The sequence below is a fragment of the Cyrtonyx montezumae genome, unplaced genomic scaffold (genome assembly GCF_038088225.1).
Source record: "Cyrtonyx montezumae isolate F1298 unplaced genomic scaffold, pur_monq_1.0 scaffold_3, whole genome shotgun sequence".
Lineage (NCBI taxonomy): Eukaryota > Metazoa > Chordata > Aves > Galliformes > Odontophoridae > Cyrtonyx > Cyrtonyx montezumae.
In genome coordinates this window covers 58,375,081-58,435,755 of record NW_027072034.1, presented here as the reverse complement: position 1 = coordinate 58,435,755, position 60,675 = coordinate 58,375,081, and the positions used below count along the sequence as shown (strand labels likewise).

The 60,675-nt window shown below is 41.3% G+C and overlaps 1 protein-coding gene across 1 annotated transcript; it reads left to right on the top strand.

Annotated features, from left to right (window-relative positions):
• Window positions 1-5,112: 5,112 nt before the first annotated feature.
• On the top strand, window positions 5,113-59,406 carry SIM2 (SIM bHLH transcription factor 2). The gene is made up of 11 exons (XM_065741695.1): window positions 5,113-5,350; window positions 11,490-11,572; window positions 13,623-13,712; window positions 19,200-19,308; window positions 35,726-35,811; window positions 38,052-38,251; window positions 42,112-42,218; window positions 47,830-47,977; window positions 49,792-49,960; window positions 50,946-51,354; window positions 58,244-59,406. Exons 1-11 carry the CDS (start codon window positions 5,176-5,178, stop codon window positions 58,969-58,971), a joined length of 2,304 nt encoding a protein of 767 aa, XP_065597767.1. The 5' UTR covers window positions 5,113-5,175; the 3' UTR covers window positions 58,972-59,406.
• Window positions 59,407-60,675: the final 1,269 nt, after the last annotated feature.

Sequence of the window (60,675 nt, the reverse complement as noted above, 5' to 3'; positions counted from 1 at the left end):
GAGAGAGAAAGAGAGAAAGAGAGAAAGAGAGGAAAGAGAGAAAGAGAGAAAGAGAGAAAGAGAGAAAGAGAGAAAGAGAGAAAGAGAGAAAGAGAGAAAGAAAGAAAGAAAGAAAGAAAGAAAGAAAGAAAGAAAGAAAGAAGAAAGAAAGAAAGAAAGAAAGAAAGAAAGAAAGAAAGAAAGAAAGAAAGAAAGAAAGAAAGAAAGAAAGAAAGAAAGAAAGAAAGAAAGAAAGAAAGAAAGAAAGAAATTGGGCCTCAGCAAAATAACTTTGTTCTCCTTAGATTATTGAAATTGATCCTGATCCAAACATGAGCATTCCGTGTTTTTAATGTGAACATATTTTTTCCAAATGTCATCCACTTGAATCAGTCCATCAACTCCTGCAGTGCTGTGTGCCCATATTGTCACTGTGTGCTATGCACAGAGGCTGTGCAATGCAGACACCATGTACCTTTGTCTACATTTTGCACAGAAATAATAACAATAATTAACTAACTCAAGGGGAGGGAGGGCGGGAGGGGAGGGAGGGAAGCTCATTATTTTTTTCATTTCTAAGCAGCAGTTATTTTCTGGCTAGTAGCTCAAGTCACTTTGGACAACCTCTAACAACGCTGTCTGTGTAAGGAGAAGTAGTACTGGGCTTCCTTCCCCACTCTCTGCCTGGAAATGGATCCTCTCCCCAGCTGGATATTTCCAGTTCATGCCCAGTAGAAATAATTTTCTGTCCGATTGCCAAGCGTGGTCCCATGTGGCCAGCAAAGGTTGGACAATAGCAGTAACACAGCTCCGAGTAAAGAGCTGAAAACGATCCCCTGCAACCAGAGGCCTCAGTTCTGCATAGCTTAATAACTCAAGCACCGTGATTTAACTTCCTTTTTCCTTTCAAGTATTCGGTGCAAATTAATCGTATTGTCAGTGCTTACGTCTCCCACCTTACTCATTTGTAAGGACATGTTCGAGTGGCATTCTAGAAGGTTGATCCCGCGTCGCCCTTAACCAGTAATCCTCATGCACACGGGTAACCCCATTGAATATCAATATAGGGCCGCGGTGCCAGGGAAAGTTAAACAAATCCGGAGGAATCTGTTTTATTAGCATTTATGGGATTTGTGTGGGCGAGCGGCGGCGTGCGTACACCCGCACTGGGGAGCGGCGGTTACAGAACAGCACAACGCCGGGCACTCCTGGGGGTGCTGGGGCTCACAGCGGTGCTGGCGTTAAATGTGAAAATGTGAGAAACAGGCGCTCAGCACCCCGCGTCCGGAGCTTTTCCTCCGTGAGCATCACCCCCCCCCCAATCTCCTCCCCGGGCTCCCACCCATCCGCAGCCCGCACGAAGCGCCGGGCTCGGCCCGCAGCCGCTCGGCGCACCGAGGCTCTGCATCACCTCTGGGAGCCAACAGGTTCGGCGTCGATTTTCCCCTTTTAACACTTCTTGTTTGTTTGTTTCCCTGTTAAAGTCTGGGGGAAAAAAATAAAAATAAAAAAATCGGAGTATCTCCTCGGTACAAATTCACCTGAGGCATAAATGTCCCCAGAAGAGGAAGGGCTTCTCCTCAAATCACGGCAGAAGTATATAACGGTACTCACTGCGTGCTCCCGACCCGTTTTGGAACAGCGGCATCTGACTGAAAGCGGGATCGGAACACTTACATCAGGAACTGCTTTCGTTATTGTCACTCCTTTATTTTCGTGTCCCGCGTTGAGTTTAAAACGGGCACCCCCTCCCCGAAGGACCCCGCAGCCACCGAGTGGCACTCCCTGAGTTGCATATTGCAAGCCGGGCAAGCAATAATGGTTTCCTTTTTTGCATACGTTTTTCTTTCTGTTTTCTCTTGCTTTTTTTTCTTGCTTTCTTTTTTTTTTTCTTGCTTTTTTCCCTCTTCCCGCACTACGCTCCCGGCCCCCCAAAACACCGCACTCTGTCAGAAACGCACCGCACTCCCGCATCCCTCTCCTGTGACCCGCAGCTACTCTTTCCACAGCGTTGTCCCCAAAGTTTCCCCCTCGGCCCCAGCGGAGTGTTCTTCCCGGTTCTGTCCCCTTCCGACGTGCTCTGGGGTAACGCTATTTTTTTCTGCATGAGATTCATTTTGATTTTGTTGTGAGGTTTTTTTTATTATTTCTTTTTTGTTTGTTTGTTTTGCTTTGTTTTTGTTTTTTTTGGGTTTTTTTGTTTTGTTTTGTTTTGTTTTTTGATATTTGTCTTTTTTTTTTTTCCCGGCTAAATGTTTTACCTCTTCTAAACGAGTCCGGTTTCAGTGGCGGGCGGAGGTTGGGCAGAATTTTGAGAGTTCCTCCGAAACGCTGAGGTTTTTTCTCGACTGGTGGTGTGCTGCGATCAGTGCTTTTGGGTTTCTCGGAGTAAGTTGCAGCCGAAAGCAGAATAACGGGGAGGCGGCGTTAGGAGCAGATCCTTTCCCTCCGTCCCCGTGCACGGGGTGCGAGAGTGTCCCCTCTTCCACGGGAGGCACATGAAGATGACAGCAGAGGGGGAAAGCGGGGATCACGTCTCCCGGAGCGTCCACTTTCCTCGGGTTTCCCTGACCCCAAAGCCGGCCCAGAGCTGACTCTCTCTTCCCCCACCCCACCGCGGCCGGCCGGCAAAAGCATTCCCCAGCGCCGCAGTCCTTCCTCAAACCGCTGTTCCTCGACGTGGAGAGGAGGCGGCTCGGGGAGCCCTGCGGAGCGGGGCCGGAGCTGTCCCGTCCCGTCGGGGTTTCCCGGCCTTCGGAGATCAAACGTGAAACGAGCCCAGGGCTCAGCAGCACGGGGACAGCCCTGAGTGGGTGGCCCGAGGAGTGACAGCCTGTGGCCTTCCTGGGGCCACACCAAGGTCGGGCCGTGCCCGGGACCGGGCTGACACCGCTGGAACCCCCTCCCGTGACCCCTCGGCCCCTCGCACCCGTCTCCCTGTGGAGGTCTCGGACCCTGGGGGAAGAATCGGCGAAGGGAGCTACGGTGCAGAGGGACAAGAAGTGCTCAAGCCCCCGGCACTGTAAAGAGCAATGCGAGGTGTGTATATATATTGTATATATAACAAATACTACAAATGAATTATATAACATTAGATATATAATTTTACAGATATATGTGTGTATAATATGTGATATATACGCAATAAATAAACACGTGTCCACGTGTGTCGTTTGAATACTAAAACACGTACATATGCACGTGTTTTATGGGTCCTATATACAGTGTATCTATAGAGTGTATGTAGTGCTCCATGCATGGAATGCGCATACATCTCTATGGCTGCACCTAGGCGAGTGTACCTCTCGACCCTTTTTTTTACCCGGCGCCTAAGAAGGTCCGAACGAGGGGTCCCGCATGGAGCAGGAGAGGCCCCCCCCCAGCACCGAGGGTTCGGTTCAGCCGCCGCCCCAGCCCCCCCCACCCCCCCCACAGCCCGGCCTCCGTCCTGCTGCGGGCGCTGATTGCGGCTCCATTCTGCTCCTCTCTATTTGGGTGCCTGGGAGGGAGGACACGTCACGGGGACGTTGTCCCCTCCCCTCTGGAGGCTCTCCTGGCTCGTCTCAGCCTTTGCTGAAGAATTAAGCGAGGGGTCCGCTGCGGAGCTGCTTCTGCCCCAGAAAAAAAATTAAAAAAAAAAAAAAGTGAGGGAAAGGAAAAAAAATTACAAAAAAAAAAAAAAACGACGGAGACATCCGAGTTTGGGGCGAGGAGCGCTACGGCAGACGGAGTTTCTGAGGGAGGGGAACTGCCTCCGACCGCGCCGCGCGGTGAGGCCGCTGCTCCTCGCGGGAGGGGACGGCCCCCACCCTCCTGTTGCCCCAGGAAAGAGGACTGGTGTGGGGGCACTGCTAATGGGTTGCGGCTGCTTAAATACGTGAGAAACTAAGTAAAAAGGAAAAAAAAAAAAAAAAGGAAAGGAAGAAAGAGAAAAACAAGGGGGAAAAAGGAAAAAGGAGGAAGAAGGAAGAAAAAAGAAGAAAAGAAAGAGAGAAAGAGAAAGAAAGAGAGAAAGAGAGAAAGAGAGAAAGAGAAAGAAAAAAGAAAGAAAAAGAAAGAAAGAAAGAAAGAAAGAAAGAAAGAAAGAAAGAAAGAAAGAAAGAAAGAAAGAAAGAAAGAAAGAAAGAAAGAAAGAAAGAAAGAAAGAAAGAAAGAAAGAAAGAAAGAAAGAAAGAAAGAAAGAAAGAAAGAAAGAAAGAAAGAAAGAAAGAAAGAAAGAAAGAAAGAAAGAAAGAAAGAAAAGAGAGAAAAGGAAAAGAGAGAAAAGGAAAAGAGAGAAAGAAACTATTTCTGATCCTGCAAATTATTTTTCTTTAAGAGAAGAAAAGAAAGAAACAGACCCAACCAAGCCCACCCCGCGCCTCTGCCAGCGCTCGGACTTGTTTGGAAGCAGGCATCGCTCCGGTGGCACCGCTCCCGAGGAGAACGGACCCTTCCCTCCGACTCCACATGAGCACCGCGCTCGGGATCGGGTGCAGCTCCGCGCCCCGCGCAGCCCCGCTCCTCTGAGGCGGCCGCCGGGAGGGAGCGGCCGGGGCGATGCGAGCCGGGGGTTGCGGGGCTCCGCGGCGGCCTCCTCCCTCTGCAGCCGCTCGGACCGCCGCTTAGTGGGGCCCGGACCTCGGGGCCGGAGCGTTCTGCCGTTCTGTGAAGCGAGCGGAGCGGATTCCCCTTTCTCTCTCTCTCTTTCTCTCTCTCTTATTAATTATTATTTTTTTAAGCCAAAAAATGGTGCCGCGTGCCTAGCTCTGTGATTTCACTCGTGGACTTTTTCGTATTTCGTTCTGATGATTTTTGGACGGGGAAGGACTGAGCGGTGGAAATCTCCTTGCGAGCGGAGCACTGCGCTCGGCGCCCCATAGCGGAGCGGCCCCGGCCCCGTGCGGCTCTGCCGGGCTTGGTCCGAAGCGCGGGGCCGGAGCGGGGCCGTCTCCCCCGCTCGGAGATCTCCTTCCCCTACTTGCTTTTGTTTTGTTGACTTGAGTGTTTTTATTTCTTTTCCCCTCACGTTTTTTCCTTCTTTTTTTTTCCCTTCCCATTTTATTATTGTTGTTATTTTTTAACTTGTTTTAATCCGGGGGAGCTCCCTCCCTCCCTTCCTCAACCCCTAACTCCGAGGCCGCAGCTCATGCCCCCCGTCGTTCGGAAGGAGAGGGCCTAATATGCCAGTGTCACCTTCGCCTTGCAGTCGTCGCGATGAAGGAAAAATCCAAGAACGCTGCGAAGACAAGGAGGGAAAAGGAAAATGGAGAATTCTACGAACTGGCCAAGCTTCTGCCGCTACCCTCGGCCATCACCTCTCAGCTGGACAAGGCGTCCATCATCCGCCTCACCACCAGCTACCTGAAGATGCGAGCCGTCTTCCCCGAAGGTAAAGCCCGACAGCGGTCCGCGTCGCCCTAGGGAGCCTAGCAGGGGACACGCGGGTCCTGGTGCCAGGTGCTAGACGAGGGCTGCCGAGGCCGTGCGGGGCCTGAAGGCCGGGCAGCGCGGAGGGAGCGGGTCCAGTGCCCTGTGCGGGCTGCCCCAATCCCGGGAGCGGCGGGGGCACGGATGTGCGCTTCGCTCCGCGTTCCCTCTCCGTCGCTCAGCACCCTCGGAGGGGGCGAGGGCCTGGGGAGGGCATTCGGCTCGGCTCTTCCCCGAGAGCCGTGAAGCCAGCAGGGATCTAGACAAAATAATAATTATTATTATAATTATATATATACATATATATATACATACATATACGAATGTATGTATACGCAACCAAACACTATATGGTGAGTGTTCTATTCGGGTTGGAGGCTGGGAATAAGGCAACGGGACCACCGTCTCCTCCTGGGGGCCGGGGACAGCGCGCAGGGCCAAGCCGTGCTCCCGCTGCCCGCGGCCGGAGCCGTGTTGGAGCCACGGGGCTTTGCTAGCGACCGCGCGTCCTGGGTTGCTTTCGGCCGTCCACTGTGCGGGGCCGAGCTGAGGGGGTCTCGAGATGAAGCGTTGGGTGGTGTCGGGGAGCGGCTGAGTAAAGGTCGGCTGCCGGTTTTGTCGATTGGCTGTGGAACTGGAGGATTCCGGAGGGGATGGTCTGCTGCTTTCCGTTCCGTTTTCTATGGAGCTTTATGAAAATGGGTCGGATTTATATTAAAAAAAAAAAAAAAAAGAAAAGAAAAAAAATGAAAAAAAAGAGAGAGAGAGAGAGATGGATAAGAGAGAAATCGGAATATATATATATATATATATATATATACTCCCAACCCGTCAAACGCTTACCGTTCAGCCCATGGAGCTCAGTACCGAGAGCACGCACTGGCAGCGCTGCCGGGAGCCGCACGCCGTGTGCTGCTGCCGTTCGGAGCTTTTATCCCGTGTGGGGACGTATTCCCCGTAAGAGAGCTCCGCCGTCATTTCGGGGCAGGGAGTGTGCCCGGAACGCTCAGGGTTAGGCGGGCAGGGAGCAGCGTAGGCGCTGCAAGCGCTGCCGCTCCTCGAGAGCAATGGGGAGAAGACTGGAGCAGGTTTATAGCCGCAGCTCGGCCGTGCTTGGTGTGTTTGTCTGCCTTAAACAGGCCGGGCGTGCGCTTCTGCACACTCTGCTTATTAAGTGCAACGTTTAAATGCATAGGGCGAATTCCTGATCTTTCATCGTCTTAAGTACGGGTGGAAATACTTTTAAAACCAAAGCTTTGCATCCGGGGTTGACGGGGCCGGGGGGAAGCAGCTCCGCCGGGCCCCGAGCCGAGTGCAGAGCGCTGAGCGCCCGGGGACTGCGGGGCAGAGGGGGTCCGGGGGAGCGGGGGAGGGGATGCAGTGGCCGTGCGGTTCTCGGGGTGGGCTGCGGCCGCCCGAAGGGACACGGAGCGGTTCTGCTCCAGCTGTCCTTCCCGAGTCTCCGTTCACCCCTCCAGAGCGACTTCCAGTGGGTTTTACCCGAAGGGGCTGCCCAGCAGCGCACCTTAAATTCCGGCTCAGCAAAACGCGAGGAAAGCGTCCCTTCGAGCACGCAGGGAGGGCGGGGGAGCCGTATATCCGGAGGAGTGGGGCTTGCAATAATACGTCCCCATCCCCCTTGGCCTTTGCTCCCCCAGGGGTCTCCCCCGAAAGGGCACGTAGCACCCCCCCCAGGCCTCCGCCAGCAGCCCCGCGGCGTCGCCTTCGAAGGTCTGAGCGGGTTTGTTTCTTCCAGACGGCTTCGGGTGTGTGTGTGTTTGGGGGGGGGGTGGGGGGGGGGGGGCAGGGCCGAGACACCTCCAGCACGCGTACTAGGTCCGGGGCAACCAGAGGGATCCGAAATGTTGTCCGACTATAAAGCTGGCTTCCAGCTCTGTCTAGACTGGATGAGAAAGGGCGGAGGGGGGAAGGGGGGGCTGGGGGGCTATGTTTTTCAAAACCGCCACAGATGACTTTACCTGACCTCTTCCATTTATTTCCCAAGAGCAGTTTAAGCAAAATTTGGGACCCTCACCGAGGTGTCCTGGCCAAGGTGGCCCCATTGTTTCCACAGGTCTGTACTGGGAACAGCCAGGTCCCCCCTGCTGCCCCCGGCCGGGGTTTTCCCGAAGATGTGCGATTTTCACCGAGATCCCGCGGAGCCGCCCGCTCGGGCTCAGGGAAGCGAGAGCGAAAGGAGCTTGCTCTCGCAGCTCCTTTCTCCCCAATAATGCGAGCTCTAGAAGGCTCGGAGCTTCGTGCGCCGACATCACACACTTTGCCGTGCGGTTTTACTCTGACCTTCACGTTCCTGCGTTCCTGAAATAAGAGTCCGGGAGACAGCAACCTACGGCCTCCACAGCGCTCCGTCTTCTGCTGCGCTCTGATTTTTTTGCCAAGGCATTTCTGATAGTAGGAGAAAAACGTACCACGGGACTTCTGTCTTGGCTGTCTGCATATATGTATATATGTTTCCAAAAATGAGCAAATGAAAGAAAGGGACGCGAGAATCCATCGCGTTTACAAACAGCGCCGTTCTCCCTCCCTCCCCCTCCCGTCTCTCTTCAGATGTGACTCCCTACCTCCCCCAGCCCCGAGGTAGTTTCCAAAACCGAAGGCAAAACTGCTCTTTGATGGATATCCCAACCGGATGGAGATGCGCTGCTTAAGAAGTGACCCGAAATATGCTGCGCTCTGTACAACATAATCGCAAGGAAGTGAATCCAAAGTGGAACTGAGACCTGTTCCTTATTCTAAGGCAATAGAAATTAGAAGGAGCAAACGAAGCTTTCGTTCTCTATTTAATCTGGAACGTGAATGTATGAACGTAGATTTCAAGAAAATTAAGGCTCGTTATCTCTCTTTCGCCTAATCTTCGCATACGCTCGGGAGAAGCTTATTAACGAATTAATTAATCACATCAATAAATCCCAAGAGAATGTGAGCCTGTAGCGGCACCGCTCCCGGCGGCGCGGCGGTTCTCCTTTGCACCCGGTGCTCCCACGGCTTCTCGTGGGGAGAGGGTCCTGGGCCATCCGCTGGAGGAGACCCGGGGAGGGGGATGACCGGGTGTACGTGAGGGCATTTTATTGTGTTTTCTCTGGGAGTTGCCCTTTTTCCTTCGTTTTTTAAACTTTTTAACTCTCCGCCGGTTACTCTGAAGCCCGCAGACAGGAGATTAAAACTCTCCCGATAAAAGCGAGACATCGCCACTCCTCCTGCCTGCACTCCCCGTCTCGAGATCCGCTCGCCCCGAGCACCGCACACTCCCGCCGGGGATCCCCAGAGGCTCCGGCCCCTGGGACCCGTCTTCCTCCCAAGAGTGACCGCCGTCGGGCTTGGACGAGCTTTAGGACAAGAGTCGGCTCTGCCCTCGCCTAAGGGGCAGACCCTCGGAGTGTGGGGCTAACTGGCAGCTCGCCGCCCCACTCTCGTTTCCCTTATTTGCTCTCCCCACCGACTGAAGTACGCGGTTCCCCGGGAGAGGCAGCGTCGCAAATCCCGGCGGTTGTGGCTGCTCCAGGTTGAAGGATGGCTATTGAATAACAGGAGGGCACCACGCGCTCCGGGGAGCAGGGAAACAATACGGTAGACACAAAGGAAATGCTCAGAGTTAGAGGGCAATCCGATACTCGCGTAATACATCGCTGAGTAATTCTCGTAGCAGAATCCCAAACAGAAAAGCTACCGGGCTTTCACTTCTGCGTGTACGAATTTATATACGTCTGGAGAGCAAAGGTGGGGATTGATTCTGAAGGTTTCCAGATCTTATTACAGTTTAATTCACCCTCCTACCCCGAAACCGAGGAATGACACCCAGTGAGTGCCCTAAGAGTCGGTGAGAGGTGTCAGAAGGCGGTGTGAGTGTCGGGGGAGTCAGCCCAGGGCTGCCGAAGGATGGGGACGAGGAGCCCCTCGTACTCCTTCGCTGGGAACTGCCGCTACGTCGGGGTTCCCGTGCCAGAACTCCTCGCGCCGGGATGCCGCTGTCGGAGACGGATCCCGCTCCCAATGGGACGGGATCAGCGACCGAGACAGGCACCCCTGTCCCAGATAATGCGTGTCAAAATGGGGCATTTTAAGCGTTTCCTTCGTGGCCACCGGAGCGCTTTCTCTGCCGCAGCCGTCCCAGAGAGCTGCCGTCTCGTAAAGGAGCTTTGCAGAACGCTCGCTTTGTATCGGCAGCGCCTTTGGCCCCGATCCAGTGCAGTGAGTGAAAATGTGCGTTATTTGCTGGCGGGGCAGGGGGAGCGCCGCAGAGTATTGCATCCATATGTGTCCGGGACGAAGGCTGCACAGCGGCGAATCTGTAGGAAGAGGAGTTAATGTGCGGCACTCCTTCAGCCGAGCGTCGGGTTTATTCGTTTCGCTTCCACCTCCAAACCGACCTGCTGCTGGATTAAACGACAAAATCACTGGCTTTAAAATAAGCTTAGGCGAATGTCAGCCTGATCCCCTAAACGCGCTTACGTTTGATGAGGGCTCGCAATTGTAACCCCAATTTAAAATCTCAAAGGGGGGGAGGAAAAAGGGAAAAAAAAAGAGAAAAAAAATATCTGCGGAAGCGGAGGTTTTAGCCCGGTTTAGAAAAATAACCTCTAAACACGCTAGGGTTTGGCGGTGCTGTTTAGCCGAACCCTCATGGCACTGAGGATCACAACAACGCTTCCCGACCGTCGCACATGGACATCGAAATGAGGGCACTCCGCGCAGCGCCGGCACTGAGCTCGTGGTGTGCGCATTACCGCCTCGAGAAGAAGACTGTGGGGCGTCCCCGTGGTCCTTTGAAAGAGAGTGGGGAGAAAAATAGGAAAAGGAAAAAAATAATAATAAAAGAAACGTTGTCGAGTTCTTAGGCGTTGGGGAACCGCCTTCAAACTTCCGATTGGGTAAAGGCGGTAGAAAAGCGCGAGTTTTCGTTTGCCTCTTTAAAGTACATTTCCCACCCGCGGTCAAACATTGCTTATAGCGAAGGAGAAAAGGAAAGGAAGGTGACCCTTCCCTGCACCCAAAAAGGTGTCGCCGCTCGCAGCGCGTGTTGGAGGGAGCTTCTGGGGTAGCGGGGTAGGAGGCGAGCTGCTCCCTCGGGGCTGACCTTGGCCTCGGGCACTGTCGTGGTCCAGCCAGCGGGGCTGCGTAGAGGGCTTCCGAGCAGCCCGGGGTCCCTTTTCCTTTTTGCTGCAGGCTCTTCGGCGCTTGCCCCGCGGGTAGCGGAGCTCCGCGTCCTCCCCGTCACCTGCCCGGTGGGAGATACTGCCGGCCCCGAGGGAGGGAGCGCGGAGCCGAGCTACCATCGCCTCCACCATCGCCTCCACACCGGTGCCGAGGGAGACGGGGCTCCGGGTGGGCTCCGCAAATGCTCCCCACATCGGAGCGCAGGGCAGCGCCTTCCACCCGAGTGCAGCGTCCTCTCGCTTCCCCGACGGAGTGCGAGTTTTGTTACAAAGCACCTGGTCGGTGAGAGGCAGCAGGAGGAAAACACGCAGCCCGGTTTTGTGGCTGTACTGAAGTTTGCCCCGTTAGCAGCGGTGAAGGTTGTCTGGGCTGAAGGGCTGTGCCTCCACCGCACGAGTTTTTCCCGTGTAGAAGGGCTCCGAAGGGCTTAAGACCTCTTTACTCCTTTCTCTCCAAAAAGTAGGCATTACGTGGATGCGCCTACACCTCCGCTGGTGCTAGCATCGCTGCTACCACTGGCTCTCATGTAGGAAATGCAAATAACCAACTAAGCAAACAAACAAACGAAACCCCAGGCCGAGACGGCCAGAGCACCGCTGCGCACCCAGTCCGGGTCAGCGGGGCCGGAGTTCGGCACCGAGCCGCTCTGCCCGCTCACGGACGATGCCGGCGTGGCTCTCTCCGGGGCCCTCTCGCTGCGCGGCTGCCGTGCCCGGCCAAGCGGGCCGCCATATGGCGGGCGGGGGGCACTCCAGGGAAAGTGGGAGTCCCCTTGGAGGCATTTCCACACACAAAGAGCAGTTTCCTTTCCTGCCGGGGCGGGGGTGGGGGGAGCGGGTGGGATGCAGGGAGTTCGGGGACGGCAACGGGAGGGAGGGCGGTCGGGCTCCTCGCCCCGCTCTAACCATCTCCTCGTTCCCTCGCAGGTCTGGGCGACGCCTGGGGACAGCCGAGCAGGATAGGGCCCTTGGATAACGTGGCCAAGGAGCTCGGATCCCACTTGCTTCAGGTAGCGGACGCATTCCTCGGGGGTGGGAGGCACATCTGGGGTCGATCTGCTGGCGTTAGCACCTGAAAACACAGCGCTCGAGTCCCGCCGATCTGCGCTGGAGCTCTTCTCAATCCTCACTATGTGGGAGAATTTAGGAAGTCGCAGTGCGTGCCAGCCGGAGGAAAAAATAATTATTATTACTTTTAGGTCTTTTTTTGTGTTGTTGTTTTTTTTTTTTTCCAAATATGTGGACTTTAATACTGCGAGGATTTTTTTCCTCTCCTGCATTTAAAGACCTAGTAAACCGTAATCGTTTAACGGCCGGTTTTACGGCGGGAGGTTAATTTCTGGTCATAGAGCCGGCGTTGTTTTCACCGTGAGCTCGAGGGGGATATAAAAGCTCAACAGGCGCTCTGTGAGGGGCTCGAGCCCCTCTCCGACGGGCGGCCCACTCAGCCCCGGCCCCTCAGGCTCAGGGGCGGCTGTGATGTGCGAGGTCGTCTGGAAGTGCAGCTCCCACGTACTTCTGTCAGGCTTCAAGCTGCAGGTTCACAGCCATCGGTCTGCCTTCAAAATCCTTATCAAGCGACGGCACAAAAGTTGCTGCTGGTGCACTTGCTCCCCCGTCAGCCTGGCATTAAATAATATATGTTCATCACCTGTAATACTCATTTTACCGTTCACTTATTTGCGAATTACATCAGCTTAAGGCTTTCATAGCAGCAGCAAATTTACTGTAGGCTTTCTAAAGGGTTCTTAGACTGAAACTTTATAAGGGATGTTTCAGCTTGGATATACTTTTCTGTAGGGGAAGGTGGACCTGTAGCACTGTGTACTGGAATGAGGGGAGAACAGCCACAGGACAATCGCAGGATGACATTGTTTAGTTGAAAAGTGATGTTCAAAGATGCCATAATTTATCTCTCATTGTAATATTGCTACAAAAATTGCAGTCTAAAGAAGAATAAAAAAGCAAAGGCAAAGAGTAATCTGGTTTCAATTACATGCTGCAGAGTCAGTAGGCCAGAGAATAATTTGGAATATATATTTTTTTTATTGGGGCAGCAGTGTAGGAGCACTAAGTTCAGGATTTTATTGCTTCCCTCCTCATTTAGTAACTTAAAATATGAATTAAAATTGGTGCATGCTATATCTATGTACTGCAAAAAGGACTTTTATAATCCAAATATCTTTTCCAATAATGTTCACGTGTATGTATTGATCGAGGCTTCCAAAATTGACCAAAGATAGTAGATACTTTCTGACTGAAGGAATCAGATACTCTTGCAAGAATACCTGACTTTGGGCACGGAAGAAGCAAGGCACCCCAAATCAATAGGACACGTGTCCTAATCTTGGCCAGTTATTTTTTCTTGCATTAATGATACATGACACAGTCAAATTTCATTTTTTTCTTACGTAAGTATTAGTTACCATCCACTCAATACTCCCATCAATAAGAATCTGCATCGCATATTACCATTAGCTGAGGTTCCCAAACTCTTGGCATGTGAGTAAATGAGCTTAAGTGTCTTTCTTCAGGTGTGAGATAATTTTGAATGTTGATTTAATTACTTTTTTTTTCTATGTAAGTTCACCTCGTTACTTAGCAAACAGTCCTGTCTTCAGAAATACATCAATAAAAATATAGTCAAAGAAATTCAAAGCATTGCTTATGGTATCATTAAATATATTGTAAATAGTGGTAAGCTGCATCTGCCAATTATACCATAAAAAATAGCTACTGTAGTACTAGATTTTCCCCTAAGCACCACATAGCTCAGGATTTGTTCTAAGTACTAAAATAACCAGAATCAACAGGAGAATGTTAACTTAAAGTGAGCAGTAAAGCTCGCATCTGTAGGGGGAATGAATTGGATTTCACAATGTGTGCACATATAGAGTTTGTAGGAACAGCTTCAGATAAAGGTTTCTATTTCTGAACTATGATGTTTGCTGCTCTTTAAGCTGGGAAACAATCTTAATCCAAAAGACTTGGAACAATTTTTCACCATAAATGGTTTAAACAGAATGCTTTCATTTTAACCTACATATTTCTCTTCTACAGACTTTGGATGGCTTTGTTTTTGTGGTAGCATCAGATGGCAAAATAATGTACATCTCAGAAACAGCGTCTGTACATCTTGGCTTATCTCAGGTAGGACTGATTTATTTTGTCCATCTGTTAAATGTGGACACTGCATTTGGAACCTAGCAGTAGAATCTGGATGTTTATATAGAAAGTCATCACTTTTTAGGGGTATTTGAAGCTTCAACTTCATTTTCTGATGAATGGCCCTACTTAAATATTCAGTTTTCCTATACTTACAACCACATCACGACTGTCTTTATGTCTTTTCTTGTTCATTGTATTTTACTCCTCATTACCTTTAAGAAGGGTAATAAATAATACGATATTGCAAATTAAAGATATATGTAGAGCTTGAAACACAAACCTCTTGCCTGTGTGGTAATGCTATATGACTGAAATGAAGTTTAGAATTCAAGGCTATATGTTTTAGATTGTGTAAGATATTGAGACTTGCTATGAAATAGAGAGGAAATCTGATGTGGAACATGAGTTTTATGGTAAATGTTCTTTAGGAAAAAAAAAAAGAAAAGGGGGCAGATTTATGAGCGTTCGCATGGAATTCAAGGTAGTTTTTTCTGAGTTTTTCCAGCTCAGTGGTCTTTTCAGTAAAGCGTTTTATATGGTTGTGATAGAACTCATAAAACTCAGTTTACTACTGTTCTGCACTAGAAGTATAAGAGTTTTTTATTGTTGATTTTTTTTTTCTTAGAGGGATATTTCTAATTTTTTGCCTTCTTGGGATAGACACAAGGGCAAACAGACTGAATTTATTGCTGTGTGCAAGTTTCCATACGTTTGTGTATAAATGTGTTGCACAATTTCATCGTTAGCACCTGATCTAAATCTTGCTGAAGTCCAATAGAAAAGCTTCTAATCAATTTCACTGGGCCCTGGATGAGACTTGCAAGAAACAGAATAGTTTCTTCAGAAGAAATTGCAGCTGGAATACTTCTCAGATGTAAAGAAAATTAAGTGAAAAAATAATAGCAGGGAGAAGAAAAAGAATGAGATGAAGATGAGAGAGAGAAAGATGTTATGTTTCAGACAAAATGTCTGGGGAACAGAGAAGGGGCCAAGTATACGTACTTTACCTTGGTATTAATAAATATTTTTGTTTGAAAAAACTGTGAAGTTCTTCAGATGTGTGTTTTCAATAGTGGAATTAGAATGAGTAGCTATGAGAAAAAACAGAACTCAATAGAGATAGATAGAAAAAGCAAATCTCATAAACCCCATTTCTAAATACAAAGGCAATTGTGATTGCTGTTTTTCTAATCTCCTTTAGAAAAAGTAATTTTGAAGATCAGTGTTCTGCACGGATATGTTCTTTTTTTTCCTGCCAACTTTTAAAAATGTGTCCAGGGAACATTCCTATTTCAAGCAGTTTGTTCAATTGAGCCTGTTACAACATAGTATTAGTTGTTTCATAACATTTAATGCATATTTAAATAGTACTTCTTCCAAATGGCCACATTTTCTTCTTTGAATCAGCAGCCTTATTAAAAGTTTGTATCCCTCTAATACATTGAAAAGGTCCACAGTGTTGCTGACCACTTAAATAGAATCATTTAGTCAGTACAATTGTTCCAAAGGACTGAATGTTCCCATCTGTCCTTGCTGGAGTATAGTCTCCGTATCTAAATAGACTCCAATAGTTTGTTTGATAAGAGCTAACTGATCTAGGTTTCATCCAGATTTTATTTGTTTGTTTGTTTTGTGGAATCAAATCTTGTAGGTCTCAGTGTTATCCAGTCATCTGGTGAAATGAAAGACAGTAGAACAGCAAATAGACTTTGCCACGCTTGAGGAGAAGGGACTGAAAGCACCATTAAGGCTTTCATTATCTACTCTTATGATCTTATGGCCCTCTGCACATACTGTGTTCCCCCTCTGTTTCACACATCTCTCAATGAGCCCTTACTGCACTAGTTGACAAAGAAAGCTAAAGGTTTTGGCCATACTGCTTTTTTAATTCAGTTTAATACGCAGCTTTAGCCAAGTATATCAATGGGCTCTATCCTTGAACTCCCCAGAAAACTATAGATCAGAGAGGACATTGAGGTATGATATTTAAGGACATGTTTTAGAATGAATTAACTGAGTGCTTCAGCAGTTTAGCAGCACACAGCTTTTTATTTATAAATCCGAAAAACAACTAAATTGATGGTAATTTTTTTGCCCACTTTTCTCATATTGTTTTATCCTCTGATCTAATTTATTGCTCAGTGCTCTGTTTTTCAGGAGATAATTTTAAGTAATGCTAGGACTAATTCTAAGCTGTTCCTAAACACTAGGAAATTAATATACTAATACTGGGATATTTCTGTACTCTTCCCTGGGTTCTAAATGACTTCTTGTTCCTACTTCTCTGGAAACCATTGGGAGTTTTGCCACTGACATCAACAAGAATGAGATTGGTCTGTAGAAGCAAATTCTGCAAGTCTCCCTCACCAAGTCATAATCCCACTCTATATTTTCAACAAGTGCTCTTATAGAGCTCCAGCCAATACAAGCTGAGACCAGAGTGATGATGATTGTAGAAAATCTCCTAGAGTGCGCATAGAAAGACCTTTTTATTAAATAATTTGACAATTAACTAGTCCACACATCAATTTCCAGTTAAAGTGCAATTTGTTTTAAAATATATATTTAAACTAAGTAAAAAGTCAATTTAAAAATATTATGCAGGATGCTCTTGGATAGCTACTACAGTAGCCTTTATCTTCTAGTAGATCTTGAATTTAATGTAAGCAGAAGGAACTTGGTGCTTCTGAATAACCCTTCACTGTAATTAAGAGAGTTTGAAAATGTCAAAACAACATTAAGTTTCACTTCTTGCAATATCAGGGAATCAGAAACAGTATTTCTGAAAAACCTACATTTTCACTTGTAGACCTGTTGGTTACATTTGTGGGTTTGGATTTTGATCAGCTTTTCCACTCAACTCAGTAAATACTGTAAATATGGATTGTTATGATCTCTAATTTCATCTAATTTCATCTAATCAACTGTCGTTGAACTGACTTGTTCTAGCTGAGATTGAGCCAATTTCTTGCCTCTTTTTTTCACATGGATAACAGATAGGTTCCAATTCCCCAAATACATCTTCCCTTTGCAGTCCAAGGACACAGAATGGAGAATAAGATCCTCTTAGGAAATCATTTTGAAAGTCTGGACCATATTCCATCCATTTTCAGGGCCCATGAGGGAGCTGAGCTTATCTTTGGCTTTTGATAAATCTTAAAATATTTAACCACAAATATCTGAACTTTCCTAGGAGTTTATTTTACTTTCATCAAATCAGTATATGAAAGGCAAAATATGTAATTATTTGCTCTAGAATCCATCTACTTAGTCCTCTGTGTTTATTATGTATCGTTTCTTGGCAAGAAAAAAACGTGCAGCTGAGTTACACATAAAAAAGCTCTTAGAAGGAAACAGCAATATTTGGTAGTAAGCAGGTATTTACTGATATTAAAAAGCTGCGTCAAGGAAGTTGGTTCAATAAGCCCAAGGCATGAGATTTTAGAAGGTTTATGAATTGAACCATATACTTCTTTTTTCAGTGTTCAGTGTTTCATTGTAGGCTTTAAAATAGTATGGATGAACTATGTGTAGCAGGAGACTGTGGTCAGTTTCAAGATTATGTATACATATTTTGGTTATTTGACTCTTACTTAGACCCCGTCTCTTTGCTGACGGCTTTATGTTTCCACTAGTATTTTTACAATGAATTCTGGTTTCAGTATTATGTGTTCACCTCCTGCTGATTTTGCTGGGCTTGCAAATGCATACATCAGAGTAGAAAATATTCCTATGTACATAATGAGAAAAACTAGTTTTTAGTTTAACAAAGCACTTTAGTTTTTGAATTCTAAGCATAAGTACTGTGATGCAAATTACATTTTCAATAAATATGTGATGTTGGGCCCGGTCCTGTGGATCCTGTGAAATAACATGCACTTCTGAGAGAGTGGTCTTTTTGAAATAGTTAGTCACCTTCAGAAAATCAAGAGATATCCATGTTACACCTCTAAGAGAGTAGACACATGTCAGTGTGGTTATAATTACACTTAGTAATAGCAATGATGGAATAAGATCTTCTGAGTTGCTACAGTTGATATTGTCAGTCAGATTGTTTGGCGTTGTATTTGCAAAAATGTCTTCATACCAAAAGGTACGAAGACCTCTTTCTTCCTCTTTCTTTATCCCCTCCTTTCTTCATCCTGCCCCCTTACTTTTTTCTGTCATCTTTTTTTCTATCTCTTCTCTACTTCTTTTCTTTCCTTTTTTATTTTTTTGCTCTTTCTCTTCTTCCTCTTATTCAGTGAAATTTTACTTTGATTAGAATATCGTGTTAGTGTTGGTGTTTTTGTTTTTGCAGGGAGGGGTTTTTGGAGAGAAGTGGGGAATAGAGGGCTAGAAAAAAAAGGTTAGTTTGCATAGTCTTGGGAAGACACATTCCATGAATAATGCAGAAAATAGAACTATGAGAAACATTTTCAGAAAGATTGCTTTGTGGGGTAGACAACTTCATTTATTCCAAAGAAAAAGCAACTCACACATCTTAGCAAATCAGTAGGATTGGCTCAGAAGAATAGGTTAAATTACTTCACCTCTCAGCTGTCTCTGATCTTGGGGGCCCAAGGCACATCAGGCCACAGTGAACAATTGGGCAGCCTGACACTAATTTAAAACACAGGCTCAAAGTATTGGTTCACTCCTTAAATCAATTACTGCATCTATCTGGAGACTTTTGTTGGTGAGTTTTATACGTGGCAAATAGAGTTCGCAAAAAGGGCATACGGTGCATGCCGCTCATTTTTTTGGGGCAACAGTTATTATGGATACAACAGTGCTAAAGACAGAAATACATTCCTGCTCAAGCAAAGTATGAGTGAGAAGAGAGAATACAAATATTTAGGACAGATCTCCTAGTCTATTTTCTGTGTATGTTTACTTAAAGCAGCAAAGATGAGCCAGTCCCCATGAAAATCTGTGGAAGTCTGTCTTTGGAATTCACTGGTTAATGTTCTGAGCTCTATGTACTACTGTGAGTTGAATTTGGTGGATGACCACTGAAAAAAAATAACACAAAAGAAGTACCTAAGTCTAGCAGTTCAGCTCTGGAGGCTCTGCTGCTATCTGAATGCAGGTGATAACTTCTGGAAACCTGTGAATATATATATATATATCTGTCTTTCTGAGAGATATTAATAGAATGTAGAGATTTTATCCCATTTTGTAGTCATCTAGCATTTCTACAGCTGCTCTAGTTTGTCACTTCATTCATCGTGAGCAGTTCTTATATGCTCAGATCATCACCAGAAATGTCCACAAATGCCCCTATGCTGCAAGTTACTTCTGAAGAAAGAATTAATTCAGTTTAAGTGGTATAATTCGGAACACAGTTTTGATACATTCAATTTATGCTTAAAAAATGGTGTGCAGTTACCTAGATACATTTTACACAGATCAGTGGAGAATGTTTTGGGGATAGGAAAGAAAAGATGGGCGGTAGCACTACTTCATGTGTTACATGTCTCTTCACAGGTGGAGCTTACTGGTAATAGCATTTATGAGTATATACATCCTTCCGACCATGATGAGATGACGGCTGTTCTTACTGCTCACCAGCCTCTTCATCCTCACCTCTTACAAGGTACTTGTGTGATCTGTGGTCAAATTACCACTGGAAAATTTAGTAGAAGTAGCAATTCTAGGCTGAGACATGACGAATTCTTATTTATCTAATGCGAGGCTATGTGTGCAAATGGAGGATGAGTATGAACTTGAAATTGTGACCCAGGACTTTGGTTTGTGGCAGTAAAGAGAGAAAGGTATTCTATACTAAGTAATGCTTTCAGTTCTGTAGGGTCCATGCAGTTTTTAACTGTTATTTAGTTTTTGTCCAGTGGCGATTTCATTTCTTTCGTTTTGTCATCAGTGCTGAGGTTGCAGGAATGTTGCAATTGTTTAGCTATGCAAAGCTGCAGCTATATGGTCTCAGAAAAAAAAAACAAACAAACACCAAAAAAAAGAATATGCTAGGCAACTTGGAAATAGGTGGTCATTTTTAGTATTAAAAAAGCAAATTTTAGTTTGAAATTTGGATCAAACTCCAGAGCTAATACTCTCCACAGCAGGAAGAGCAAAATTTGGTATTTAATATTACATTTAGAAGTTCTCACATAAAAAGTGATTTCTGCAGGAAAATAATATCCCCTTGCCTTGATGCTGGGTCACTGACTCACCAAACATCTCCACACATCCCTGTTCAGGTGCTACAGATGATTTACCCATGTGTGCCCATACAGGATGGTGCAAAGTTGGATGGACTGTCAGGGGAGACAGCAAAACTTGTACTATGTGAATGTTTGGATCAGACTGTCCACACTGGCTGCGCTCAGACACCACACATAAATATTGACATAATCCTTTGTATATTAAGTTGTTACTTCAGTATTGTTACTACTACAAAATTAACAAACACATGCTCATCTTCACACTCTCTTCTTCAGTAGCGTTATTTTCCCATGGGGCAATTCTTTGAGCTATGAAATACCAGAATGCTTTGGCTTCATCATGTGCAAAGTGCTTTCATGTGTATTTCATAACTGTTTAATCAACTGAAGCTTACCTCTTGATAGTTTTTTGTTTTGTTTTGTTTTGTTTCCTGGGCTTTAGATAGCACTCTGAAAGCAGAGGAGCTGAGGAGCTTTGGCTTTGCACCAGTTCTGTTCAAGATCAGGAAGACTTTTTCAGTTTTGCACATGCCATTTCTGTATTTGGTGATCTCACCACAGTTCTGCCCACTGTGATTCCCTCAGTGCAGAGCCATACACATTCTGAATGAAGGAAAGTTAAATGTGCCTGGGAACATGTGTAGTGCTCAGTGTGGTGTAAGTGAAAGAACTATCATAGCTGTCATCTTCTCTTTTCTTCCTCCCCAAGCGTAATCTGTAGAGTACCTCTCAAAGTCTTCCAAAACAAACTCTTGGACTCTTTTGATTCTGCTTGTTACTTCACTGTTTCATAGTTCTCTCATTCTTCTGCCAGGGATTGTTTTACTATTATTTTTGATGTTTAAAAAGTACACTTTTTCCTTTTTTCCTACTTTACTGATGAGCAGAGAGAATGCCTCTAGTATAAATCCACAACTTTAAATGCAGATGTGTTGGTATCTTGAATTAACAGAAAGTCATTTTCATACCCACTTTCTTATCAATTGCAATGCCCTCATAGTTTTGTCATATATATATAACAGTTTGACAAGTGTAGAGTCATAGATAACTGATCTGGGTCAATTTCTATGCCATTTGCAAATAAGCTTTCATCTCCTCCTGTTCTCTGTTACCAAAAGTGAGACAGCACACTCAGGCTGCAGTTCCAGAAGCTTTTTGTTTATTCAGAACCAGTTATTGCCTGTTTATTGCTCATCATCAGGTGGATGTCTTGGGATGCTTGTTTTTGCCTGTTAGCATTTCTTTACTAAAATAATCAACTCCCTCTAATTTTAGCTACTTATGGTCAAATTACCTCTTTAACAAATTCTCCTCACTGTGAAATGTAATTTGGTTCTGTTGTGGGTTAGTTTGAAGAAGATTTTACTCACAATTGAAACTGTTAGTTTCAGTTTATTTACAACTGTTTCAGTCTGAAATCCTGATGATGATTAGCTCCAGATATGTGCCTCATTCTCTGTAGCTTGCTTTACCTCATTCTGCCTAAATGCTGTCAGTTATTAGCACCAAGATCTCAGCTTTCAGTAGTGCAAAGGTAAATGAAAATTCACTTTGAAATGTGATCCATTTGTGTATGTTTTGTTTGTGTAAAATTTTGTGTAGCAAGAACATCAGAACAACAGCATCTTATTTGGAATTCTAGATTCCGAAGACAAATAAAGGAATTAAGCTGTCTTTTGGTTTCTATAGGGATTATTTCATGCAAATCTTACTTCTCTGTGTCTCTTCCCCATACAACACATAGAGCTGGTATACTGAAATGTGTAGAATCCATAGCTAAACTTTTTTAAAATGAACAGAGTGAGCAAATAATTATTTATAAATGCCTTCATTGTGGCTGTTGTTCCCATTTCTGCAGCGTGTAAGTTTGTGTTTTAGATGTAACATAAAAATTGCCTGGCCCATAGAAATCACAGCAGATTTTGTGTGCATCTTCAGTAAATTCCTGAAACCTATTTAGTAACTGAGAGGAAAGAAACATCTGTTTGTATCTCAGTACATATTCTGAGTAATTTAAATAAAATACAGAGTTTTAAAAACAGCATAGCACATAGGAAAGTTGAGTGAAAGTGGATTTATTTTCCAATAAAATGGAAGCACAGTTTTTAAAGATAATTTTTTTTTGTCATTTAGTTTATCTTTTTTGATCTCTTAAAAAGTGTCTCAATCATCATGTCATGAACTTTGTTGTGCTATAGATCTCTCCAGTCTGTAATATTACTCAGAAGTAAAATCAGTGTGACACTGCAGTCATAGCCATTCATAATACAAATTTACAGATTGGCTCTTGGATCTTTTCTTGCCCAAGATGTATTCTTCTGCTAATTCTCCACTACCTATGTATACTTAGTTCAGTTGCTATTTCTACAGTTATGTCTGGATAAGGTCTGTTACGACAGAAATAAAATCACAGGTGTGAACATTCATATCTATCCTTTGTATTCTGTTACTGGTATTAAGTAACCAGGAGTACAGGCTGTTTTTTTCCCTCCAATTTTATATTCTTTATACATTTGGATCCTCTCCCTTTATTTATTCATTTGCTTTTAGTCTTCTTCATTGTCCTTTGTTATACTCTTCAAACAATCGCTTCAGCCTTCTAAGCCGGAGGGGAAGAAGACCAGTGTGGATGAACTGGGAACTTTCGTTGAGACTCTGAGAGAAAGAGAGTCTATGTCCTCTGGAAGATGGGACAGGCTACTTGGGGAGACTACAGAGAACTAGCCAAGATTTGCAGGCAGGAAGTTAGAAAAGCAAAAGCCCAGCTCTAACTTAGACTGGCTACTGCTGTAAAGGAGAACAGAAAATCCTTTTACAAATATATTAACAGTAAGAGAAAAACTAAGGAAAATTTCTCTCCTTTACTCAACGAGGCAGGAAATGTAACCACAGAGGATAAGGAAAAGGCTGAGGTTCTCAATGCCTTCTTCACATCTGTCTTTAATAGACAGAGCAGTTATCCTCAGGGTACTTTAGCCCTGACCTGGAAGTCTGGGATAGAGCGCACCCCCCCTGTGATTCAGAGACAGTCAGAGATCTTCTCCTCCATCTGAACTGCCACAAGTCCATGGGACTAGATGGGATCCACCCAAGGGTGCTGAGGGAGCTGGCAGAGGTGATTGCTAAGCTGCTTTCTATCATCTATCAGCATTCCTGGTTATCTGGAGAGGTCCCACAAGATTGGAGGCTTGCCGATGTGACTCCCATCTACAAGAAAGGCCGTAAGGAAGACCTGGGGAACTACAGGCCTGTCAGCCTGACCTCGGTATCAGGGAAAGTTATGGAGCAGATGATCTTGAGGAAGATCACATGGCACGTGCATGGTAACCAGGGGATCAGACCCAGCCAGCACGGGTTCACCAAGGGCAGGTCGTGCTTGTCCAACCTCATCTCCTTCTATGACTGGGTGACCAGACAGGTAGATGAGGGAAAGGCTGTTGATGTAATCTACCTGGACTTCAGCAAGGCCTTTGACACGATCTCCCACAGTATTCTCCTGAGGAAACTGGCAGCCCGTGGTGTGGACAGGTTCACTCTTCTCTGGCTAGGGGGCTGTGCCCAGCAGGTAGTGGTTAATGGAGTTTAAGTCCAGTTGGCATCCTGTTATGAGTGGTGTCCCCCAAGTGTCGGTATTGGGGCCCATCTTGTCTAATATCTTTATTGGTGACCTAGACGAGGGGATTGAGTGTACCCTCAGTAAGTTTGCAGATGACACCAAGTTGGGAGGATGTGTCAAACTGCCTGAGGGTAGGGAGGCCCTTCAGAGGGATCTGGATAGGCTGAACAGCTGGGCTGAGCTCAATGGGATGAGGTTCAATAAGACCAAGTGCCGGGTCCTGCACTTTGGCCACAATAACCCCATGCAATGCTATAGGCTTTGGGCAGAATGGCTTGAAGAATGTATAGAGGAAAAAGACCTGGGGGTGTTGGTTGATGCTTGGCTTAACATGAGCCGGCAGTGTGCCCAGGTGGCCAAGAAGGCCAACGGCATCCTGGCCTGTATTAGAAATAGTGCAGCCAGCAGGAGCAGTGAGGTGATCATCTCCCTGTACTCAGCTCTGGTACGGCCGCACCTCGAGTACTGTGTTCAGTTTTGGGCCCCTCACTACAAGAAGGACATTGAGGCCCTGGAGCGTGTTCAGAGAAGGGCAACAAAACTGGTGAGGGGTCTGGAGCACAAGTCTTATGAGGAGCGGCTGAGGGAGCTGGGATTGTTTAGTCTGGAGAAGAGGAGGCTCAGAGGAGACCTTACTGCATTATACCACTTCCTGAAGGGGGGCTGTGGTGAGGAGGGTGTCGGCGTCTTCTCCCAGATAAATAATGACAGGACGAGAGGGAATGGCCACAAGTTGCACCAGGGAAGATTTAGGTTAGATTTGAGGAAACATTTTTTCTCTGAAAGAGTGGTCAGGCACTGGAATGGCCTGCCTAGGGAGGTGGTTGAGGCACCATCCCTAGCGCTGTTCAAGAAGCGTTTAGATGAGGTGCTAAGGGATTTGATTTAGTAGTTGGGTAGGGATGGTGATAGGAGGATGGTTGGACTAGATGATCTTGTAGGTCCTTTCCTAATGTACCTATGAATCTATGAATAATTAAAAAAGATACATTAATTTTAGAAGTACAAGGCTTCATAAATCAAATCTTTTTAATTTTTTAAAACATAACTTATAGTCCCTAATGTTTCACGTCCAACAAGGCACATCTTCAAACAAAAAGGTCAGTTACTTCACTTTTTTTAGAGGAAAGGGAAAGTTCTTGAAGAATCACATTCTTCCAGGAGTTTGGATTTCATAGCAATACTAAATGCAGTAACATTTGTGAAAATGAAAATAGGTAAACTGACCAATTGACATCTGTTATGTCAGCTCTATTCAGTTAAGTCCAGTGTGCTATGGACATAAGTTATGGTAAGGAAAGCTTTGGGGCCAAGAAACTGGAAGGAAATAATTCTAAGAAGCAGAAGACAAAGCTCAGAGTGAGTTCCTTCACTCTTTCATGCTGTGGCAAAAAGGGTGATGGAAAATATGCATATAAACAGGTAGTATTGAACAGGAGTAGACAGGGTAAAAGGTGGCTGACTGCATTCTTTGTATGGTGCTGTGAAATGAACACTGGATTCTTCTGTATAATTCTGTTGTCTATTTAAAAAAAAATTGGAAAAAGTACAGTAGGAAACCACAAAAATGATTGAAGGACTAGACAGGCTTATAATGAGGGATGAAAGAATACCATCTGTTTGGTTTATCAGAAAGAAGTTTGGGAGGTGACTTGATTACTGTGTATGCATACTTCCAAGGGAAGAAAATACTGGGAACAAAATAACTGTTGTAAAATAAAAATAAAAACAAAAACAACATATCAAGGACCAATGACTGTGAACTGAAACCACAAAAGTTCAAATTAGAATAATGCATACATTTACAGCTAGGGGTTTGATTAACCACATGAATAAAATAGTGAGGGAAGCAGTGGTTTCTTTCTCTTTTGATGTCTTCAGATCAAGTGCGTGTGCATTTTATAGAAAATAAATTTTAGGAAAACATAAGTTACTGAGCTCAGCACAGGAGTAAGTAACTGAAGTTTAATTAAGTGCAGCATACAGGTTAGATCTGTGATCTAATGTTCCTTTCTGGCCTTTAAAGTCACTAAGCTATGACTCAATGAAAATCATAAGCCCCATGATATGTGGAGGCTTTGGAGAATCTCAACTTTAACTTATGAAGTCTTTAAGTTACTTTCTTACTTTCATGACCAGCTCAGAATATGTAAAGCAATATGTACTGATCCTTTGCTGTGAAAGAAGCCAACAGCTGGACTGTCTTTGTGAGGGTGGCTGGGGTGGGGAAAAATGTTCTCTCTCATATACACATTACAGTGTATCATCTCACATGAGTCTTTAGGCTACCTTTGCACTTCTAAGAAAATAAATCCAATCATATTCAAATATTCAATAAATCCAATCATATTCAAATTCAATAAATCCATCATATTCAAATAGGCTGGGTCAGAAAAAAAAAGATGAAAGGAAAATAAAGGAAAGAAAATGGAAAAGGAAAGGAAAGAAAGGAAAGGGAAGAGCAGAGAAGAACAGAGATAAGAAGAGAAGGAAAGAGAAGAAATTAAAAAAAAAAGAAAAATAATTTAATATCTTTTCCAAGTGATGTTTACTGGCAGTGCTTAGATTTCAGATGACTTCATTGGTCCTTAACTTCTTTCCAAATACTGCTTAGTACATTTCCAGTCTGAGGCATGTTACTGTGTCCTGGTTTAGTTCTGTACCTGTGAATTCTTACACCTCAGTTTGGCACTCCCTATATCACTCATATTTGTTACATAGGTTGATATGAGCACCCCTGGACAACTGTCCTAAGATACGCAGTACTTAACTAACAGAAATCTGAGAGCTGTTCAATGGTGTATTGCTAGGAAACTGATTTCTTAGCTTATGGAAAAGTTGCTTTGATATATGCTGTCTTTCCTGGAGCATCCACAGTTCTGGATGCTCCTCTTTTCTGTTTCTTCCAGTAGTGGAACTAAATGGGTCCATTAGATGAGATTTTCCTGCTGGAGCAGAAGGTAGTAATTGAACAGTGCTGCTGTGCTCTAAATTGTGGGGATGATAGGTTATCAGCAGTTATTCCATCTTGGAAGTTTGGAAGGTTGTTACCCTTATGACTGACTGTCCAGACTCAGTGCATGATGCCTATCTTCCTCTGCTTAGTGCAAAAACCTAATATGTAGTTGTGCCCATGCAATTTCTGCCTATTCAACAGTAGCTCCAGAACATCTTGGAGGCATGAGGAATTCACCTCTTTTTCCTCCTCACCTCACGTCTACGTGGAACTAAATGTCAGTCAGGCTAGAAGTCTGATCTGCTACAGCTCAGCAGCAAACCATTCTGGTACTAACATGGTGGGCTGTACAGTGATGGAAATGTTGTGAAGCAATTAATAGGTACACTGTTCTGAGGTGATAAGCATTGTCATTGTATCTGAAGTAGTCTGACTTTCAGGGGCTGAATGTGGAGGATCGTACCAGAACTGTTATCTACAGTTGCAAAGATATGAGTTTACTGGGAAATGCTTTACTTCCTGAACCATATCTGTAAGAATAAAGCAGGAAATGTTTGTATGAAATATCAGGGTAATGAAATCTGGGTATGACTAGTGATCTGTCATCCCTGCAGCTGAATATAAGCAAAAGAAATAAGAGATATTTGCACTGCAGTTTGCGCAAGACAAGCAAGCAATACCGAGAGGCATTTGACATCAGACAGTGCTCTTCCATATGTGTACTAGGAGCCAAATGATTTGATTTAGTGTCTTTTTTTGTTTTCATGTGGATTTTTTCTGGGGCTTCAACCCTTTAAAACATCTACAGCTTCCTAACTTTGCTGACTTGTACATCGAGGCACGGTGTACTAAAAGCAAGTTATTAAAATAGACCAAATGAAAGAGGGATACTGTAGCTATCAGACATACTAGTTGTCTGATAGGAACTGAGTAATTCTTCTATGACTTATTATAATCATAAAGTAGGTAACACGAGGAGTGTGGAATGCACTGTGTCAGACTCTCCAGCTTTCCGGGCACTGTTTCTCTCCAGCTAGGATGTAAATACCAGTCCATGCTTCTCCTCTTGAGAAACACCATCCTCCCTACTCACACTTTCTTTGATACCAAAATAAGGGGATAAACAAAAAAAATGTCCATTTGGAAAGATATTTTGTCACACTATTTTAAAGGACAGTTTATCATAATGATCCAGTTGCTAATGTTGAAGTTGTTTTAAAGTAAGGAAATCTAGAGAACATTATTATTTTGGATGTACAAAAGTAGAAGAGGGAAGACTGTTGGGATCCCACTAAAAGCCTTTCTTTTTTCCAATGGTAATTTGCAGAACAGTACAGAAAGAATTGAGTGCTTCAGAATACAAGTTAGAGTTTGCCTTTTGATTTCCCTCTCTAAAAAAGTTTGAAAGCATCACTTGTGAGCAGAAGAAGATAAGGGAAATGCTAGCAAATGCTGTATTTGGATCACAGAAGTAATAGTTGAGACAATTTACTCTCAGCAGCACTGACAGGATTCTGGATACTGTTAAAGCACAGAACAAACTGTCCAACTGGAGAGGAAATTTGGGCAGCTTTTGCAAGCTTGGAACTCAAAGACAAGGTTAACAGCAGAACAGATTTCTTTCTATCATAGCAAGAAGATTACCAGAACAAACCAATTCTGCCCACAAACCTCAGTTGCCAACTTAGTATTTGCATAGGAACTTGCTATCTGTGGAGATAAAATCTATATTTTTGCAATATAAGACATACATATTTTATCTTTCAACTGGCATCTCTCATTTATTAAAAAGATGACTGAGTATTCTCAAAGATATACACTTCAGCCTGTAACCTGCATGTGTATATATGATGTTTTGAGAGAAACAGCATTTGGGAAAAGGGAAAGTAAATAATCTGTTTTTTCTCTTTTACTTGGAATCCAGTTTTGACCACACATACCAAGTAAGAACAAGGAAATGTGGTTTTCATATATCCCTTTGCATGCAGTATTTCACTTCACAGAATAGTTGTATTCACAGACTCACTCTGGCACTGTTCTTTCTGGCACAGTGATAATGAAGATGGTGGTCAATGTGCAGCAGTCTTGTCGGTCTCACTCCTGGTTTTCTACTAGCTCATTTGAAGGTTCTCCACTGAACTTGTCTGAGGGAAATCATCCAAATGTATGTGCAAGTGCCTTCTTACTCTGACCTGTTGGTCAGTCCTGGATTCCCTGCTTCAAGGACATCCCTAGAACTGTGTAAATCCTTCTACAAGTATCTAATTTGCATACTTCTGAGGATGCTTTTACATCTTTCTTGTTCTAGAAGTTGGGGTCACCTACATTCAGAAATAAGGTGCTGGCATTTGTGGCATTTGTTTCTCCTGTGTCTCACAAAATCTGTAGCCTTGTTATGCTAAAAAAAAAGAAAAAAGAAAAGAAAAGAAGCTAGCCAAGAAGCTTACATGCTCTTTGAGTCAGTGGTGTGCTGTGTGGGACCCAGATGCTTTACAGATTGCACAAGAAAAAGAGCAGAACATGTGCAACTTTTATAGTATAGAGGAGATAAAATGAAAATAACCAATGGAAATGGTAAAAATATGCAGTGTTTGGGGGATGGGCAGGAAAGTGTCATCCAGACATGAACTTCTGTTATGTATGTTTCCGACCTGTAAAACAATTCGGCAGGGACATGGTGCACAGTTTATCACACATTCATGCTTTGACACCAAAGGAATGTGTGTGCACTCTGAACAAGTCGTGGGAGGGAAGGCAGAAACAGGTAACAGCGTGCTTCAGTTTAGATGTGCCATTGTGAAATAGTTTCTTTTTCCCATACTTTAACTGATTTTTGACATTACACACAAGCTGTCCTACAGAGCCAACAGGAAAAAAGATTTAAATTGATGTGGCACATCATTAGCTGTGACAAAAGCTCTCATTTTTAATGCTATATTGTAATCTTCCATAGTGACAGACAAGGCATACATTTTTAAAACAGTCAGTGGTGCAGCAGGTTGCAGTTTATGTACATATGTATGTCAATTTACACTATGGTTCTATATAAAAGTTATGCCATATTTTGGTAATGTTTAAATCTGAGAATGTTGGGAAAGATATGTAAAACAATAGCCTCTTCCTTACTGAAAATAAAGGCATGAGAGGTGAAGCTATGTAAAAAAATAAATATAATGATCTTTTCCCAGTCCACAGTACAAGCAGCATGAGAAGCAAAGAACTTTTTGACTATTTTCTTTCCAAAGAGAAGAGATATGGAGAAGAAAGCAAAGAGGAATTTCACAGTTGCACCCCCAGGGATGGATAATTCAGAAATCATAATTTCATGAAAATGCTTGGAGAATCCTGTTTGACAGTCTTGTGCAACATACAAACATAAGTGAACATACACACAAATTCTTTATTCAAAATAGCAAAACTCTTTTTGTATACCATGATATTTATGCTGTTTATAATGGTAAAAGGCACATATCTGTAAAATCCAAACAGGCTATTTTATTCTTAATCTGTGCCAAAAATGTATAGCATGATATAATAGGAAAGGAAAAGGGATAACTGAGATGGCATCCTCTGTAGAAATGATGTTAAAAGTGGTGAGAAAGAAATACATCTTTGGTATGACCAGAAATGACATCTGTCTGCATTCTCATTTGCTGTACTTCAGCTCTGTGAAAATATTAGTGCACAGATGAGTAGGGGTAGGACTTGAATTAGGCCACTATCTCTCTGTGTCATTTATAGCTTTTATGTAATTTACTCAGCTAAGTTGTAGCAGCACATCAGAAAGGAAGACTTTGTAAGATGACTAGAAGTCATATAGTCATATATTAGAGGAACAGAAACATTTCTCCGAATCTGATAAGGAAACACAATTTGAAAAATGAAGAATGACAAATCTGAATTACTATCTTGGACGTGAATATATGCTCTAAATTGTAGTGCCTCCCCTATAAAACTCATAAATGATACCTCAGAGTTAGTGCCTATTAAACTATTTGATAGTAGACAATCAGAAAAGTTAGGATCTCAGTAGCTTCAATTAAACTCTTCTGAAGAAGATAATAGAAAATAAAAACGTTAAAAAAAAAAAAAAGGAATGGAGTAATCTGCTAGAGGTATATAATCATGATGACAAAAACTGGTGTTTTACATGCATCTGTTTTTATTTCCAAGTATTACCAACCACTCAGATCAGTAGAACTTTGTGGAGCAATGGGGAGAGGACAATCACTTTCAAATGTTAAACATTGATACAAGGCAACAAAAACCCCCGGAAATTTGCTATCATGAGTAAATCCAAGCTATAACAAGTACTGGAAATGACTAGAACAGAAAATAAATAGACTTGAGATCACATTTCACATAACTGTATCAAGAAAAGTACTATGCCAAAAATGGGAGAGTAAACTTTAAGAAAGAATCCTAAAGCCCCTCTTTCCATCTCTAATTCCTGTATTAGATAAACACAATTTGAATAAGTTCTGGGAAATGTTAAGAGCTGTATAAAGACACTTGGTCTTCTTTCCAAGAAGCAATCACGAGAGCATTTCAGGATAGTTAGCAATTTAAAAGTAGGGGAAGAGGCTTCTTTTTTAGCTATATGAGATGTTGAGATACTTTTTAACTTGTCTTCTGAAAAACTTGAACAAAAGAATGTACAAACTTTGAAAAACTCACTTATGAAGAGAAGGATCGATCTTCCAACTATTTTTAGATTGTTTAGGAGAGGGAAACAAGTCACATTCAGATAGAGATAAAAATAGATACTGATACGAAGGTAAGGGTTAAGGTGGGAGGAACAGAGCCATGCTGCAGTATTCGCATCCATATAGAAAGCTGCACTAAAAACTTTTGCAGGGATACACAGCTGTTTCTCAGAATTATAGACATGCAAGGGCTGGAGAAGGTGTAATTAGACAGATACATTTCATCATACGTGGTGAACCTTCTGGTATAGTAGGTATTTGAAAGAAATGCCACTAAGAGATTCAACTGCAGTGAAATTCATCATGCAGTGCAGCAAAATTTGCCCTCTCCATGCAGTGGCTGCTCAAACCTTTGAAAACTTGGCTGGCTGCTTTCAAAACGGATGCTTAAACTACTTGGATAGGAAAAGCAGAACACCACAGTATTCTCAAAAAAACAGCCCGAATAACCCTCACTCCCCACTCCCTTTTCCTTACACAGATGCACACATTCACACTCATTCACATTCTTAACCTTGAAATTTTGTGGACTTCTCCTCTGGCATTAGCTGTATAAGAATCATCTACAGTTCCCCACATTTGTTTCTATAGTAAGGCATCTCCATTAGTGCTTATAAGAGTTCACCTTACTGCATTGGGCAAAGTATATGTAGAAGTATACAGTAACACTGCTTGTGACATTACTAACATAGTTTTATTCAATTCATCTTCAATTATAGCATTGTGGCTGGGTTTTGAGACTATTTCATGAAAGTCTCATATCAGTCAGGTATAGCGAATTTCACTCAGTCCCCAGTTTAAAAAAATTCTTATTGTATTATATTCTTAACATATAATTATCAATATCCATAGAGTTTGAATGGATTACTTTTTGTTCAGTGCTTTATGTGGGAGAAAAAGAATTAAAACTGATTGTTACTGGTTGCTTGGTTTGTGCCAACTCAGCTGGAAGATCTACTTAAGAATTTTTTGTCTACTCAGTAGCATTTTATTTCCTATCCTTCATTTGTTGATGCCTGCAACATATTGGTTTAGTCTTTTCTCTGTAACAACAACAACAACAACAACAAAAGGCTGTATATTTCAGTTTAAATAAGTAGTTTCTACATTTATACATATATCTTTACATTGTTTTTAACACTTAACACAAAGGTGTTCACTTATGCATCCCTTATGGTAATGCATTCACGGAGTTAATGTTTGGAATAATTAAATACAGTGGTTAAGTTTCCATTATTAGACAAGCATAGGCATTCTCTAACACTTAAAGAAGGATACTTTTCTTCAGTATTATTTGTTTGCTAGTGCTTTGCTTACCTAGTTACACGAGTTAGCAGTATTTCAGAACTTAATTGACATTGATAAAATCATTTGACTGATAAGATTCTTAAGTTACATTCACCTTTTATTTGAGCCTGAAGTATTCAATTTATATTTATTGTTTTTCTTGCTTTATTCATTTGAGACTTCTGCTGCATCCTTCAACATTTCCAGCCATTACACTTATTCAGCAGAAACTGGCCCTTTATGCTATAGGCATTTTTCCTCCTTTGTGAACACTTTTTTATTTCTAACGTCTCTTCACATTATTGTTATTAACCTCTGTAACAGGACAGAGCACGTGTTAGTAATCATTCTTCTTGCAGCTTCTCTGACTTATTCTATTTGAATACGAAGCTTCTCTCTTTTCTTTCTAAACCTTGGAGTACCCCATTTGCTGTCTACATTCTTTCCATCAGAGCAGGCACCAAGTACAGCCTGGATGTGATTAACTCAAGTTTTGCATTATGATGACAGATGTGTTAGCATCCAGCAGGATATCAAGAGTCTTTATTTCACAATCACCTTAACAATGACAAATTTTCTTCAGTTCTTTTTCACTTTGCTACCTGCCTTCTGCTGCGCTTAAGGGCACTGAGGATTCACTGTCAGTTTATATGATCCCTAATTCACATTGTTCACATTCGTGCATTTTTAAATTCTTACTCTGAAATCAAGATGAGAGATGCAAAGTAGTACCTACAGATTATCCACTGGGCTCTATGAAACAACCAGTAGCCTTAACCTGCCATATAACAAACCCTGCTCGCTGGTTAAAAACGTGGTGCTCTGCATCCATCTACATTAGGGGGCATATTGCTTTACTAAGTAATTCTGTTATGGTTGTTATGGCCCAGGAGGTTTACTTATCATCAACACATTTTAATTCCTTCAGCTTCTTCGTGTTTAAGAGCAGTATGCTGGGTCCAGGTTCTGCTTGGCCACATGAGCTATCACTCCTTTTGCTTAGTTACCTTCATGCCATCTAGCTCAATTCTCCAAAGCAGGAGCTCCTATATGAGACCCTGGTCACCTCAAGGGTAACTCATTCCTCTTCAGTTTGCAGACGTGAGATGTAACTGATTTAAGAGACCAGTGTTTGTTGGTTCAGCAACACACAAGTAAAACCTAATAATTCAGTGATCCAAAATTAATAAATACATAATTATTAAATGATAGTTGTATAATTTTGCACCTGATTACAGAGAAGAATGAAGTTACCAATCATTACTTTTCAGACTCACAGATCATATACAGCTACCATTAAATTACAACTCCATCACACTTCCTTTCCCATACTACTTACTACTGGGGCATGATCCTTCTTCTATCCTTCTTCACACTGCTGTCTTACACTACCCAACATCCTTGACCCTGAATTGTTTTAATTGCTCTCTTGGTTTTCTAAATAGCCTGTAGCTAGTAAAGAGAGCTAGTGTTTCAGGAGGATTTATTGTTTACAGTCTGTGATACTGAAGTCAGGGAGATAACCACCAATTTTAAACAATGAAGGAAAGAAAGATTATTTTACAATCTGAGTATTACACTAGTTTTACAGAGATGCAAAGATCACACTATAAACATAACTCTATTTCTGTTGGAATAGTGAAGTTGGAGCTATTTCTAAGCAGTAAAGACTAAAAAAGAATGAAGCAGCTAAAGAAGGCTCAAGAATAATAACCAGAACAAGTTTTTACTGAAGGAAGTCCTTTGGGTCTTGTGGCAAGGCTTTTGAAAAGGTTCTAGTTTCACTAATCGTCTTTTTTAATAAAAGAATATAAGAATACTAGCAACTCAGTCCATGGCTGAAGATGTTAGTTTTTTTAATCCTCATTGCTGAACATTAACATTTTTCTCCCTTGAGACCCTTGAAGAGAGAAAGTTGTCTTCATTTTATGTGAGGTGGACTGTGGCAGAAAGAGAGCAAGCAGCAGTACAATTTGTAAAAGTCTATATAAAAAAAATATATGAATTGCACCTAAATCTCAGATTCACTCTTCATTCATGAGATCATACTTCAGTACTAGTGATTTGTACTGTATAGTTTCCTCCCTCCAAAATACGTACATTTGTATTTAGAAGTCTATAATAGATGTGCCACATCATTTAGAGTGCCTGGTTTTCCCCATATGGATCTAACTTGCATTAGGAAGACAAATGAAAAATTCAAATACTAAGGAAGGCTGGTACTTGTTGAGATGCACTGTGTGTTGCATTTCTTTTCCCTTCTTGCCAAGTCCTTTTTCTGTGGTTGTATCTTCAGACCTTTAAACTCAGAACTTAATGTGAAGAGTTAATTGGTTTCCAGGTAGTGGTCTGAGGCTCAGTCACCAGAGGGGTGTGGCTAAGAGGTGTTAACCGGATGATGGATGCACGAAAATCGGAAACACAACTCCACAGTAAAATAAAATTAAAGCAGACTCCAGCTGATCACAGTGCATTTTGTATCAAACCCTAAGGGAATTTATGAAATAATAGATACTGCAACAAATTTGAAAGCCCCTCCAGTTCCCTGATTTTTCTATTCACATAAGCACCAAATGAGTTTTCTTTTCCTAATATAGTTGTGTTATGCTGAACTTCCAATAATAAAATATCAGAGAAACAATTAATGTCTAAACTCTTCAAGAGAATAGCTAACAGTTAAAGAGACTAATAGCTTATTTTTTAGGAGAAAATACAAGGGTACCTGAACAATATTTAACTTCAGAAGTTTCCTTTATTTTACCCTTGAATACACTGTTTAAGAAACTTCTACCAAGAACAGCTTGGAAGCCAGTGCAACAGGAAACAATACAGCATATGGAGGCCAGAATTTCCTCACTCTGTATATGAATAGCTACATACTCTCAAATTATAACAAAAACCAGTAAATATTCTTCTTTTTCATTCTGCTATTATCTTGAAGAGTATTCAGGTTGACTTACCCTCCAAAGGAGACATTTCCTTCCATTTAGCAATGCAGGCATGTACCTGGTTGTTCAGAAACAAGGTGATGGCCTTCTGAAGAGTAGTTAAAATCAGAAATTTTCAGACTTGTACAGCTTTCATGGAGAATCTTAACATCAAAGTAAAATAAATCCTAAGGGTGGAGTCTGACTGGAAAAATAAAGTGGTTGACTTCTATTGCTGTCTAAGGCTGAAGCAGAGGCACTTCTGTTAAATCATCAAAGACAATGTTATGGGCAGTTTTGAAATCTGCAGTAATAAATAAGCAGTGTGGTTTATGCTTTCAGAATATGAAATTGAGAGATCATTTTTCCTGAGAATGAAGTGTGTCCTAGCCAAGAGGAATGCAGGATTGACATGCAGTGGCTATAAGGTAATGTATATACGCTTTAATTTTCATGTATACAAGAGACAGGTTTTAGTTAGCTTGGTTTAACTACGTGTAGCTGAAAGCTAAGTCTTTGATGGAAAGAATCAGAATAGATGCAAAAGTGCTGATGCAGATTTGCTCAGTAATGTTGCTCTAGACTCTCACACAGTGAGTTGGAGATTGCTTGGTGGCACATTCCCATATCCCAATCCCCTGATGTTCCAGACTGGGGTCTGGAAAACACACATGAGGTGCAAAGAGAGTGCACATCCAGGTCTTGTTCCCTTATGGAAGTGGAGAAAAGTGGGGCAGGATCCCATGTACAGGAAGTTGAAAGTCTTCACACATCCCTCTGCCTTGATCTTACTATGCTTTTTCTGAGCAGCCACCCAGTTGCACAGGTCACTCTCTGGCCTGACTAGAATTGCCTCAACATTAATGAAACCATAATATTGCCATAAATAAACACTGATATCAACTCAGGATTTGAGATGTCCTAATCTACCAAGCTTTTCAAATCCAACTGCTTGTATAAATCTTATCTTTACTACGTAAAACCAGAAGGAGACAGCATATTCTGACATTCTACAATAACCTCTGCCAAACAAGTAGTTCTTATTTTCAGCTTTAAAGTACATGTTTGCTGCTCTTTGTAAATAGCTGTACAGTAAAATTTTATCACTTAAACATCAGGAGAGAAGAGTTTTTCACATACACTCTTCCTCACCCTGGTGAGGATCAGTTTTGTTTGAGTCATTCAAAAAGAAAAAGAAAAAGAAATGCATGCAAGAGAAGCAGACCTCATTTAAGGAAGACATTCAAGGTCCAGACATTTATCTGCTTGTTTACATTGTTATCTACCTGGCTACACTGAAAATTCTTCATTATACGAGCCCTTGTTTGCTCAGCTTCTTCCTAACAAAAATTGTTCTATCTCAAAGCGGAACCTGAAATCGAGTAAAAACGTAGAGCTTTCAGTGGTGGTATCTCTGTACGGTTTTCTTTTTTTCCATGTATGGCTAGTAATCAGAGGAATCATAGTCTACATCCTTATTATCACAAGTTTACAGAGTGAAGAATTTAAGGATATATTCGTTTAGAGGGATGTCGGCTTAAATTTATTTTCTCTGACTGTACTTAGAGTAAAAATTTAATATTATGGAACATACTATTGAACATATTATATGAATAGCTCAAGTTCAGGAGAAACTCAGTAGTGAAATAGCATAAGAATTAGTAGGATTTGCTGGAAGATCTTAAGTGGGTTTTAATATTGCTTATTGAAAGTGAGGAAGGAGGCTGTACTGGAGGAATCTATTTATAAGTGACAGTTTAGTTAGTTATTCAGAGTTCTAAATATACTGGAAATGAATTCCTTTACATTTTACATAAAAGTGAATCTAATAAGGAAATTAATCTGAAGGATGTGTATAGAGTATTTCTGATTCCCCACAAAGCCCAGACAAGTGTCCTTGCTGCTGTTTGAAGTAGAAAATTGGCAGAAGCACAAAAAATTTCTAGGCATAACAATATATTAAATAAATCTTATCTTGCAGAAGAGTCCCAGGTTTTTTATTTTTCTCTCTCTTTAGATAACCTTGTGTGTTTTTACAGGCTAACACTGAAAATATCACTTCTATGACTAGGTATTATATACTGTAATTCAGGAATCTGGTCTCAAGACCCTGGGTTCGTTCACATATCAAAAGAATGTCATCTGAACTTGACTGAAAAGTTCATTTAAAAGGTCATTTAAACCTCATTTCCAGTGCATTTGCACATATAACCTTTAGTCTTTACAGATGTGATACATTAATTTCCACTGGCTATTTGAAGCGTGTGTTTTTCATCAGAACAAGAAGTTATTTAAAAGTACACTGATGTTTGTATACCTGTATATGTGTACATGTGAGAGAGAGAATCTGAGTCATTTAAAATAGCACCTTCCATATTTGTTAATCAACAAACAAGAAATTTATACCTAAGAATGTTTAAAATTAAAACTAGAAAGCAGTGTAGATAATCTTTAAGAGTGTATGTTTTAATATTGGATTAATCTTGTTAGCTGTACATAAAAAAACTGCATTTACTGTGCTTTAGTTTTCATATATAAATTAACCACAATTCCGAAGCCTTAACAGACTGTGCACTAATTCTTACAACCTCATTGGAACTGGGTGGTTAGCTGACTTGCAGCCCCTCCCTTTTCTTCAGATATTGAGTGTGTTTTCTTCTCATGCCAGGTGATCCACTGCAGTGGCTATTTGAAGATACGGCAGTATATGCTTGATATGTCTTTGTATGATTCCTGCTACCAAATCGTTGGACTGGTGGCCGTAGGTCAATCTTTACCTCCCAGTGCAATCACTGAGATCAAACTTCATAGTAACATGTTTATGTTCAGAGCAAGTTTGGACTTAAAGTTAATATTCCTAGATTCCAGGTAAGCAGATATTTCATTTCTAGCATAAAATGTTTTCAAATTCAAAAGTTCTAAGTTACAGTGGTTTCTTTTTGGGGGGTTGGACTTGATGATCTTTAGAAGTCCCTTCTAGTTCCTACAATTCTGTGATTGAGTGATTCTGACCAAATCAGAATTGCCAAGAGAGAGTAAAGCAGTACAAAATTGACCTGGAAGGCAAAGACCATGTGGATCTTCAAAGCCCTTCAGGTAACTGTACAGGCCATATTTTGTCATGAATATCAATGTAAAAGAGCCTGTATACTTTAACTGACATTTACATACATTTTCAGAGGGCCAACTAAAGTCTTACTGTGATTAAAATGTAGAAGAGCAGTAAAAATTTTATCTAATCCTTTAGGACATACATTTTAATAAGCAAACCTAGTGAAAGTAATATGTAAGTGCCATCACTCATAATTTAAATGGTGGCAACAAAAACGTTGAGATCAAATGACTTGCCATGGTCATCTAGAGCTTTTGACATAGTAGTAAGAAAACCGAGTATTCTATATTTTTGTTTATTGCCTTAACAATGAAGCCAACTATACTAATTGTGGTTACTGGAGTGAAAATGAATTATGTTGGCAACTACATGAAAACACAACTTTCCTAAAGAAAACTTGGGAAAATGACTGTTGCTTCTCAGTAGATGTAGCTCACTAACTGGATAAAAAGGGGAGAACACAAAACCAGAACTGAAGTAATTGTGAAATGACTCACTCATCTTTTTTGGAAAACATGGTATCTTTCACTACACAATGATCCTTTGTAAAGTACAGTTCAAGATACCTTGAGGGAAAAATCCCAATTCCCAGACAATATAACAGATCTGACCATTGACAAGACAATCATTCTTTAAAAATCCCTACATGTAGAGCAGTATGTCACATACTCTCTCATTTCCCTGATGTGTTGGATTTGTAAGAAACAGAAATGATATTTATGTGTAAGAGTGAAAAAGACTGTATCCAAGACTGAGGAAGTTTTTCATGGCAGGCCAACCATGGAAGAACATGCTCTTTTTCCATGTTAAGTCAGTGAGATAGTGGGACATCAGCTGCTGAAATACAAAGAACTGGTTGTTTCTGCATTTTTTTTTCTTTCTGGCATGCTTTACTTAATGTAACAGCTACAAAGAAACACAAGGAGTTCAGCAACATGTCTTTGCATGTGGAAAAAGGAAAATGATGTGCCTAAGAGGAACTGCCTGAAGACATAAGTGTCTTCAAAGGAGACAGTATAGCCAGAGGTGTTGACAGGAGCACAGAAACAATCAGTACTGTTGCATAGCTGTGTTTACCCAAGAGGAGATGGGTGTCATCCATACACAGGACGGTTAGGAGTATTCAACACTGCTAGAGCTCTTTTCTTTCCCAGCTGAGCAAACCAAATTATTTTTTCTCAGGCTAGGGCTGTACTAGGAATAAGACTAAACAGTTTTCAGGCTTGCTTCTGGTATCTGTACAAGGAAAAGCATTGCTAGATCTTTAGCGGTAAGTCATAGAGCAGACAGGCAAGTATTATAGCTACAGAAAGAGGTAGGCAAGTCCTTCTAGGTACTCAATACAACATAAAACGTGTAAGTGTTCATATGCCTTAGTAATTGGAAAAAGAAGACAGTTGTTTCTCCTTCAGAGAGATCTGTAGCTTCTGATTTTGGTGATGCACCCATATATATAAATATATTTCATTCCTACATAGCTTACAAGGTTTTAAGTTACTCTAGAGGGAAGAAGTGATCACTAGGGCGAGTTCTGTTTCTTTCTCTTTGTGACTTTTCACATACAGCAATCCTCAGAGCCTGAGCTCCCTACAGTGACTTTTCTGAGGGGCTGTTATTGTATTAAAAAAGTGAAGCAGCTATGTTCATTTCTAGATTCAAATATTTCAAAAGTTTGGGTGTTCCTATAAATCTTAAGATGTTTTGGCCCATATGAAGACCAAATTCAAAGTAAGGCTGCACTTTCAGAAAAAATTCACACCTGGCTTGAGTCTGTGGCTTTTTGTTTGTTTGTATTTGGATTAACTGTCTCTGCACTCACCAACTAAGTGGGCAGAACAAACTGCCACCCTTGTTTTAATTGCAGAAAATTCAGAAGGAGCACCAAAATCTGAACAGGATCTTACAACAACTATTTCACTATGCAAACAGGCTTAAGTTAGAATGTGAGCCCCTAGAATTGTAAGCTAGGAAGGTCAGGGCACATTGGATTGGAGAAACACAGATGTACACTCACACAGCATCATATGGAAACAGGTCACCTGTGCTCATTCTGCATAGGCAATCTATGATGCAGTGGTGTGCAAGACATTGCCAGATGAAGCAATAGCAAGGGGAGATATGAATGTTTTGGTAATAAATGAGGCCATTAAGGCATTGGGCTTTTTTATTTGTTTATTTGGTTGGTTGGCTGATTGGTCACTATTTTTTTTTTCTGGTTTCCTTCAGAAGAATTCCCCTCATGCTGCCTCCCAAATAGAATGTAAACCTCTGTTCAGTCCATGTGATTACTTAGTGTTAGAGCAAGAGTAAATAAAATGCATAATTGTTGCCAATAAATAAAAAAAATTAAAAGTTTGCATTATCTGCAGCCCTCTATGAGAAGTGTTGCCTGCGGCCTCTGCATTCATTTCTGTAGTGTCAGTCTTTGATACAGAATGTATTCACACTAGTGTTTTAGTTCAACCCAGAAGCATCCTTTTGAAGCAAATGTCCTGACCATCGCCACTCACTAAGCTGCAGTTCATGCCAGGAAGATGCACTAGGCTCATTAAATGGGTTACTTCCAGATGAGTTTAAACTAGAAGAAAACCTCCAGAAACATGTCTAAGGCCACCCAACTACTATAAAGCTTCCAGTTCACAGAGTCGGTCTAGAGTTAGTCACAAGAAAATGTCCTGGAATTAAGATATTCAGACTCCAGATCCTCAGCTCTAACTGTTTTACTCTATAGATCACTTGCCAATGGACTGTGTTGCTTGTTAATGTATAGCACCTTTGCACAGCACCTCTTGTCTGCTCTTTTAGGTGAAGAAAGCCCTTGACAGCATAAAACACCCCCTGCAACACTTGGTAAACAAGCCAAATTATGGCCAAGTTGCACAATGTATTTCAAATATTTTGTTCTCAAGCAACGGTGCCAAATAATCCACTTTGAGTGGATTTTTGGTTTGGCTTCTCAGGTGACTTTCAGGTGTGGCATAGCACAGGTCTGGACAGGGTAGCCTTGTTCTTCAACATCTGCAGAAATGCTGCTGTCTCAGATCCTTTCATTTGTCTTCCAGTTCTTGTCACGTGAGGAAGTTTTTCTGAAGTCCAGTTTCAGCTTTCCTTTTCTTAGCTTGTGATCTTCATAGCTCCTGTCTTTCTACATTTTTAGCTGGAATAAGCTGTTTCCTTCTTCTGTTAGTCATTAACCGGAATTTATTTATAGACCATGATCACAGCCTCTATGGACAGACATACATGCTACGCTTGTATGTTTGCAAAAGCAAATGAAAATTTGTCAGTGGTGTACAAGAGTAGTTTTATTGTTTCGTGACTAGCTCCTCAACTGGATCTTTGTATAAAGGATCATGCAGGGCAGTGGCAAAAGCCCAAAGCTGAAATAAGAACTCTTTTTCCTGTCTATGTGTAAGGCTGGCCAGGGAATAGCTGCACCTTGCTTTGGCTGGGTTGAGAGGGTTTACTTTCTTATAAAGATGAGGGTTCTGTTTCCAAAACTAATATTTTGTCCTAGAATGTTTAGGTAACTGATTTGTTGGCACAATTAAATGCTAGGTGTATAAAACTGAATATTCCTGGAGATTTTGCTTATTATGGAATCTTCCTTTTCTAGAGTGACTGAATTAACTGGATATGAACCCCAAGATCTGATAGAAAAAACCCTCTATCACCACGTACATGGCTGTGATGTGTTCCATTTACGATATGCTCATCATCTGCGTAAGTAAAAAGAATGTTAGAATAAAATTCATTAACTAGAGTGAGAAGTTATGCAGGCAACAGGCACTATGTTGGAAAGAAAAGAAAGCTTTCAAAATCCTAACTGGAGATAGATTTTCAAAAGTTCTTGGCTATCACTTAAGGAAGCCATTACTTCTGCAAATATGCTAAATACTCAGTATGCTGTGCTTCTGAAAAAAAAAAATATCTGGCCACTTTTATCTCTGACTTAAAGGATCTGAGCTCTTTTGAAAATGTGGACTTGATTCTGGGTGGTGAACTCCTGAAGGGAAAAAAAAATACAAAAGAGCAAGTGAGTGAGCAAGAGGGGAAAATCTGGACTTTACTAGTCTCTGTTAAAAGAAAAATTATGCAACTGTTCCCCACTCCTCTGAAACATGTTTGTAATAATCAGCCCATGTTTGAAGTGAATGTAGACCCCAAAAATCCTGAAATGAATGTTCATTAATAGCATGTGGATGAGGTTTGGAGAATGGAGTGTCAGGAAAAAAAAAACGACAAAAAACACGTTTAATAATCCTCCATCTGCCAACAGAGACACTAATCATATCTTCAAACATCTGGACTTGGGAAGTAGTTCATTCAGTAGCACATTAATTTGAGAAGCAAATTGAAGGAATAGCTGAAATCCGGACTTGGCTCAGTCTGCTGCAGCCCATACAATGCAAAAATGAAATCCAAAAAACAATTGTTAGTGAATTTTTTTTCCAGATTGTTCCCGTGGACTGAAAGCAGCTGGAGTCAAATCCTTCCCAAGGTTGGTTCTTCACCTTATTTAGGGTTGTTCATGAGGATTTGGAAAATAAAGGAGAATGTTATTGCATTTGGCACAAACCAGTGCTGAAATCCGAATTCTACTGATGGCAGCATATGCTACACCTGGGAAAGCAGAAGTTGACCTTTATAGCAAGTTCATATTTACCATAATGTTACTGAAGATTGTGTGCTACAAACTAAAAACTAGAAGGACATACTGCAGTGTGTGTAATAACCTTCCCTGCATCCAGTGGGGGCATCCTTTCTGTAGCACCAACTTCTGCATCTGGTTGTGAATATGGACCTACACAAAAATCGTATTTTATTGTCACAACTGTTAAAAATACCTATGTCAAACATCACATAGATGCTTCCAAAATAGCTGCAATCATTTCTGGATGACAATTTGTCCATCTGAGGGCAGAGTCATGGATAGCTCTATGTGCACTGTAGCTCAATTACTAGTTTGACCTGTGTATGACTGGTGTTCTAAATAGAGACACATTATGTTTACTGAATTACTCAGAAACCACAACCAAGCCACACACAAAGAAAAAAAAGAAACATTAACCAAAATGAATAACTGAAAGCAGTTTTCTAGCTACTCTACCAGAATTACAAAGATAAATTTTGAAAAGAAAAAGAAGAAAAATATGAGATACATACATCGAAATTTATGAAAGTTTCAAAGAAGCTACATACCAAGAAGCAAAAATAAAAAAATAAAAAATAAAAAAGCTTGGTCAACAGTGGGAACAGTGTAGAATCACTGTCAAAATACTGAGTAACAGGAATTATTAAAACAGATGTAAAGTGCACAAACTTTCTCAGGGGAGCGCTGTTATAACTCCCCCACCATCCATCAGCAAATGTCTAAGGAGCATGAACAGTAAAATACTGGCAGGTTTGACGTATCATTCAATAAAACAATCTGATGATTAAGTGTCATCTGATGAAGAAATCTGGAGAGAAACATCTTACACTTAATAAGGGTATTAAGGAAAAAGAAAAGGAAAAAAAAAAGAAAAGCAACAGTAGAGCAGAGTAACCAACTGCTCTTTCTAAGAGGAATAAAAAAATCCTGAACTGAAGCCCTGAAGCTAGTGAACTTTAAGTTAGGCAGTACATAGAACGAAACAAAGGAAACTGTGAGGGGAACAAGTAAGGAGTGTAACAAGAACAAGAGACTCTGAGGAAAATGTTCATGTGAATATTTGTCTAAGGTGTCCTGGCAGCAAACAGCTTTTCCTGTTTAAAACATTTGATTTTCTTCCAGCTCTATGAAAAAGCTTCTGATGTTTGAAATACTGTTATTTATTTCTATAGCACCATCAATATGCATAGTTTTTCTCTGCTACTGGGGAAATGGGGCCACACAGATAATGAGTCCTTGCCTTTTTGAATCTTGCATTCTAAGAGACAAGATAGAGAAGCTGTTGTAGCACAGGCAAAATATTCCTCTATTCCAGTACATACACCGTTTTTCTGGCCTTGGAGAAATCCCTGCATTTCTGCCATCATCTCTTTGTGAAGAGGACTTTGAGTATCCCGCATGTTTTAGCATCATTGCTCTTTCCACCTTATAATCTTGTTCAAGAGTGACATCTTTGCCTTGGCAAAGCAGTAGCCCCAGCTGATGTCATTTCCAAACTGTTCTGCTGCTTCCTGGAAGCTATTTATTTATAGAACCTATCTGATGGAAGAGCACAGTTTACTGTCCATGGCATTGATTTGCTTTTGCTCCCACAGCAATCAGGCCTTTTGGCAGAACTGCACTAGTTTTTAAGAGGGCAAAAGAACTGTGAGTCTGCCAGGGCATCATCTCCTGACCACCCTGCTCAAGGGCTGGACTGATGACGTGCAAGACTGAGTGTGCCAGGGACACTAAAACAATGACTGCTCTGAGTGTGGAACCATGAATTCTGTTTCTCTTAGTGACAACTTGAAGTATAGGCTGGCAACTCCCAGCCATATGCTCGTCAGCCTGCTGGAGCCTTTTAAAATAGACATCTATGACAGACCAGAAGGATGAGCCCAGCCAACCCAATGCCTTTTTCAGCTTGCCTCATAAATGAGGAGAGAACCACAACAGAGGAACACCCAGTTACAAATTACACATATCAGAGCCAAGGGTAAAGCCACTATATCCTTCCCATCCCATTGCAGTAGAGGCCACCAAGAAGTCTGAGCATACACAGATCTTCTTGGTGGATTTACTTCACTCCCATTTCTGAGGTTTCCCAATCAGCATCAAATAAGGATAATTTAACAAAGAGTCAAATTGAAACTGACCTTGTTTTCTGTATTGGAAGCACAGCTACTGTCCCTTAGTCAAGGTCAGACTTTCCCCAAATTGCTAAAAATGCAGGAGACATGGAGTTCTCCTTCTGTCCCAGGAGAAACATTGGTTTATCCATGTAATTAGGAAGAAAAGTGGAACACTGCTGTCCTCGGTGGTTTTTACATCTTTTAAAGTCCTGTCTTAACTGGAGAGCTAAAACAGGAATTGAAAAAAAAAAAATACAAAGGGATTAGACAGAAAGAAAAGTCAAAACTGATCCCAAAGCATCTGGAAGAACTTTGTGATAGCTAACAAACCATCAGACCATTAGATTCCATTTTAGAGGACTGAGTCTACATTAGAAAAAATATGTTAGATGATCTGGGCCAAAATATAAGCACCATTTTCTAGAACCATAGAATTTGCATAACAGAACCACAAGAAACATTGTGATTTCATGGCACAATATTGGTTATTAACAAATATTTTTTGAACAAGCTTCTATGGCATTGTTACACTGACTCTGTTGAGTAGCAACCACAACACATTTATCTTTGTGAGACACATTGCACTGAAAGAGGATATATGTCTATATATTTTGTGGATTGGTTTATAAACTCTAACCCTCTGTCACCCTCCAGCTGACTATTCTGAGTAGAAATGCAAGCATGAGACAAAGTCTGGTATATAGAAACTTCAAACAGTGGTGGTTTGGTGTTGGCAAAGATTATTTTTTGAATATCCATTCATCTTTTTGCCTTCTGAACAAATGGGTGCCATACCCTATAATACAACCCTGTGAAGAAGGACTTGGGGATCCTGATGAACAAAAAGCTGGACATGAGCCAGCAGTGTACCCTTACAGCCTGAAAGGCCAGAAGTATCCTGGGCTGCACCAAAACAGAGAGCCAGCAGGTAGAGGGAGGGCATAGTCTGCCACTGCTCTCTGCCCTCGTGCGGCCCTGTCTGGTGGGGGACAGTGCTGCCCACAGCACAGTGCTTGGATCACTGGGGTCCCCTCCAACCCAAGCCATCCTGTGACTCTGTGAAATGATTCTATGAGAATGGAAGAACTGATGCTTCCAGAAAGACCTGTCTATAATCATTCAGGAGAAGTTTGATTTTCTTGGGGAGATTTTCTGGATTTGAAGAAAAGTCTAAATATGTTTTGCCTTTTGCAGAGAGTAAACTGTTCAGAGGGAGGGTCCATATGCAACAGATTTAAAGGGCTTTTTACCAAGAAGAAGAAATCTTGCTTCTGTTTTTCAGTCTTCCTCTAGGCTATTTACATTATACACATTATAGTAACCTCTAATTACTATTGAAATTACAGACACACACTCTCCCAAATAACAACTGAACCAAAAAAAAAAAAAAAAAGCCAACCCCAGTGATGACTGATATCCATATGACTCATTAGCAAATAAAACAAATTGTACACTTTTTACTTTTTTGTTCTTGGTTTGACATTGGATGCCCTCCCTGTCAGAGAAGCATCGTATGAATACTTACAATAAGTCTGTGTATTTTAACTTCAAGTGATCATCTGCTCTAGTAGAGTTGGCTGAAAGGGGGGGAAGCTGCTTTTTGCCTTATTGTATATGTGCTTCTGCACCAACCTCACATACTGATAGAACAAAAATAGATTAAGCTTAGATAATGAGTTCAGTGTGGTACAAACTGTACATTTGTAAGCAATAATTTCATTCCTTAATCATGTACTACACATAGCTACAAGGAATTTCTGCTATTGATCTTTTCTCAATTTTTTTTCAATAGTTTGAGTATCAAGATTATTCTCTAATTTAAAATAAATGATTGAATAGGAGAGTGAGAATATGTGATTTTCTAAACAAATGCTTCAGGCTTTTAAAAGAGAAAAAGAATAGTTGAAAGCTGTTAATTATCTTCTGGTAAATCATTAGATAAATGCCTAGCATTGAACCAGAAAGGTTTGTGGCCAAATTAAATATTTAAAGATGCCACAAAACATTTTTGTTCACAGAGCATTCAGACTGTTAGAGGATTAGGTTTCTAGAGAAATCTATTCGATAACTGATTTATCCCTCTGGTACTGCCTTCATTTCATTTGTTTAAGAACCAAATAACATTTTTAATTTTGCCATTTTAAGTCAACCTTTAAAATGTAGAGCTTACAGAGGAAAAAGAATCATAACAACATAGCATAAAATACACAGCAAGGTACACAAATATCTTTAAAGCAATGAATATGAAAAGTGCTTCTAAATACACTGGAATGCTGTGTCCACTTGAAAGTACTTTTGCTGCCTTGAGCTTCTCATTTTCAGTAAGAAGATTAGAAACAGAAAGTGTTTTTTTAAGAAAGTAAGTAGAAAAGAGTAGGGTGAACTGGAAAAGAATGGAAGACAAACCTTGATAGTTCACAACATATTATTTGTAAACAACAATGTGATATTGTGGAACTATATAAATAAAAAGAAAAGTCCCTCCCTTGCAAATAAATCTCCCCAGGGAATCTCTAGGTCATGACTCTGAGCAATGTGAAATGCTTTTTTTGTATTTTACTCACAGTGTTGGTGAAAGGCCAAGTAACAACCAAGTACTATCGACTACTGTCCAAACAAGGAGGCTGGGTTTGGGTACAGAGCTACGCTACCATTGTGCATAACAGCCGTTCATCACGGCCTCACTGCATAGTGAGTGTCAATTATGTCCTTACGTAAGTCAAAATACTTTGTACCATTACATGTTATCAGTAATTGATTCATTACTTAAATCCTTTAAGTTTGTTTTACTCATGACTTTCAGTATCATTGTTTGTTTGTATGTTATAGCCACTTTGCTCTCATATCCTCCCTGTTTTAGCTTTAGAAGCTCATTGAGCTAAAAAAAGCTTGTACTTGTGATGATTGTTTCATGTACCGTATGCTTGAATGTGTAGTACCACTGGTAGCTATTTGTGTTAGGCCTGGATCCCAGTTCTGTAAGTGTCATTAGAACTGCAGTGGTGCTGTCCACAGCTCTGCTGACACAGAGCTACTTAGCAGAGGTCACAGGGTCCGTTTGTGAGACAGAGAAATGGTAAAAAGTATTACCCCTTTAGGGGATGGGTGGATAACCAAGGATTCCCTCACTTGCCTTGGGCTGAGCACATACACATAATGACAAATATCTCCAGTGAGCTTGTAAGTGTGCACTGGTGTAGGTCTGCAATTTCTGATTTCTGGTTCAAACCATGAAGGTGCTACAAAATTCTCCTTGTGATATAAATCTAAGAGAGACAGAAATCCACATGGGATAAGAGGGATAAGTAATAATGAAATCGACTGTGCCTGAAATTAATAACTGCTAAAAAAGCAATAGAAAAAGATAATGGGCACCCTTGGGTTGAACAACACTGGAAGAGCACAAGGAACTACACTATTTTGTCTAGCTTTGTCCATTTCTTAACATGCTTCAAAGTAAGTTGTGTTTGCATGACATGTGGTGGGGTCTTGTGTGTTTGCATACTATAATGCTGTTTCTATTACTTGGCCTCAAAGGATTAAACTGTACGAGCTGAGCAGCCATAGTGTATTTCTACAACATACCTAAAGCAGGTGTTCAACCCTAGACACAATGGCTAATACTACTCTCACTCCTGTACAGACGTGAGATAACAGCATTAAGACTCATTCTCACAGCCTTCATGAGTCCCATGAGTCGGGGAAGTGATTTGAGTAAAAAGGAGGAGACTTTGCCAGGGTCACAGAGGATAATTTTGAACTGAAGTTACTTCCAGGTTATTCACCATCAAGAAGTGATAGAAATGAGTTCTAGATAGGAGCTGAGACAGAAGTAGGTTTTTCTCTAGTTTTCCTTCCAAAAATACGCTGTGGTGTTTCTACTGACAAAACCAGACAAGACCACTTAATCATAAAAATGTATCAATTAATGTTTCAGTAAACTATTCACAGCCTGCTCTTGTTTTCCCTTTTATCCCTGTTTGTACAAAAATCTGCCCTGTGTGTAGAACAAATAAAACTGAACAGGACAGTGGAGAAATGAATGTCTAGAGACTGTCAAAAAAAAACCCATATTGCAGCTCCTATGGCCTATTTACAAGGGCGTTGTGCTGGTGGGAGAGGAACATTGCTCCTTTGCCTCTCATCAGAGCAAGTAGTGAGAGCCAGGGAAGAGACCAGCTCTTGACTGAGGAGACAGATTACTTGATCCATGTCTTCCTATCAGCTGACATGGCTGTGATTCCAAAATACAGAGTGCCACAGATGGCTGAGAACAATAAGTTCAGAGAGCAGGGACATTTAGCACAAAGATGTTAACTCTGTTTCCAGTGGAATGTTTGTGATAGACTCCCATGAAAATAGAGTCAGACCGTAAAATTCTCTGCTTGCTCGCATCCCCAGCTGAGCAGACTCAGTGGAAATCTTGGAAGAATGAAAACATTGTGAAAGTTAACATGTATTTTCAAAGGAGCTATTTTGGATTTGTTGTGTGTCTGAATATGTAATGTATTGGACTATTCTTTTGCAGAGATATTGAGTATAAGGAACTTCAGTTGTCACTGGACCAGGTTACCATTTCTAAGTCACAGTTTTCATGCAGAAACTCAGTATCTACCTCGCAGGAAACAAGGAAAATTGTAAAACCCAAAAGTAATAAAATGAAGGCAAAACTCAGAGCAACACCTTACCCGCAACAGGTAACTTTCAGCAGTGTTTATCTGCCAGTTGTTGTGGTAGAGTCCTTGAGCCAGGATAGAGACCCTCTGCAGCAGAACTTACTATACAACTGACTATAGTAGGCTCTTCTGCAGGAACTCCCTTGTAGGCCAGAATACAATGCAAACCTTTTGTTCTTGGGGTGGACAACACAAGCAGTACAAAACAGCACTGGCAAATGATGCAGACAGAAAGACTTTTGGATTTGGAGGACATAAAGTACTTAACAAACCAAACAAGTTTTCTTGGTTAAAAAAAAAAAAGAAAGAAAGCAATATATTAAGGACAGTTAATATATAGTGTAGAATGCATCTTATTTACTCTCGATGTGCAGAGTTTTTAGTGACATGTAGATACTGGCAGTTTCCTTATGCTGGAGAATGTGTCATACAAAGGAGTCCTAGATAAACAGCACTGGGATGGGATTTGGAATATCTGTCACTGTCCCTGGGTGAGCTAGAACTAGATGGGAAGGGAAACAATGGAGATCATAAAACAAGGTTGGTGAGACTGATACTAAACGTGAGACATTCTGAGGCTTTGCAGAGGGGGACTACTATTATCTTACAAAAGCACTGAATGCAGCTAGCACATACACTTCAGTTAAAACACATTCATGGTCTGTACCTCCACTTATCAGTAACTTCCTGAGCTTTGCAACAAACTTATGTTCTCTGGTATTTGCAACTGCCTACACTTACTATCTAAAATCCAACTGGCAAAATTACCAAATAAAACTTTAGCATTAGGATGTCAAAATTGTTCTTTGTTCCTGTGTTAAGTGAAGGTAAAGCACAGTGAAGATAAAGAATTTTAAACACACTGGTAAGGCAGTCCCTTCAGCCAGTGAGATTTCAGTTCAAGGAGGCCCAGCTTTGGGTGCCTTTATGATATGTTATGCTGTTTCATATTAAAGTTAGTCATTTAACTCTCTCTCTCCCCCTCATTTTTTTTTCTTTCCCCCAGCAATATAGCTCATTCCAAACAGACAAACTGGAATGCAGCCAGGTGGGAAACTGGCGATCCAGCCCTGCAGTGAACGCTGCCACCATTCAAGAACAAAACTTCCATTCAGAAAACAGTGAACTTTTATATGCCCCGTCATATAGCTTGCCTTTCTCTTACCATTATGGACACTTCCCTGTAGACTCTCATGTCTTCAGTAGCAAAAAGCAAATGCTGCCTTCTAAGTTTGGGCAGTCTCAAGGAGCACCTTGTGAAGTGGCTCGATTTTTCTTGAGTACGCTACAGACAAATGGAGAGTGCCAGTGGCATTATGCCAACTCCTTGGTACCCAACAGCCAGTCACCATCCAAAAATCTTCCTGAGCAGCCAGTGAACATCATCCGACATAATCTTGGACAGAGTTATGAAGGTGGGTATCACTTTAAAAAAAAAAAAAAAAAAAAGCACCTGGGAAATATTTGTAACTGCAGTTTGAATATAGGAGAAACAAAATGGTTAGGAAATGCAGAAAACCACAAACATGGAAATGTAACATCTAGTATGCTTATAGTGTTTGCATGTTTATCCTGTTTCCCTTTACCATAAGAACTTGATGAGGAATATTAGGAGGGAAGGTATGCCACCCAGAGGGACCTTGGAAGGCTTGAGAGGTGGCCTTGTGCAGAACTCGCCAAGTTCAACAAGGCCAAGTTCAAGGTCCTTCGCTTGGGCTGGGGCAAATCCAGGCAGGCTGGGCATAGAATGGATTGAGAGCAACTGTGAGGAGGACTTGGGGCTGTTGGTGGATGAGAAGCTCAAGGTGAGCCAATGGTATGCACCTGCAGCCCAAAAAGCTGACCGTATCCCGGGCTGCATCAAAAGAAGTGTGGACAGCAGGCTGAGGAACAGGATTCTCCTCCTCCGCTCTTCTTTCATGAGACCTCACCTGTAGTACTGCGTTCAGCTCTGGGGCTTCCAACATAAGAAGGTCACAGTTTTGTTAGAGGGTCCAGAGGAGACCATGAGGATGATCAGAGTGCTGGAGCACTTCTTTTTTAAGAAAATCTGAGGCAGCTGGGCTTGTTGAGGTAGGAGAACAGAAGGCCCTTGGGAGACCTTACTGGGAGTTTGAGTACCTAAAGGGAACCTACAGAAAAGCTGAAGAGGGACTCTGTTAGGGAGTGTAGTGATAGGACAAGGGATGTTTATTCTAAACTTAAAGAGGATAGATTAGATATAGTATCAGGAAGAAATTCTTTGCTCAAATGGTAATGAGGCAGTGGCACAAGCTGAGAAGAGAAGCTGTGGATGCTCTGTACCTGAAAGTTTTCAAGTTAGATGAGGCCCTGGGCAGCCCGATCTGGTGGGAGGCTATGGAGGCCTCTTCCAACACAAACCATTCAGCGATTCTGTGATTCTATTGTCAAAGCATCAAAAAATGCATTCACCAGAATCACTTTAAGAACATGGTAGTGATACCATGTCCAATAATGCCAGCACAGTTTGTATTCACACATTGCTGTCACTGTTGAAGTCAGAAAGATACAAAGGCACTTCAGTCCACATGCAGAAATTAAACACGATTTATTTTCACAAAAATTGAAAGTTATCCTTTCTGAATATAAAGCCATTCTGGATGTCTTTACCTCTCAGTTACTATAGGGAATGAGTAAATGAAATGCACTCTCTCCCTGCTTGATCTAAAATGTCTTCGGTGGTCCTGCCTGATCAGCTGCATCGTCACTCTGTACAGACTGTCAGCTGAAATGCTTTGAAGGAAGCACTGAAAACACAGATTCCTCTGAGACACCAACTGATAAGAAATAACCATGCAAAGCTATACATAATTTAAACAGGCTAAAGATATTTACTCTAATCTTTAGATCTCATATACATTGCACCTATCTGTGTACAATGTATTGGTTATTTAAAAGTCACCATGGTTGACTTAAAGTTATAAGTTGGAAATATTTTCTTTCTTCTAGCTTCATTTTGATGGGATGGAGGAAGCAACAGATTTATTCACATGAGGATAAATCATTAGATATCCCAGATCTGAAGGGTATATCCGCAGATGTTAAAATATGAGTTTGTTACATAAGACAGAAGATAGTATCAGACACTGCTTGTGTCTCCCACAGATTAACTTCTGTTCAGGATTTTGTACTTTGCAGGACCATTTGATGGCCCCTAGCTGATCACAGCATCTTACTTTATTGTCCTGAATTTGGGTTGAAAATGAATAATATTTAAGATTTCCTTATAGCATAGTGGAGGTTAGATGGTTTTGTTTGTTTGTTTGTTTTTCTGAGCCCAGGTTCCTCAAATGTGCTGGCTTCCTTTTGCTGCTATTGTGGGCTGTGTGTGATAAAGAGTAGCATTAAACTAGAGATGTTTCAGAAATGTTTTTGCCCCTTATGAAGGTGCCATATCTTTGTATCTGAGAGAGAAATTATATCTGATAAGCATAAGAGTAAGGTTTAAAGTAAATTACCCTCAGTGAGTCTGCAGGAACAAAGATATCCCAGGTGTACAGAAGCCCAGGTTTTCTTCTCCCAGACTAATAGGGGCAGTGAGACTGAGATAGCAGATCCACCCCCTTCTTATCAGATACACTGAGAATGGATATGGAAAGAACAGCTTGTTTAGAGAACAGTCTGTACAACTGGCTGTTCTCTAACTGGCTGTCATAAAATATGCCAGAAAAGCCCAGTGAGCATAGAAGCAGACAAATGACGTACCACTGGTTGGTTGGTGAGGGCAGACAACTCCCATTAAATATGTGAATCCAGAAGGATTCCACAGGGATACTTCTAAATCTGTTTAGAGAAAAAAAAGTTCCTGACAAATCACTGTAAGGAACTGCTGGTATTTTTCAGTTTCATCATGGATGCCTACCTTCACCGTCTCTTCATAACCAGGAAAATGGAGCTCTGATACCTTTAGTTCTTACTTGCGATGCTACCTCTACTTACGCTCTTGTTTAAGTTGGAATATGTGGGTTCTCTTTTGAGCAGAGATGTACTTTAATGAGTGCTTCTATTAGAAAATTGATGAAAAGTGACTTGATATGACTAATTCTCTGCAAGATCCCTCATACTTTTGCCATTTCGGAAGGAAAAAAAGTAGTCAACTCAGGCCTCGGGAGAGATCACTACTGGAGTTCACAGGCAGTACTAGGAAAGGGGAGGAAAAACAAGCCTCCATTGTGCACAGAGGATTTATTTCTAGTTATTCTGGAGTTTGATTCCTCCTAAGGAAGAATTAGCCCTGTTGTACTTTTGCTGAGGCTGCTGGCAGAAGAGGAATCTAAACTGTTGGAAGCAACTTTTTGCTTTGAGTTAAAAGGGGCATCTGATCTTCCTTACGTTGTCAACTATTGCTTTTTCCAGTGGTCCATTGACAAACTGACAGCTAGTAAGCTTCAAAGCAGGGAGGATCTGCTTAGCATCACTATCTTCAATCCAAAGGCAATGCCAAATATGACATCTGGCAACCGGATTGGATGCTAGGGCTATTCCACATTATATCCACAGAGGCATCTGCCAAAAATGCTGTAGGCGAGAGACATCTTTTACTATGGAAAATAGTGTCTTTTGGAGAGATCACAGATTTTAAGATGATTATGCCAAGCCATCAGAACTCTGGAAAAGCACGTAGCAGATAGAACTGCCTGCAAATCAGATGCTGCTGCCTCAGAATCTGGTTTTGAAACTTCTTCCACTTTTTTCCAGCTGGCCTACTCATCAGAAAAGAGAATCTCTTCAGAGAAGTCAACCATTTTCATAGTCAGGGATGTTTCCTTTGTACACTTGCATGGTTGCACTGTAATTGTGGGTACGAGAGTACCCACACTTCACTTAAGTCATGCTGTTGGTCAGTCTGTACTATCCTGTGAAGCTTCGTATCACAAGTGTCTTTTCAGAACATGTAGAAACTGTTAGGAGTACATTCATCTTAGATTAATGTAGATCAGAAAATCCAAGAAAAATTATGCAAGACAAGGCGTGCATGAAGAGACCTTCATCTGTGATGTAAAAATGAACAAGATTTTCCCCAGACTGGATGCAAAGCTGCCTGCAGATAAGGACCACGTACTAGGTATATGAAACACTAGGTACTCTAAGTACTGGTCTTCATCTATTCTAAGATGTCTTTTTGTCATTTATTACTGAAATAGATGAGCAATGAGAAAACAAGGAGTGCCTCTACCTCTTAACTGACTCTGACTCTTCTAGTCAGACAAAGACATGTTTATGAATGAAATACCCTTTATGAGAGCATCTTTCCCATACTGAACTGCAATGAACTTTTAATGGTAGGCACCATGTGAAGGTCGAGGGAACACCCCTCACTGCATCACCAGGTTTAACAGGAGAAAGACTACTTAAGTATACTGCAACAGTGCATAAGTATTATGTTTTACAGACTAGTTTCTTCTAGGGTAGCCTTCCTTGTTGTCATTTGGGCAGTTGGATGCTGAACTCTAAGCAGGCTGCCAAGGGAGCAAAGCTTTTATTGCCAAATTTTTTTTCTTCTTGCCTGAGCTGCACCAGTGCACAAGTGGGAAAGCAGAGCTGCTTGGTGAGGATTAGAAGAGACATGATACCTGACAGACTGAGATCACTGCTGCAGTTGTAGGCTGATATGGAGGCAGTGTAAGTATGTATGAAGGGCCTTCTAGAAGCAACTAGCACTCTAGTATGATATACGGCCTTAGATATGCAGTGTAGCTCTGTCACTCAGCACAGCTGAGTTTCCCTGGCAGAAGAATGGTCCAGGAAGCAACCCAGATTAGCATACTGGTTTCCATAACTGCGAAGAGTGTCCAATGACAGAGAATGCACAGATTGCACCTGCCGAGGAAGGTACTCTGACAACTGCCCATGTGCTGGATGAGTGGATTCAATTCAAGGATACCGCCTTTTCACAGCAGCACAGAGCAGTAGCTCAGCTTTCTATTCACTTGTGTATGGGAAAACTCCCTGCAAGGAGTCTTTCTCAGGGCATTCATGGGTTTTTATCTGCAAAGGAAGACAAGCAGATTTTAGTCTAGCTCAGCCAACTCTTCTGAATGCAAGTGGACAAAAACTACTGTGCTCTGTTGCACTGCCGTCCTGCTTAACAGTCTGCTCTAACTCCACAAATGTGCTGACAACTTCAATGGAAGCCTGCAAACAGTTAACCAAATGCTTACCTTCTTCGCCAACTACAGAGATGAAAACCACGTTTGAGGCACAGGATAGAAAAAAAATGGATGACACCTTGCAAATCTCTCAGTATGCAAATTACTTCTTGGATCAAGAAAGCAGACATCAGCTCAGCAGAATTCAAGATTTAAGAAAAAAGAAAGGAGTACGTCCAATCGTTTGCTGTGATGCTTCAGCTTCTTACAAGCTTGGGCTCTAAAGATGGGAAAGTACAAATCATTTGTTCAGAGGAGAAAGCAGAACCATGAGGCAACAGTACTCCATGATACAATAGGAGAACCAACTCGTGACTCTTGTGGATGTGTCTATTTTGGGAGAACATATTCCAGCTTAGTTAAATCATATTGATTATACATCATCAACTCTCAGCACGGAGACTTATAATAAGAACGCTGAAAGTGGAGTCAAAATTATAGTAGTACAATCATACTTGCAAAATTTCTAAGTTGTACTCAAATATGTGGCTGAATCCCTGCTCTGTTTTGTGATCTAGGAGGGCCATTTTTCAACAGATGAAGGGAATTTGGTTTCCTTGGGCCTGCATGTACCTTTTGGTACAAAAATAGCTGCACAGAAATTAAAAACAAGAACTGGAAAAGTTGTTGCTTCTTGGAGGATGATGGGTTGATCTAGAAGAAATTGGATCCAGATTTCTGTTTGAATTCTGGTGTTAATTATGTGGTGCAACTCCCTCTGAAATTAATGAAGGTGTGCATGTAAAAAAAGTACAATTGAGCTATTTCTGCTTCCTCTGTTATACATGAAGGTTTTTCTAGTCTACTATAACACAGGGAATATTTAATTATTAGCAGGTGCGGTTATGTCAGCAACTACTACGGGGAACTCCAAAACTTTTAAAATGCTGAATAAAATTTTTAGGAAAACAGAAAATCCCTTTTACAGAGGGCATTTAGGTTGTGCTTTCAGTGAGCAGGACAGAAAATGCAGCTCAGGTTTAACTTGAGAAACTTGGTAAGTGCCTCATTTAACATTTGGCATCTAACTTTCAAGTACGCCTTGGAGGAATAGTCTAACTGCCAAACTGTTCATACAAAATACTCAGCACAGAACATTAGTAGTCACCTAACTCTAGCCATACTGTACACGAGTCAAACAGTACATTTTTTCTTATCATTTGTTTGATAACACTGTACTAAAAGGAAACACCACGTAGGCCAAGCAGAATGTGACAAAAACGGTTCAAACAATTAAATGAGTTTAGCCAGCATACAGAAGCATCAAAGAAAAGATTCTCAATATATTTCAGAGAAGACACCTGACCAGAAATCCTAGGTTCACATTCTCCTGAAATTTTAAAATCTATCTTCTGATCCTCAGTGCACACCCAGTTCAGTACTCCCTGCATCCTAATGCAGACATTGTCAGTGTATAGTGTAGATTGCACTTACATTATTCAAACAGCTTCACTATATGCAAGTACCTTGAAAGCAGAGATTCAGCGTTACATATGAAGTATTTCTGTCACTTTCCAATAGGCATTTTTAATAACCAAAACCATTTTTTCAAAGAAAAAAAGCAAAGACTTCAACAAGATTAAAGTCAGTATATAATACTATATGCTTTCTTCTCCTTTCCATACATGGATAAATGCCCTGTATGCTTCCATAGTAACAGGAAGAATACCTTCTGTTCTACTGTAATCATTAGAAATTATTGTTCTTCTTTCGACAAATCATTTGTTGATTTCTGAAAAGAGCTTAAGTCTGAGGCTTTTAAATACTGAGCCACATTTGTAGTTATTTAGTTTAATTTCCTGGTTTGACCATATTAACATTGACAGAGAGTAATAATTATGCAATTATGTTTATTAGTGAAAACAGACAGATGGGCACTTTGCCTGGCATGGAAAACATTTTGAGAACTGCTCAACACCAAGTGTGTTCCGAATGCTTTTTAACTTCTCAGTAGTGCTTTAGAGAGGCTGATCCAAAGCCACTGAAGCAAATGGGAACGTTTCTGATGTCTTCAGTGGGACTTGGATCTGACCCAAACCAAATGGGCATTACAGTTCAGTCATAAAATGTGTCAGAGTCTAACTATCATATGAGCTTGTCTTCAGTAATTAACATGTTTTCTCTTTCCTCCAAGTGCCCGTATCGAACAGGAGATGCAACCAAGATGCTCTCTCCGACAACTTTACAAGTTGCACAGCACCCATGCCAGGCAGCAGATACAAAGAAGAGATTTATGATTCCAGCATCATGAAAACCAACAAAATAGAAAACAGGATTCAGCCACCTCACCATCTAATTAAAGAAGAAAACAAGTTAGCTTTTAACAGAAACCTACAAGAAAAAATGAGCATTAATGAAGGTTCTTTTTCAAACTCAGTCACTAACTCCTTTCTGCCAAAATCAGAATGTTTCCAGTCTAAAGCTTTAGGACAATTAAGTCATCTGCTACCTGTGCCCTCAGTGTATGAACAAACAAGACGGATTTGTATGAAGGAACCCAAATACGGGCATATAAGCCATCACGCTACTAGCCTAAATGAATTGGACTGTGATGAGAGAATGACTGTAAAGCTTGATCATGACTCTGAAGGTGAGCGTGTGATGGATGTAAGACCCTCTGGACAAGTTCCATTTGTGCTTCTAAATTATCACCATGTTTTAGCCAAACACGGCACATTTCAAACTTCATCATGTACAGCAACAGGACACGTAGGAGAAAATTATGGATACAATTCTGAGGAAGTAAATACATTTATGTACAAAACCCAAAGCCCCTCATCAGCTTCTTCTCCAGAAACCCACAAGGAAACGGCACTACCCCATTATATTGGAACTTCTGTAATAATAGCCAACGGAAGGTGACAGTAGTAGAAGAGTATTTACATTTAATTAAGAAGTCAAACTGTAATGATTTCCAAAAAGCATGAGAAAACATGGTTACATTTACTGAGCACAGCTGAAGGTCAATGAGGGACAGACTTGTGTGTTCCTGGCAAGACATGTGTGACAGTACCTTCAAGGTGAGGAAAAAAGAATACATCTAGCTTCAGTGCTTTGTTGGCAAAGCTTAAGCTCTGGTGCCAGTGAGAAGATTTGTTGCAGATCTTATTTTTGTTATTTTATAGTGTGCAACAAAATTAAATGATAGGTGTTATATGCAGAGGTTTATATGAAGAACATTTTTTCCCTTAATCCTTCCTTCTCAAAACACATTCAACATCATTACTTTTTTGTTTGTTTGTTTGTTATCTTTATCATTAACTATACACTCTAGTTTAGGTATTCTTGACAAAGTGTGAAACCCTACATCAGCTACCCACCTGTCTGTTACATGTCCTGACAAATGAACTTTGTTTAAAGAGTGGTGATTTTTAGCATCCGTAATACAGTTGTACTAACCAAACAGATCTAAGTTTGGACCATGCTTATTTATTAATTCTTCAAATGTTTTTTTTCAGTACTCAGAAATCTTTACTACCACCATTTAATCCTAACGAGTAATGATATTGTGACAAATTAATACATGAAAAGGTATGTATTAAAAGGTTACAGGTCTCATCATGTCGAATTGGCACAAATCACATAGCAGGAGCTAAAGATATTCCCCAATAAAAACACTGAAATAAGAAAAAGAAACTTCTGAAAAGTGTATTTTGCTCAATATTTTGGGGCAAGGCCATGCTGGTTTTCAAACCAGGTAATCAAAATAACATCTTAATCTTAGCACCAGAAATGTTCTCTTTATTGCCAAGGGAATAAATGAACATTTAAGCAGGATTTTATAATTATTTGTAGCCTTCTGAATTTGGAAAAGATCAGCTTTTAACACACTGGGCATAAATCTCATCGTCAACACAAAGGTAAGATTCATTATTTGACTGATTCGTGCGCTTCACAATTTATGTCAATGGACAATCTGAGTAAGGAAAGTCCAAAGTCATTGCACAACCACAAGAAGCAAGATTGCACTGGAAGTAGAGCAGGGTACCTCAGTGTTTTGAAGTGGACACTTTGCACATGTCTTGGTTAGTCCAATGAACTAGCAGGAAGAAGGCATATGCCATACATTAAATGTTGTCCAGCCTACTAGGAATAGAATCCCTCTTTTTTCACTTCTCTGTAAAGTTTACAAACTGGGAATTAAGGAGACGTATGGATCTGTGAATGTTTTACTGATGGTTCTGTCCAGTTTGTCTTTCTATCACTTCCCCAAACAGTCTTCATGTGCTTTTGACAAAACAGTGAACGCTTCCCACATAATAGGTGTAAATAGCAACACTGAAGGCTAATGTAGATCTGAGTCAGCTATATTTAGCTCCACTTCTTCACCCAATTCAAGTTTACATTTTAGAAGCTTTCTCTCTCCTATTAGACGCTCTAGAAAGAGATCTTTGCTAAAGAAAATACTTACCTGGCTTGTGCAATATGGAAAAATACTTGCTCATGGATTGCACCTTGTCAGAGGAAAATGAAATGAAATACACACTCTCTTAATTACACGCCCTCCATCTTCTACGTGCAGCAAAAATAATCAGTCACCTCTTTGTATGTATGAATATTTATTGC

What these genes read in the sequence shown, in the direction of transcription:
- SIM2 (XM_065741695.1), top strand. Translation starts at nt 5,176, where the DNA reads ATGAAGGAAAAATCCAAGAACGCTGCGAAGACAAGGAGGGAAAAGGAA. An exon ending in TGACATGCAGTGGCTATAAG is followed by an intron (nt 35,812 to 38,051) that starts GTAATGTATATA and finishes TTCTCATGCCAG; the next exon opens with GTGATCCACTGCAGTGGCTA. An exon ending in AGTGTCAATTATGTCCTTAC is followed by an intron (nt 47,978 to 49,791) that starts GTAAGTCAAAAT and finishes ATTCTTTTGCAG; the next exon opens with AGATATTGAGTATAAGGAAC.